Source organism: Nicotiana sylvestris, chromosome 8 (assembly GCF_000393655.2).
Source record: "Nicotiana sylvestris chromosome 8, ASM39365v2, whole genome shotgun sequence".
In the NCBI taxonomy this organism is placed as follows: domain Eukaryota; kingdom Viridiplantae; phylum Streptophyta; class Magnoliopsida; order Solanales; family Solanaceae; genus Nicotiana; species Nicotiana sylvestris.
In genome coordinates this window covers 185,165,539-185,229,584 of record NC_091064.1, presented here as the reverse complement: position 1 = coordinate 185,229,584, position 64,046 = coordinate 185,165,539, and the positions used below count along the sequence as shown (strand labels likewise).

Genomic DNA, 64,046 nt, shown 5'->3' with positions numbered 1-64,046 from the left:
AAAACATTAAGAAGATACTAAGGAAAATGGTAGAGAATCACAAGTGGTGGCATGAGAAGTTATCCTTTTCTCTGTTAGGGTACCGCACCATAGTTCGCACGTCAACCGGGGCAACCCCCTACATGCTGGTTTATGGTACCAAGGCTGTCATCCCAACTGAGGTAGAGATTCCTTCTTTAAGAGTCATACATGAAGGTGAGCTCAGCGATGCGGAATGGATAAGAAGTTGCTATGAACAGTTGGCCCTTATCGATGGAAAAAGAATGAACGCAGTATGTCACGGCCAACTGTATCAAAACAGAATGTCCAAGGCTTTCAAGGAAAGAGTCAAACCAAGATAGTTCGCACCAGGGCAACTGGTATTGAAGAAGATTTTCCCCCACCAAGATGAAGCCAAAGGGAAATTCTCTCCCAACTGGCAAGGTCTGAATATGGTTCACAGAGTACTAACAAGAGGAGCACTCATACTTGCAGAAATGAATGGAGAAATCTGGCCAAAACTAATCAATTTAGACGCAATCAAGAGATACTATGCCTAGATTATTTTGCATTTTTCTTTTCTGATGTAATTGAACTACGCTTGACCTAATTTCCGTTTAATAGGGGATACGTAGGCAGCCTTATAGGTTCAGTCATATCATAATAAAATATTCATTTCCCCCAAAATCAGAAACTGGGGCAGAATTTTGAAGAGGGTCCTCAAAATTCCGGAGCAAGTCCATCCAGCGCCATCACATGCCGGGAAGTCAGTCGTTAGTCAAGAACTGGGGCAGAATTTTGAGAAGGATTCTCAAAATTCCGAAGAAGATTCAGCAAGGTCCGCCATCCGCAAACGGTTAGAAATCATCTACCAAACTGGGGCAGAATTTTGAGGAGGACCCTCAAAATTCCAACATAAGAGAGTTGCAATGCCTTTAAAGTGTATCACAGCCGCTAGTTCATCAAAAATTAATTGATATATCAATACGTTTCCAAAACAACTCTATTTTTTGTAATAATCACATATTTTTGAAAATTCTATTTCCATAACAGTTAAGTGCTACCTAGGGGAACTCGAAAGGGGCTTCCAAAGCGGAGCAAAGCAAGGTCGGCAGACGAAGCAAGAACCAACCTCCCCTCATGAAACTTATGATTTTTCTTCGAACGCAGGCATATTTGACGATAGAATTTGTACACAAAGCAAATTCACCATCCATCTGATCGTTAGACACTGAACCTATCCTAGCTAAGATATACTCTACCCTTATGTGCTATTTTCTCTTTGCATGAGTCTAATCTATGACTCCACATTTGTATGAGTCTAATCCTTGACTCCATATTTGCATGAGTCTAAGCCCTGACTCCATATTTGCATGAGTCTAATCCTTGACTCCACATTTGCATGAGTCTAATCCTTGACTCCACATTTGCATGAGTCTAATCCTTGACTCCATATTTGCATGAGTCTAAGCCCTGACTTCATATTTGCATGAGTCTAATCTCTGACTCCACATTTGCACGAGTCTAATCCTTGACTCCATATTTGCATGAGTCTAAGCCCTGACTCCATATTTGCATGAGTCTAATATCTGACTCCACATTTGCATGAGACTAAGCCCTGTCTCCAATCTTGCATGAGTCTAAGCCCTGACTTCATATCTGCATAAGGCTAAGCATTGCCTTCCATTTGTATGAGACTAAGCCCTATCCCAAATCTTGCATAAGGTTAGGCTCTACCTCCATGTTTGCATAAGGCTAAGCGTTGTCTTCCATTTTCATGGGACTAATCTTTGTCCCGAATCTTGCATGAGGTTAAGCTCTACCTCCACATTTGCATAAGGCTAACCGCTGCCTTCTCCTTGCATGAGACTAAGATCTGTCTCCAATCTTGCATGAGTCTAATCCTGGACTCCATATTTGTATATGGCTAAGCGCTTCCTTCTCCTTGCATGAGAATAAGCTCTATCTCCAATCTTGCATGATTCTAATTCCGGACTCCATATTTGCATAAGGCTAAGCACCGCCTTCTCTCTCCATGAGTCTAAGTCCCGATTCCATATTTGCATAAGGCTGATCCTTGCCTCCATACCTGCATGAGTTTAAGCCCTGACTCTATATTTGCATGAGGTTAATCCTTGCCTCCCCGTTTGCATAAGATTAATCCTTGCCTCCCCACTTGCACGGGACTAAACATTGTCCCTCTTTGCACCAATATTGCTCTATTTTCTACTACTATCTACCTATTTTTCAATCGGGCTAAGCCCTGCCCTCTACCTCGCAAGACTAAGCCTTGTCTTGTTACATCATATTATTGCATATCATGGGCTGAAATATCGTCAATCTGTCCAAAGGCGTCATTGTCTAAAGGCATCATCCTCATAGCCGGAAGACACCATATCATGGCATGAGGATCTCTCAAATTTGCATATCATTATTCAAAGGCATCATGGTTTGGAGGCACCATTTTCATGGCCCGAGAACATCATTTCATGGCCTGTGAATCCCTCACTAAGCAATTCATGGCCCAGGACATCATGGTCCAAGGACGTCATCTTTAACCATCCGAAGACAACCTTCATGGTCCAAAGGGAATCTGCATCATGTTTAAATTTTCGCAAATACGTTTGTAGCATCTTTTATCTGTAGGTAACCAACAAACAACCACTATCCTAGCAAGAGCGATCTCGCCCCAGTTCCCTCTGACTGTCCCGAGCCTTAACCGATCATCATAGCCTCTTCCACATCTCGTGTTCGTTCTTGCAGTAGTTTCATCGGCATACTCCGCAGGTGAATCCAGAACTACACATGCCTGATTCCTGTAAAACCAGGGATATGTAGGCAACTCGGAAACCGGAGCTCGGCCTCTGTCTTTCAAAGCATCCCAGCCGATCAAAATTGGCCATCATTTCTTTACCCGAAAACTCTTTCATCTTTCTCGAGTAAAGAGGGGCAACTGTTCATACCCAATATTTTTCCTATATATTTAAAATATGCATAAATACCTTCAAAATAGCATATATATGCTAATATAAGCATGCACAAGGTTTTTTTATTATTTTCCTCATAATTTTAAGGATTTAAATTGATTCATTTTCTCCCCTCTTATTCATAAAATCCCCAATAATTATTTTCTAAATTATTGTTATGATGATTTATTCATTTAATTTATATACTTATGCCAAAATATGGCTAATATATTTTTCATGCATTTTTATAATTGCATTTAGTATTTTTTAAGCTAAATTGCATATAATTGCAATGTTAGCACATTTTAAGGTATAATTATATTTTAAATGCATAAAATTGGTCCCTATATTTTTAAAATTATAATTATATATTTTAAATCATTTTGGAATCTTAAGTTATTTTTCAAAAACTACCTATTATTTATTATAAATTAAAATAGGAAAAATTGGCTATTTAAATCATAGCCAGATTTGGCTTTCAATTTTAGCCTAATTTGGACCCCTCCCCAGCCCAATCTCCTATTAAATAACCTGACCCAGGCTCCAAAAACTTCCTACCTGACCCAAACCCATCAGATATTGGTCGTTGATCTAAAAGATCAACGACCCTCCTTTGTTCTTTCCTTTTTAATTCTAAAAGACCCCCTAACCCTAATCACTTTTCTAAATCCGCCGCTTCAAATCATCTCATCTTCTCTCTTCTCTCAACCTAACCCTAGACTCTGTCAATCTCCTCCCTTCTCTGGTCATCTCCGGCGACCACCTTTCAACCCCAAGCCCCCAATGGTTTCCCCCTCGCCTTGCTCATCATCTCTAAGGCCTTCAAGGGTCCTCGGCCATGCCGATTTGGATCTAGGGTTTCTGTTTCTGTTACTCATGGCTTCTCCGGTGTGATTTTGGGCAAAATCACACCTTATATGTTACGATCGGTGAAGTTTACAACAAGTTCTTTCGTTTCTATCTGGGTTCCCATTGAAACCCTAACTCTCGTTTGAATCTCTTAGATATGTGTTATTTTTAATGCTTTAAGTTTGTTTCTTCCTATGATTTGCACTATTCTCGAACTTTTTCTAAAAGATCCTCAACTTTAAACCGTTTTTACTTTCTTTACAAAATTAGGGTTTTCTCGGAGTTCTTTCTACACTTGTTTTAACCGATTTTCTTTATGATTAAACTTCTTTCCTTGCTTATTTTGAGCGATCTTATGTTCTTACTGCTTTTAATTCACCTATGTCAAAAGCCCTAATTTCTAAGATTTTCTTTGCTTTGGTTCCATGTGTTAGCCCGTTTACTTGATTCTTGTTAATCTTCCGTGGTTACCATGCTTCGAATGTGTTTTACTGAATCCTTAGCCTACTTATGTCACTTCTATATGACTATGCTCATTTTTTGTTCATCTCTTGCTTATTTCTGTCACTATGTCTAACCTTGCATGTTTGCTACGTCTGTTTGATCTTCTCTATTTATATGTTGAAAATATAGAATCACAACTCCCTCTTAGTTGATTCTGATTTCCTTAATTGATGGTTTGATTGAAAGATTTTCTTTTAAAATCCCTAAAAGCTTTACCCTGTCTGTTTAAGCTGACTGATTTCGTTACCATATTTACTATGATACTTTATTTCTACTGAGTCGTGTCCTTAATTAAGGTTTTATGAATTTAGTCCTAATTGACTACTCTATGCTTACTGAACCTTGACTCCTTCCTTATTTAGTCATGCATTGATTTTTCTTTTAGCCTTATATGATACTAAATCTTCCCGTTTGATTTGATTCCCTTAACTTAAGGGAGTACTTCCTTGATTCTCTAATTGATTGATTCTGAGTTCTTCAACTTATTTTTCAACTATAAATACTCTAAGTCTTTCATTAACGCAGGGGATCATTTTGGTTTTCAAAAACTACCTCTCTTACTAAAAGTCTCTGCTCTCCCCTCTCTTGTGCTATTTGCTGCTATTAGCCGGCTGCAAGCCAAGGCTAATCATCTATGCTCTATTGTTCTTTCATTCTGCTTACTTCTCTCTTCACTAGTATGCTCTAGTTTAAATTTAAAACCTCTACAACATGCTTCTCTTATTGTTTCAGTTTCTCTTATTTCTAGTCTGCTTCTACTTGTGGTTTTGTTGTGAAACTTGTCATTAAGTTACATTATCAGCATTTTATTATGTTTCCCTTCCCTTTAGATTAATATATTCCTTTATGTGTGTTTCAAAGCATGCCTTGTCAGTTGTCTTTTACTTACTGTGTACTTACCATCTTATGAATCCCAAATCCTATTACCCCATTTCTATGTGTTCTTCCTGACTGGTTTGTGATTATGCCAGTATCAACTATTTCTGAGCATGTCCAAACCAGTCCTAAGACCCTTGCTGGGTTATGTGTTTGCAGTCAGGTGTCTGTGTATCCCAAACCCCATGACCCCTGTGTGACTACTGAATTCATTTGGATTCTGTAAACTAGATGTGTGTGATCCTATCCTGAAGTGCTTGAACTTTGTTTACTACTCCAACCCTTTTTCAAACCATCTCTGTTGCTGTACTAATTGCTTTCGAAATAGACTTTCAAATCCAATCTTTAATAAACCTCTTTCAACTTGTGTCCTGCACTTTCACTTCACTCTTAGTCAATAGGTTCTGCCCCTTCTACTATGTGTACTGTCTTGGGATCCTCTTGAGAGCCCTCTGAACTCTGGCATACTGAGGCTGGCCTTTCCATACTGCACTGATTCAACTCTTGGTTGCTAAGTCTAGGTGTAAGCATTGCTCGGGGTCCTTGAGACCCTTAGGGAACTTTGATGCACCTAGACTCTGATTTGTCTATGGGAATGAGGCTTGTGAGACCATTGGAGGCTTTGGAAAACTTGGGCCTAATTGCAGGCTCCCTATAGAATAGCTTCTTGATTTCTATTTCTACTTATATAATTCATTCATTGGCCTATAATAATTTGTAAACATATATTTGGGGTATTTAGTAAAAAGGTGGGTAGATGTATGCTTTAAAGGGTAATACGGGTAGAAATCCTGCACTTAGGACCTTATTTTTGAAGTCTGCCTGCTTTACTCAATAGAAAACATGCTCATAGGGTTTTCCTCTTTTAAATCTGATTGCTTTGTCTAATAGAGATCATGCGTATAGGATCTCACTTCTAATTTCGTTTGCATCAGGTAGAAATCATGTTCATAAGGTTCTGCATTTTGTCATGTTAGAGATCATGCTTATAGGTCCCAAACAATCGTTCTTAAATCAGTTCAAATATAGATGCCATGCCTATAGGAATCAACTCCGATTCAGTTTTAATAAGTCTTTCTATATGATGCTGCAAATTGTTTTAAATCAGTAATATGCCTAGATATCATGCCTATAGGGATCCCTACTTGCAATTCTGTCTGGTACTTTAAATTAGCCTAATGAATCAACTTCATTACGCCTAGTTCATTTTTTTTAAAACTGGTCTTATTAAGTGTCAAATATTTCCTGAAACAAGTTCTTTCAAAATTGCTTCAATCTGATTAGATATCACGCCTATATGTATTAAAGGGGTCTATTTCGAAAACCTGTTTATTTCTGCATTAACATAGACACAGTCTACTGCATATAGGCAAGCCTTAGGGCATTTTTAAAAAAATGTATTTCCCTGAAGTTGTTTATGTCGTTTAACGTTTCTGATTCTAATAAGCTTTTAAAAGGAGTCCCTAGGTAACTACTAGGTTATAACTTCTGGGTATAAAAAGGTTTGTTTATTTTTGTATATTCACTTAGATATCCTGCTTTAGGACTTTGATTAATAAAGACCTTAACTGTGTTTGAGTCGTGCTGCTTGTATGTTTGTTTTTGAGGAGGAAACTTTGAGCCTCTTGAGGAGGAGGGTAGAAAGTGTCATTTCATTAGAGAAAGGCTACATCAAGGACTGATCAGAACAGAGCATGTGCCAGATAAGGAGCAGGTGCAAACATTCTAACCAAGGCTTTGGGAAAACGATTGCAGGGTGAAATGTTATGCAAGTTGGGGATGATCAGTGTCTTTCATCACCCAACTTGAGGGGGAGTGTAGAAAGTGCTAGTAGCAGATTTTACTTGTACCTTATACTGTGAATTGTAGAGTGATACGCAGTAAGTTGTAAGTCAGGTTTAGCTAACTAGAGTTGGTAGTTAAAGGTTAATTATGGTTAGATATTAAGGTTAGTCATCGGGTGAATGTATATAACTATGTGTACAGTGAATAACAACTAAGTAAGATTCATTTCTTCCAATTTTATTTCTCTTTCTACAATTGCTCATCATCATCTCTCTCAACTGGGTTTATCTCACAGCTCACTCAATCCTTCCAACATCTAAGCTCCTCCAGTATTTTGCATAGACTATCCCAATCATTTGGAATATGAGCTCTTGCAAATCTTGTTTTGACAAGGCTTCTAATGTTAAAAGATATAAGGGAGAGTGATCTATTGAATGATTCTCTAATTCAAATTTAGATCTGCATCAGGATCTCCACGGCTCCCATAATACAATAGGGAACATAATTTTAGTGACATAGGAAGCAATGGAGTTTTTGGCTCTGAAGTTCCAACAGTTGAAAAGTAAAGTCTTGCAAAGTTTGGCTCTGCATCTGCTTAATATTTTTCTTTCTTCAATCTCCTCAATCACTTATGGTAATATGGTTGAAAGTCTATATCTCAAATAGAAGCGGCTTTGCTACTTTGTCTACTTCATCGTTTGATTCACTTGCATAGTATTTAAGCTTTGATTTGCTTCAGTTTCTTGCTGCTTGGGAAGAAATAGATGTTCATAACCTGATTATGATGAAATATTGCATAGAATGTGTTCGCCTTGAACCTACAATGAGGTTTTGTATTTCTAGTGTTTGAATTGTTGCAGAAAACAGAGCAGCTGCAGGTTGTTTGAATTAGCATCTTTTGTTAGAAAGCTTTTCTCAAAATTAACAGAATTGATTCACTCGCTAAAGACTGTAAAGCTGGTTGATAGAAAACAAGTCAATATAAAACCCATTAAGCAGAAGCCTTTATGTGCAGAATTGGTTAGGGGCCGCGCGAACGCAGGCCCCCGCTACCACAAATTATGACGTAGGCTCGACCACTTGGGTCAATCTTAGGCATGCACCCCACCAAAGTGCAATGGAGGTCACCAACCTAGGCCATGAGTTTTATTGATCGTCCATTGACCCCGTCCAGGTAAGTATGTTTCATGTAGCTCCTTGCCATAGTTCTATACCCCTCCAACTCCTTGTTTTTCTTTGTGCCAGCCGATGAGGGACATCATGTGCTTAATCTATCCCTCTTATATTCTCTCCGAAACAATTTATTGCTACTAAATGTTTGTTTATTTCAAGTATAATTAAGATGCTTATCCATATAATATTTTTATGTACAAACAGATAAACCCTTGCTTTCCTTTTTTCCCTTCAATTTAATATCACACCAAGCTATGAAAACGAACAAAATAAAATTAGATGGAGATTAATCTGGTTTTGTTTATAGGTAGAAGTTAACTTTAAAAGAAAACTTTTCGTAAGATTGTATTATAGTACGCCTAATACTTAATATTGCAAACGAAAAGGCTATTTTAACTCTTGTTGCTTCTGAACACTTTCCTACTGTTAAACAAATACAAGAAAAGTATTAAAACTCTAGCCATCTTAAAAATTAACTATCTTTTCTGTTCTCAGTTCCCTTTCTAGGTAGCATTTTTCGTAAAATGTCATACTCTCAGCAGATAAAATTTTCTCCCCAATTATAATATGAACAAATCATGTGATCCATCTTCTATGACAAAGTCAAATCACTGGTACTGTGCTGGATTAAGGGTGTTTTATAGTGAAAAATTTATAAATGGCCAGTTTTACGAGGTCAACGATATTTAGCTGCGAAGTTAGCACGGTAACAATTTGTTGACTAAAATACCCCTACTCTGTTTTTTTAAATTTACGCGACTTGACCTCATATTCGTCTTTAGCACAATCTTGCGGCGTCAATCTGCAAATCCAAGTAAGCTCTCTCAATTATTTGTCTGATTATTTGAATTTAACTAGTTTGAAGTTCTTCTACAATCACAAATTGATTTGTGATAATCTATGATTCTTCTCTTTGTAATTCAAACCAGAAAATTCAAAGTATCAGTAAAAAATTTTGATTCTTCGAATTTTTTGGTTTGTTTTTAATGCTTTAATCTATGTTAATGTCTAATTTTCTCAATGCGTTAATCTGTGCTTATTTGTATTATATACCTTCTTTTCTGTAATTTAGATCGTAACTAATAAAATCTACATTGTTCAAAACCACAAAAAATAATATAAAATCCCGCAAAACATAACGCCAGTATAATTTGCTGGACCTTTCTAAATTAATATCTAAAGCTGAGATACTTCCAGCTTATTATACTAGAAAAATCTCATAAAATGGTTTTACAGTGCTTGATTCCAAAAATGAACAAAATCAAGTATAGTACACCAGAGCTTTTTGTATTAATCTGCAAAACTCAAAAAACTACAATGTATTACACTGGAAGTATCTTTCATCCAAACTACTATAAAAAATTGTAAATAAAATGGTATAGAACAAAATACCAGTATAGAATACTGGACGTTTGTTAATTTAATATGTAAAACTTAGACATTTCCAGTATATTCTACTGGAAGTATGTGTGACTGCAGTAACCCCATCATAATAAGCTGGAATTGCTTTATTAATATGAATATCTCAAATAATTCCAGCTTATAATACTGGAGTTATATTTTTAAACAGTATTACTTCTAAATATCTAATTATTTGGGTTTATTAAATATAGGATGCATACAAATTTCTTGCTTATCGCATTCGATGGCAAATGGACAGCAAATTACAAGTACTTAGATCATAAAACAAAGTTTCTTCTTATAAATGATGGGAATTCATTTGAAGAATTCATGAGTAAAATTTTTCAAGTTATAGAGTTCGACAACAACAAGTTTGAAGCAAAAGTATGGCTTAACATCAACCAAGGTACTGCTAAGGGAATACAAGTGACAAAAAATGAAGATCTCACCTTGTGTATGATGCTTTTAAAAAACGATCCATACTATAAAGGTTCCAAATTTGTTGTTGAAATATCAGATATACAAAATCAACAACTAGAAGGTAATGCAATAATGGAAATTGACAATCAACAATTATTGCACAGAACTACATATGTTCCGGAAGAACAAGTGATGCTGATATCTCAAATAGCAGAAGAGCAGGAGATGGCAATTTATGACATTACAATGGAAAATGAAATTGTAATTCCTGTGGAAGATCAAAACATTGAATCACTAGACACTATTGAAGGAAGAAAAAGGAAAGCAAAAGGAAAGGCAAAAGAATCCCCATCAATAATACTAAAGGAAAATGCATCATCGGATGATGTAAAACTCGGATATGTTTTTCAAGACAAAAATACTTTGATTAGATGTTTTTGCTTAGCAGCTATAAAGGAGCACTTTGAATTCTATGTTGAGAGGTCAAGTAACACGAGATACTCTTTGGTATGTACTGATGAAAAGTGTGGTTGGACTGTTCGAGGTTCAAGAATTAAGGAATCAACACTTTTTAAAATAGTTAAATTTCAGAGAACACATGAGTGCTCGGTTGATATTAGAAAGTCACATCAAAGACAAGCAACTTCAAATGTGATTAGAGATTATATGATTGACATAACTACTGAAGTAAAGCCTAAGTTTGTCATTTCAGAAATGAAAAGAGCACATGGAATAGATGTTGGTTATGGAAACGCATGTCATGCTATTCAAAAAGGGTTATCTTTATTAAGAGGAACAACTGAACAGAATTATGAGCAGCTGCCATCATATTTGTATATGATCGAACAAAAAAATTTAGGATCATATACTAATATTCAGAGAGATGCAGAAAACAGGTAAATTTCTAATGTTTGATTATAATATTGTTGCCTTCATATATAAATATGATGTAATATTTTTTACGGGAAATCTGTCTTTTGTGTATGTTTTTTGCTAATGTTTTTTATTTATTGAATTTATTAATAAATTTTGTCCAGTATATTATACTAAAATCTCGTGTAAATGTAGGTCCTCCAGTATGTTATACTGGATGAATATTATAAAATATTTGAGTTTTGTTTGATTCCAGTATATTTTACTGGACGTCTGCCGTGTGTAAGCTTTCTCTCCGGTATATTATACTGGATGATTTCTGTTTAATCTAGAACTTTGTTTTATTTGTCATTACTTTTTTTGAGTGATTATTTGTCTTTTTTTTTATTATGATCTTTAATGCACTATATAATACTTGAGTTTTCTTTGATTTCAGTATATTTTAATGGAAGTCTGTCGTCTTTAAGCTTGTTGTCCACTATGTTACTACTATTCAGCTTGTCATATGGTATAACTGAATGTTTTTTACTTTTCAATCTAACAGGTTTGTTTACATGTTTTTTATGTATGGGCGTCAATTTCTGGGTGGAAGTATTGTAGACTAATTATTGATGTTGATAGAACATTTCTAAAAAATAAATATAGAGGTGTTCTGTTAATAATTATTACAAAAGATGCAAATAACCAGATATTCCCTATAGCATTTGACATTGCGGATTCAGAGAATAACGAATCATATGAATGGTATTTCAGAGAATTAAGAAAAGCAATTGGGATTCGTAAAGATTTAATGTTTTTGTCATATCGACACAAGGCCATTGCAAATGGAATTGCAAAAGTTTTCCCTGAGTGCTACCATGGTATTTGTATATATGTCACGACCCGGAATTTCCACCCTCGGGAGTCGTGATGGCGCCTACTAATGTGAGCTAGGCAAGCCAACCCTTAACTATCTACTACCTTTTTCATATTACTTCTTTTTAAAACAAACATAGGGCGACAATATAAATAAAGCGGAAGTTAGGAAATAGGCGGAAGTCAACATTTATAAAGCTTAGAGCTACATCTATTACCACTTTTAAGCTTCAATACCCCAAAATCTGGTGTCACAATACCACAGACTATCTAAGAGTCGCTACATACAAAGTCTGAAGAAAATACATAGTGTTGTTCCTGAGCAAGAGATAAAGGAAACATGAAATAGAGATAGAAGAAGACGCCAGGGCACGCGGACGTCTGCAAATCTACCTTGGGTCTACGAATGGACTGAAGGAAGCCCTCCAACTACTGTCCGAGAGCTGCTCCGGGATTCGCACATAGTGCAGAGTGTAGTATCAGCACAACTGACCCCATGTGCTAGTAAGTGCCTGGCCTAACCCCGGCAAAGTAGTGACGAGGCTAGGACCAGACCCCAGATAAACCTGTGCAGTTATATAATATATGGCGGAAAAGTAAACAGGTAATAAGCAATTAAAGCCGGGGAAGGGAAGCATGCCTCGGGGATAGCCGATAAAGCAAAATAGCAAGGAATAAATAAGGAAGCTGACATTATAACTTCTAACATAGATAAAGAAAAGTAAAGACAACTTTCACTTTCAGTTTCCATCTTGTTACAAGCGTGCAACCTGATCCCATTTCTCATATCTTGTGGTAGGCGTACCACCCGCTCCCATTTCATAATACCTTGTGGTAGGCATACCACCCGCTCCCCTATCATAATATCTTGTGGTAGGCATACCACCCGCTCCCACCCGCTCCCATTTCATAATATCTTGTGGTAGGCATACCACCCGCTCCCATTTCATAATATCTTGTGGTAGGCGTACCACCTGCTCACATTTCATAACATCTTACAATTTTAAGGAATCCCAACAAGGGAAAATAATCAATATAATAACTTCCCGGCAAGGGAACACAACAATATAATAATTTTTCCGGCAAGGGAACAACAATATTGAAATAGTCATTCCGGCAAGGAAGAATCAGCTATAACCAATCTCAACTTAGCTTGTACTCACTTCAATTATTGAAAATGCTCAATCATAGAAGGTCATTAAGTAAAGCACCCAAGTGTCATTTAAGAACACAACAACTTTCAATTTAAGACTCACGGTCATGCTTGACACCAACGTATAGATACTCGTCACCATGCCTTTACGTCGTACTCAACAAGAAGCAAGTAGCAAATATGACTCAACTCCTAATCCCTCAAGCTAGGGTTAGACCAAACACTTACCTTGATTCCTTGATCACCACTCAAGTATGAACTATAGCTTTACCCCTTAATTCCACCACCAATCCGCTCGAATCTAGTCACAAGTTACTTAATTACATCAATAAGTGCTAAATGAATCAACCCCAATGCATGAAAATGAGTTTTTCCAAGGTTTTGCCCAAAAAGTCAAAATCACCCCCGGGCCCACGTGGTCGAAACCCGAGGTTCGGAGCAAAACCTGGTTACCCATTCCCCCACAAACCCAAATATATTATTTGTTTTGAAATCGGACCTCAAATTGAGGTCCAAATCCCCAATTTTAGAAAAACCTAGGTTCTACCCAAAACACTCAATTTCCCCCATGGAAATCTTTGATTTGAAGTTTGAAATCATGTTAGAAGATGTTAAGGAGTGAAGAAAATGAGCTAGAAATCACTTACCAACGTTTTGGAGAAGAAAGGTCGTTTGAAAAATCGCCTCTTATGTTTTTGGGGTTTTGAAGAGTGAAAAAAAACTGAAATTCCCGTTTATTTATACCCCTCTCAGACCCCCTGTGCGGACCGCATCAAATGGACCGCGGCCGCACAAGCCTCCCTGAAGAACTGCAGTTCAGCACCCTGTGCGGACCGCACAAAGGCGACTGTGGCCGCACACCCTCCACCGCGGACCACACAAAGGCGACCGCGGCTGCGCTGGCTCCTTCGCGGTCGCACACGATTTCTCGTGGACTGCACTAGAGGGTTCAAAGACTGCAACTTCCTGAACCTACAACATCTAACTTTCTAAGCCTAAGGCATCCCAGAACCCACTCGAAACTCACTCGAGTATACACACGACCTCAAAAACATCCTACGGACATATTCGTGTGATCAAATTACCAAAATAACATCACGAGCATCGAATTAAACCTCGAGATGAATAAAATTTCTCAAAACTCTTATAAACATCAAATTTCTCAATTAAGGTCCGGATCACATCAAACGACGTCCGTTTTTAACCAAATTTCACAGGAATGACTCAAGTCATATATAAGACCTATACCGGGCGCCAGAACCAAAATACGGGCCCGATACCATTGCTTTCCAATCAATTTTCATTTCAAATTTCCTTAAACAATTTCAAAAAAATAATTTCACTTAAAAATTCATTTCTTGGGCTTGAGACCTTGGAATTCGATTCCGGGCATACGCCCAAGTCCCATATTTTTTTACGGACCCTTCGGGACCATCAAATCACGAATCCGGGTCCGTTTACCCAAAAGGTTGACCGAAGTCAAATTAACTCATTTTAAAGTCAAGACTTAACATTTTTCACAGAATTTCATATTTAAGCTTTCCGGCTACGCGCCCGGACTGCGCACCCAAATCGAGGTTACTCTAAATGAGGTTTCTAGGGCCTCGGAGGTACATAATTCAATTAAAAACAGGTGATGGCCCTTTGGGTCATCACATTCTCCACCTCTAAAATAACCGTTCATCCTCGAACGGACAGAAGAAGAAAGTATCTGAGTCGAGGTAAAGATGAGGATAACAGCTACGCATGTCGGACTTGGACTCCCAGGTCGACGCCTCAGGAGGCTGACCTCTCCACTGAACACGAACCGAAGGAAAAATCTTCGATCTCAACTGACGGACCTACCGGTCTAGAATAGCCACCGACTCCTCCTTATAAGACAAGTCCTTGTCCAACTGGACAGTGCTGAAATCTAACACGTGGGATGGATCGCCGTGATACTTCCGAAGCATGGACACATGAAATACTGGATGCACGGCTGATAATCTAGGTGGCAATGCAAGTCTATAAGCCACCTCTCCCACTCAATCAAGAATCTCAAATGAACCAATGAACCTAGGGCTAAGCTTGCCCTTCTTCCCGAATCTCATCACACCATCATAGGCGACACTCGTAGCAATACCCGCTCACCAACCATAAAAGCCACATCTCGAAATTTGTGGTCTGCATAACTCTTTTGCCTGGACTGAGCCGTACGAAGCCTCTCCTGAATGATTCTAACCTTGTCCAAGGCCTCTTGAACTAGATCCGTACCCAACAACCGAGCCTCCCCCGGCTCAAACCATCCAACCGGAGATTGACATCGCCTACCATACAAAGCCTCATAAGGAGCCATCTGGATATTCGACTGGTAGCTATTGTTGTAGGCAAACTTTGCTAAAGGAAAAAACTGATACCACGAGCCTCCAAAGTCAATGACATAGGCTCGAAGCATATCTTCCAAAATCTGAATAGTCCGCTCGGACTGCCCGTCCGTCTGAGGATGAAATGCTATACTCAACTCAATCTGAGTGCCCAACTCTCGCTAAACTGCTCTCCAGAAACGTGAGGTAAACTACGTACCTCGGTCCGAAATGATAGTTACAGGCACGCCATAAAGATGAACAATCTCTCGGATATAGATCTCAGCTAACCTCTCGGATGAATAGGAGACTGCCACAGGAATGAAATGCGCTGACTTGGTCAGCCTCTCAACAATGACCCAAACTGCGTCGAACTTCTTCCGAGTCAGTGGAAGTCCAGTAACGAAGTCCATAGCGATCCGCTCCAACTTCCACTCAGGAAGCTCAATCCTCTAAAATAATCCACCAGGCCTCTGATGCTTATACTTAACCTGCTGACAATTCAAACATCAAGCCACATATGCAACAATATCCTTCTTCATTCTACGCCACCAATAATGCTGCTGCAAATCCTGATACATCTTCGCAGCGCCTAGATGAATAGAGTACCAGGAACTATGGGCCTCCTCTAAAATCAACTCTCAAAGCCCATCCACATTAGGCACACAAAATTTCCCCTGCAATCTCAAAACTCCATCATCACCTAAGGTAACCTGCTTGGCACCTCCACGCTGCACCGTGTCTCTAAGGATACACAAATGGGGATCATCAAACTGTCGATCACGGATATGCTCCAATAATGAAGATCGAGCGACCGTGCAAGCTAATACTCGGCTAGGCTCAGAGATATCAAATCTCACAAATCGATTGGACAAAGCCTAAACATCCAACGCAAGCGGCCTCTCACCGACCGGAATATAAGCAAGACTGCCCATGCTAGCTGACTTTCTACTCAGAGCATCGGCCACCACATTTGCCTTTCCCGGGTGATATAAGATAGTGATATCATAATCATTCAACAACTCTAACCATCTCCTCTGCCTCAAATTTAACTCCTTTTGCTTGAACAAATACTGAAGACTCTTGTGATCAGTGAATACCTCACATGCCACGCCATACAGATAATGCCTCCAAATCTTCAATGCATGAACAATGGCTGCCAACTCTAAATCATGGACCGGATAGTTCTTCTCATGGATCTTCAACTGCCTTGAAGCATAGGCAATGACCTTACCATCCTGCATCAACACTGCACCAAGCCCAATACAAGAAGCATCACAATAAACTGTATAAGGCCCTGAACCTGTGGGCAAAACCAACACTGGTGCGGTAGTCAGAGTTGTCTTGAGCTTCTGAAAGCTCGCCTCACACTCGTCCGACCATCTGAACTGGGCACCCTTTTGGGTCAACCTGGTCATCGGGGCTGCAATAGATGAGAACCCCTCCAGAAACCGACGATAGTAGCCTGCCAATCCCAAGAAACTCCGAATCTCTATATCTGATGCTGGTCTAGGCCAGTTCTTAATTGCCTCAATCTTCTTCGGATCAACCTGAATACCCTCTACTGATACAACATGACCCAGAAATGCAACTGAACTCAACCAAAACTCACACTTCGAGAACTTCGCATATAATTGACTATCCTTTAGAGTCTGAAGAACCACTCTGAGATGCTGCTCGTGCTCCTCCTGGCTGCGGAAATATATCAAAATATCATCAATGAAGACTATCACGAACGAGTCCAAATAAAGCCTGAACACTCGGTTCATCAAATCCATAAAAGCTGCTGGGGCATTTGTCAACCCAAATGACATAACCAAGAACTCATAATGCCTGTACCTAGTGCGGAAAGCTATCTTACGGATATCGGATGCCCTAATCCTAAACTGATCGTAGCTAGATCTCAAGTCGATCTTTGAAAATACCTTGGCACCCTGAAGCTGATCTAACAAATCGTCAATCCTCGGTAGTGGATACTTATTCTTGATGGTGACCTTGTTCAACTGTCGGTAATCAATGCACATTCTCATCGAACCATCCCTTTTCTTAACAAACAAAACCGGTGTACCCCAAGGCGAAATGCTGGGTCTAATGAAACCCTTCTCAAGAAAGTCCTGCAACTACTCCTTCAACTCTTTCAACTCTGGCAGGGCCCTGCGATACGGCGGAATAGAAATGGGCTGAGTGCCAAGAGCCAAATCAATGCAAAAGTCAATATCCCTGTCGGACGGCATACCCGGCAGGTCTAAAGGGATTACCTTAGGAAACTCACGAACCACGAGTATAGAATCAATAGAAGGAACCTCAGCACTGGAATCACGAACGTAAGCCAAATAGGTCAAACATCCCTTCTCAACCATACGTCGAGCCTTCATATAAGAGATAACGCTACGGGTAGAATGACTAGGAGTTCCTCTCCACTTTAAACGAGGCATACCCGGCAAAGCCAAGGTCACAGTCTTGGCATGATAGTCCAAGATAGCATGGTAAGGTGATAACCAGTCCATCCCCAATATAACATCGAAGTCAACCATGTCTAGAAGCAACAAATCCACACGAGTCTCAAGACCCCCAATCACAACTACACAAAAGCGATGGACTTGATCTACCACAATAGAATCACCCACCGGTGTAGATACATAAACAGAAATACTCAATGAATCACTAGGCATGACTAGATACGGTGCAAAATAAGATGACACATACGAGTATGTAGACCCTGGATCAAATAACACTAAAGCATCTCTATCACAAACCAGAACCATACCTGTGATCACTGCATCTGAAGACTCAACCTTGGGCCTGGCTAGAAGGGCATAACATCTGCGCTGGGCCCCACCACCCTGAACTACCTCTCTGGGACGGCCTGCTGCTGGCTGGCCTGCACCTCTGGCGGCCTGAGCTCCACCTATAGGACCTCTACCTCCATCTCTAGCACCTCTACCCCCACCTCTAGCTGGCTGACGATTTGTGGAACATCTGGTGCCTAAACCACAACGCGAGAACCCTAATGTGGAGAACTGCTCGAAGCTAGAGGGCAATACCTAGAAATGTGCCTCGGGTCGCCACAAGTAAAACAAGCTCTCGGCTGCTGGGGTTGACGACCCTGAAAACTCTGAAGCGGTGGTGCACTGATAGGTGTTGGTGGTGCACTGAAGGACTGCTGGTCAGAATACTGCATCGGAGGACCACGGCTACCGAAAGCACTGTGAGAAACCTGAAGAGCTAACTTAAAGGGCCTAGGAGGATGGCCTCTACCATATGAATCTCTACCTCCAAACGATGTACCACTGAATCTGCCTGAATAACGGGGCCTCTTATCCGACCCATGACCACCTCCATGTGACAAAACCATTTCAACTCTGCGGGCCATATTGGCCGCCTCCTGAAAAGTGATCTCACTCCTGGCCTCCTTGGCCATCTAAAGACGAATCGGCTGAATAGGACCGTCAATAAACCTCCTCACCCTTTCTCTCTCGGTAGGAAGTATGACAAGAGCATGGCGAGCTAAGTCGATAAACTTGGTCTCATACTGGGTGACCGTTATGGAACCCTGCTGGAGGCGCTCAAAATGGCTCCGATAGGCCTTTCTCTGAGTCACAGGGATGAACTTCTCCAGAAACAACACTGTAAACTGCTCCCAAGTCAAAGTTGGTGACCTGACTGGCCTAGCTAAGCAATAATCCTTCCACCAAGTCTTGGCGGATCCAAACAAGCAAAATGTAGCAAAATCGACCCCATTGGTCTCAACAATGCCCATGTTCCTGAGAACCTCGTGACAGCTATATAGGAAATCCTGGGGATTCTCAGAAGAAGCACCGCTAAAAGTAGTAGTGAAGAGCTTGGTGAAGCTATCTAGCCTCCACAAAGCATCGGCGGACATTGCCGCTCCATCGTCGGTCTGAGCTATGGCACCCGACTGAACTGCTCCAACTGGCTGAACCGCTGGAGTTTGAATTTGGGGAGCTACCTGCTCCGGAGTGCATGTAGTAGGAGTCTGAGCCCCTCCTCCAGCCTGAGAAGTGGCCGGTGCTACAGGAAGCAAACCTGCTCGGGTGTTCTCCATGAGGACCACCAATCAGACCAGAGCGTCCTGAAGAACTGGGGTAGCGATAAACCCCTCTGGGACCTGAGCTGGGCCCACCGAAATTGCTGGTGCTGGAACCTCCTCCTCAAAATCAACCTGAGGCTCTGCCACTGGTGCTACTGCTCGGTGCTGAACTCTGCCCCTACCTCGGCCTTGCCCTCTGCCCCTAGTGGAAGCTACTATTGGGGGCTCGAGCTGCTGAACGGTAGATGAGAAAGCGCGTGTTCTCGCCATCTGCGAAAGAACGGAGTAGAAAATCAATCAGTATTGGGAAATAGAACTGCACGACAAGAAAGAACAAATGTGAAGTTTTCCTAACTCTGTAGCCTCTAGGGATAAATACAGATGTCTCTGTACCGATCCCTCAGACTCTACTACGGTTGTCTGTGAACTGTGAGACCCATGTAACCTAGTGCTGTGATACGAACTTGTCACGATCCGGAATTCCCACCCTCGGGAGTCGTGATGACGCCTACTAATGTAAGCTAGGCAAGCCAACCCTTAACTATCTACTACCTTTTTCATATTACTTCTTTTTTAAACAAACATAGGGCGACAATATAAATAAAGTGGAAGTTAGGAAATAGGCGGAAGTCAACATTTATAAAGCTTAGAGCTACGTCTATTACCACTTTTAAGCTTCAATACCCCAAAATCTGGTGTCACAGTACCACAGACTGTCTAAGAGTAACTACATACAAAGTCTGAAGAAATTACATAGTGTTGTTCCTGAGTAAGAGATAAAGGAAACATGAAATAGAGATAGAGGAAGACTCTAGGGCCCGCGGACGTCTCCAAGTCTACCTTGGGTCTACGGATGGATTGAAGGAAGCCCTCCAACTACTGTTCGAAAGCTGCTCCGGGATCTGCACACAGTGCAGAGTGTAGTATCAGCACAACCGACCCCATGTGCTGGTAAGTACCTGGCCTAACCCCGGCGAAGTAGTGATGAGGCTAGGACCAGACCCCAGATAAACCTGTGCAGTTATATAATATATGGCGGAAAAGTAAACAGGTAATAAGCAATTAAAGCTGGGGAAGGGAAACATGCCTCAGGGATAGCTGATAAAGCAAAATAGCAAGGAATAAATAAGGAAGTTGACAATATAACTTCTAACACAGATAAAGAAAAGTAAAGACAACTTTCACTTTCAGTTTCCATCTTGTTATAGGCGTGCAACCCGATCCCATTTCTCATATCTTGTGGTAGGCGTACCACCCATTCCCATTTCATAATATCTTGTGGTAGGCGAACCACCCGCTCCCATTTCCTAATATCTTGTGGTAGGCGTACCACCCACTCCCATTTCATAATATCTTGTGGTAGGCGTACCACCCGCTCCCATTTCATAATATCTTGTGGTATGCATAACACCCGCTCCCGTTTCATAATATCTTGTGGTAGACATACCACCCGCTCCCATTTCATAAGATCTTACAATTTCAAGGAATCCCAGCAAGGGAAAATAATCAATATAATAACTTCCCTGCAAGGGAACATAACAATGTAATAATTTTCCTGGCAAGGGAACAACAATATTGAAATAGTCTTTCCGGCAAGGGAGAATCAGCTATAACCAATCTCAACTTAGCTTGTACTCAGTTCAATTATTGAAAATGCTCAATCATAGAAGGTCATTAAGTAAAGCACCCAAGTGTCATTTAAGAACACAACAACTTTCAATTTAAGACTCACGATCATTCTTGACACTAACGTATAGATACTCGTCACCATGCCTATACATCGTACTCAACAATAAGCAAGTAGCAAATATGACTCAACTCCTAATCCCTCAAGCTAGGGTTAGACCAAACACTTACCTTGATGCCTTGATCACCACTCAAGTCTCAACTATAGCTTTACCCCTTGATTCCACCACCACTCTGCTCGAATCTAGTCACACGTTACTTAATTACATCAATAAGTGCTTTATGAATTAACTCCAATGCATGAAAATGAGTTTTTCCAAGGTTTTATCCAATAAGTCAAAATAACCCCAGGCCCACGTGGTTGAAACCTGAGGTTCGAACCAAAACCTGGTTACCTATTCCCCCACGAACCCAAATATATTATTTCTTTTGGAATCAGACCTCAAATTGAGGTCTAAATCCCCAATTTTAGAAAAACTTCGGTTTTACCCAAAACACCCAATTTCCCCATGAAAAGCTTTGATTTGAAGTTGAAATCATGTTAAAAGATGTTAAGGAGTGAAGAAAATGAGTTAGAAATCACTTACCAATGTTTTGGAGAAGAAAGGTTGTTTGAAAAATCGCCTCTTTTGTTTTTGGGGTTTTGAAAAGTGAAAAATAACTGAAATTCCCGTTTATTTATACCCCTCTCAGACCCCCTGTGTGGACCACATCAAATGGACCGAGGCCGCACAGGCCTCCCTGAAGACCTGCAGTTCAGCACCCTGTCCCTCCACAGTCGCATGCCATTTCTCGCGGACTACACTAGAGGGTTCAGAGACTGCAACTTCCTGAACCTGCAACATCTGACTTTCTAAGCCTAAGGCATCCCGGAACCCACTCAAAACTCACCCGAGTATACGCACGACCTCAAAAACATCCTACGGACATATTCATGTAATCAAATTACCAAAATAACATCACGAGCATTGAATTAAACATCGAGATCAATAAAATTTCTCAAAACTCTTTTAAACATCAAATTTCTCAATTAAGGCCTGGATCACGTCAAACGACGTCCGTTTTTAACCAAATTTCACAGGAATGACTCAAGTCATATATAAGACCTGTACCGGGCGCCGGAACCAAAATACGGGCCCAATACCATTGCTTTCTAATCAGTTTTCATTTCAAATTTCCTCAAACAATTTCACTTAAAAATTCATTTCTCGGGCTTGGGACCTCGGAATTCGATTCCGGGCATACGCCCAAGTCCCATATTTTCCTACGGACCCTCCGGGACCATCGAATCAAAGATCTGGGTCCGTTTACCCAAAAGTTGACCGAAGTCAAATTAACTCATTTTAAAGTCAAGACTTAACATTTTTCATAGAATTTCATATTTAATCTTTCCGGCTACGCGCCCGGACGATGCACGCAAATTGAGGCTACTCTAAATGAGGTTTTCAGGGCCTCGGAGGCACAGAATTCAATTAAAAATAGGCGATGGCCCTTTGGGTCGTAACAATATATCATTTAGAAAAAATCTAAAGCAAAGAAGAGTGAGAAACACTGTAATAAACCTCTTTCAAAGTGCTGCAAGAGTATACCTTCAATCAGAATTTGATGACTTCATGTCCCAAATAGCTGTTGTTGATAAGAAAACATTCAATTATTTGATGGAGGAACCACCAGGAAGATGGGCTCGTTCACATTGTCCAAGATGACGATATGATATGTTAACAACAAATATTGTTGAGTCAATGAATAATGTTTTGAGACGCACAACAAAATTGCCACTTTTAACAATGATGGATTTCATACAAGAAAAATTGCGAAGCTGGTTCTATGAAAAAAGGACAACTGCAGAAGGAATATTCCGTGAGATATCAAATTGGGCAGAAGCAACATTGGAAGAAAAAATTAAACCAACTTTTACATTTAGAGTATTGCCCATTGATCGACTCAAATTCAATGTCAAAGAAGGGGGTATGGAATTTATTGTTGATCTAGACAAAAGAACATGTGATTGTTCTGAATTTCCGCTAGATGAGATACCCTGTGAACATGCAATTGCTACAATTGACAGGATATATCAAAAGAAATCGGCCTTTTGCTCAGCCTATTATTCAAGGGACTTTTGGTTGAAAACATATGAAGGACATGTAAATTCTGTAGGTGATTCAACAACATGGGTTATACCAGACAATGTTAAATCAGAAATCACTAAGCCTCCAGATGCAAAAGTAATGCTAGGAAGAAGACAGAAGAATCGACATGTTTCTGATACAGAATTCAAGAAGGAACCAAGATGTGGTCGTTGCAAAAAATAAGGGCGTAACAGAACAAATTACACAAATTTTGCTGTAGTTCATCCTTATGCAAGAAAATACAGGAAAAAAAATGATTGATTATATACAATAAAGTTGCATTGGCTCATATGAAAAACTGATTGTAATCCCGAATAATTTGTTCGGTATTCTTGTTTTTTCAAAATATTATTAGTCTATTTTTTTTGTTTCTTGATTTGGTGCTAAAAAAATCTGCATTGTGCACATTCAATAGAAAATACGAGAGATTATACTTTCAAGCGATATACCTCCAGAGTAATATGCAAGAAAGAAACTTTTAAATTATTTAATTCAAGCAAATTATAGTATATACAAATTTTCCATTGTCTTACCCATCTCCATTATAATATACTGGCCTCTATAGCTTAATAACTAGATTTTCCAGCATAATTTATAGAAAGCAACTAAAATAAGAACTCCAACAAGAATTGCATCAGCAAACTTAGGTTAAAAATCTGGATTCTGAACATCCAGTACAAAATACTGGAAATTATAGTTTTGCAATATATACCTCCAACAAAACATGCAGGAAACAAAATTTTAAATTATTTAATTCCAATAAGTTGTTCTAGATACCAATTTTGCACTATTTTACACTTCTCTCCATTATGCTGGATTGTGTTCACATATCTAACCGTAAAAGTTTAGTAATTATTCAGTTTTTTCTTGAATTTCAAGAGGAAATTTTTCACTGTTTTACACATCTCCATAATAATATACTGGCCTATATGGATTAATAAGTAGTTTTTCCAACATAATTTACAGGAAACAAGCAAAATAAGCACTCCAACAAGAGTTGCATCGGCAAAAATTATTAAATTTAACATATTATACTTAAAAACACACCATTGAAATTATAATCTTCAATCCTTACAACTTTATTTCAATTAATAAATAGGTCAAACTTAGGGTAAAAAATTTGGACTGTGCACATCTTTTGTAGGGACATTATGGTTTCGCAAAATATACATCCAACAAAATATACACGAAACAAAATTTTAAATTATTTAATTCCACTAACTTGTTCTAGATACCAATTTTGCACTATTTTACACTTCTCTCCATTATGATGGATTGTGTTCACAAATCTAACCGTAAAAGTTTAGTAATTATTCAGTTATTTCTTGAATTTCAAGACGAAATTTTCCACTGTTTTACACATCTCCATAATAATATACTGGCCTATATGGATTAATAAGTAGTTTTTCCAGCATAATTATCAGGAAACAAGCAAAATAAGAACTCCAACAAGAGTTGCATCAGCAAAAATTATTAAATTTAACATATTATACTTAAAAACACACCATCGAAATTATAATCTTCAATCCTTACAACTTTATCTCGATTAATAAATTGGTCAAACTTAGGATAAAAAATCTGGATTGTGCACATCTTTTGTAGGGACATTATGGTTTCGCAATATATACATCCAGCAAAATATATAGGAAACAAAATTTTAAATTATTTAATTCCACTAACTTGTTCTAGATACCAATTTTGTACTATTTTAGACTTCTCTCCATTATAATACACTGGGTTGTATAGCTTCCATTACTATATGTGGGATTGTTTGATTTTTTCATATATCTAACCGTAAAAGTATAGTCATTATTTAGCTTTTTTTGAATTTGAAGAGGAATTATGATCAAAAGTAAGGCAGATAAAGACTTAAACAAAAATATATTATATTAATATAAAATAAAATTACATTGCCATCTTTTAGATACCAAATACTTCCACAAAAATATAGTCTACTGGCACAAAAACACAAAAAAAAGCATAAAAATAAAAAACTAATCATCCCCCATATCATCAGAGTCAAAGGAACTATCGTCTATACTGCCACCATTACCCCCATATCGTACAATCCTCTCCAGCCTATCCAGCTTGTCCTTGAGTCTTCTTAAATCCCTTTCATACTGTCACGACCCAAAATTCTACCATAAATATCGTGATGACACTTAGTCTCTAAGACTAGGTAAGCCGATTATAATAACAATTCAAGCCATTTTTTTATAATCTAAACCAACAGTGGAAATAAAGATACAACCTCCCAAGACTGGTAGTACTAAGTCACGAACTCTAACTGAATACATGAAATGATCTGAAGGAAATTAAATATACAATACTGCTCGAATAATAATTGACAGTACGATAAAAGTGAAAGACTCCAAAGGATTTCAACGACCAAGCAGCTCTACCTTGAATCCTTGCAATCACTCTCTAACTCTGTTCGAGTCCTATATCTCCAATACCTAGCTATGTACAAAAAAATGTACAAAAGTGTAGTATGAGTACACCACAACGGTACCTAGTAAGTATCAAGACTAACCTCGGTAGAGTAGTGACGAGGTACAGTCAAGACACTCACTAGTTTAATAACCTGTTCAATATAGCATACAAAAATAATAGGAAACAAATAACAATGATGACAACAATAATCAACCAGTGATATAAACAACACGGCAACAAGAACACCATATATATTGCTCAGCAAATAATGAATACAAGTACGACCAATTAATCAAATTCTTCAAATATTAATCTTTCGCCTATAAATCTTCCCAATAGTAATCTTTAGGATATAATATTTTTCGATAAATATATTTTTGAATATACTTCCTTCAAATAAATATCTTTCTCATAATTCTTTCAAACAAATATCTTCCCAATATAATTCTTCCAAATAAATATATTTCGAATAAAAATTCTTTCAAATAATATTTTTCGAATATAATTTTTTCAAATAAAAGTTACCATGGGACACCTCATTTCAAATCATAAAATACGGGTCTCAGCCCATTTTCATATTTCCATGGCACCTCGTGCCAATATTTCTATCACAACTGCACGAAAAATTCACGTGCCAATATAATTTTAATTATATAACCACGACACCTCGTGCCCATATTTCATATCATAGCTGCAGGGACAATTCACATGCCAATAATAAATTCATCATATTTCCCCGGCACCTCGTGCCCATATCATAATCCGTCCGACAATATTCCCAGGCTCATAATTTCAACATATATCTGACTATTATCAAATTTACTGAATTTATAAAATAAATTAAACAATATGTAAAAGAACTCACAAGGAATTCACAACACGACATAAATATTACCAACAAAATATCCCATCATCATCACATAACATCCCTGACAATAGTCGCCCTTATCTCTCATATAGCCACCCTTATCACTCCTATAATAGCCTCCGTTATCGCTCCGTATAATAGCCTCCCTTATCGCTCTGTATAATAGCCACATTTATCACTCCGCCTAGACAATATTCCAACACACATAATCACAGTGAAATGCCACCCTTATACCCACGTAATATCAACAATGGAATGCCACCCTTATGTCCTCATAATAATAACTCAAATTACACAATAATTTACACAGAATATTATCACAACAATTCATATCACAAATTGTTCGTAGGCCACAATCAATTCCAAAGATACAACAAAATTAATTAATTTCACAACAAAAAGCCGAAGTCTCCACACAAGGTATATAAAACCTCAAAACAATAACAAGGATGGAAAAATAATTCATCATAGGACAACACCTTCTTTAATCCAAATTTTCGATAATTATATTAATGCCTATTCTTACCGTATTTAATTAATTATTTGCGGATCGAAAATCCATAATAAAATTATTTCTAAGAAATATCAAATCACCAAACACATGGAATTCACATAAAAATCCAAGTAGCAATCACACTAAATTATCATATAAATACAAACTCGTCAAACAAAGAATGAGTCACGACAATCAAGGATTTACGAAGTGTCAACTATTTTCAATTAAATACACACGGATGTCTACAAATTTTAACAGATATAATTTGCACAAATAAACCAAGTACGTACTCGTCACCTCACGTACATGGTTTTCAATCACACAATTTCCATATAAGACTCAATGCCTAAGGGAAAATTTCCTCACACAAGGTTAGGCAAGATACTTACATTTTTGAAGTTAGGCCGATATTCCAAAATCGCCTTCTTATTTGAATCGACCACCAGATAGCTCCAATCTATCCAAATTAATTGTATAACTTCATTAAAATTCATCGGAAACAATTCCGGTTAATAAAATATTGATTTAAAATTTTATTTTTAAAAGTTAACGCGGGACCCGCCTCCGGAACCCGACAAAATTTTTGCGAAATCCGAACACCCGTTCCGATACGAGTTCAACCATGTAAAAATTATCGAATTCCGACATCGGATTGGCTTTCAAATCTTAAATATTTTTTTTGGAAGATTTTACAAAAATCCCAATTTCTTACACCTAAATCCGTAATAATTGATGAATATGAACATGGATTTATGAAATATAATCACTTTTGGATATAGAACACTTACCCAAATCGAAGTCGTGAAAACCCCCTTTGGAATCGCCTAAATCCGAGACTCAAAACTCAAAAATGAGTAAAAATGGCTAACTCTCGTGTTTAAGAATCTGTTCTAGGCAAGTATTTGCCAATTGAGACTTATAAATCGCATTTGACACATGCGATTTATCCTCTGTCCCAGAAAAACAACATTACCAGCCTTCGGTAAATCAACCATAACATTCTGTACAAATATCTAAATAATGAACGGTTTAACTTTCTAGAAACTAGACACCAAGGGCTACAACTTTCATGTGTTGCTCATCACCCAGTTCCTTATAGATGGCGAGATATAAGCTCCCAAATTTAGCCCCGTGAAACAGAAATTTCTGGAGATTTCAAAACACTCTCCAGACAGCCTGTAGTATATTAACCATACCTTTTTGTAGACAACTTCTAATGACAAATGGCTTGCATTTCTGAAAACTAGATACAAAGGGCTACAACTTTTGTTTTTGGATCATCTCCAAATTCTTTATAGATTGCGGATATAAGCTTCCAAAATCCCAATCGAAAATGGCAAAATGACTGGTTTTTGGTCCTTTTGTTGCTGCCCAGTTTTGCACCTGCGGCAGATTTATCGCGCCTGTGAACACTGTTCACGCTTCTGCACTGCCTCCGCTTCTGCGATCACTGTTCATGCACTTGCGGTCTCGCAAGTGCGGAAGAATTTTCGCTTCTGTGAATAAGCCAGCAAGCTGCCAGCTTTGCTTCTGCGTTGCCAACATCGCCGCTGCATTTTAAAACATCGCACCTGTGATTGTGCAGGTGCGGAAAGGCTGTCCGTATGTGCGACCTTGCTCCAGTTCTGCCCAGGTTACTTCTGCGACGAAATCCTCGCTTCTGCGAGGTCGCTGCTGCGTAGAAAACATCGCAGAAGCGATGCGCCAGCAGTGCTGAAATTTCCAGCAACTATTTTCAAATTAAAGTTGACCCGTTAACCTTCCAAAATCCACCCGAAGCCCTCGGGACTTTAACCAAATATGCAAACATGTCCCAAAATATAATACAAACTTAGTCGAGGCTTTAAATCACGTCAAACAATGCCGAAATTACAAATTGCACATCAAATTGAATTGTGAGTTTTCAAATCTTCCAACTTCTATATTTTACGCTGAAACGTATCAAATTAATCCGAATGACTTCAAATTTTGCACACGAGTCATAAATGAAATAATGGAGCTATTTCAATTTTTAGAATCGGATTCCGACCCCGATATCAAAAAGTCAACTATCGGTCAAACTTTCCAAAAATCTTCTATTTTCCAACTTTCGCCAAAATGCACTGAATTGTCCTACGGACTTCCAAATCCAAATCCGAACATGCTCTTAAGTCCGAAATCACCATACGAAACTATTGGAATCATCAAAAGTACATTCCGGGATCGTTTGCTCAAAAGTCAAATCTCCGGTCAAACTTTAGAAATCTTTAGCCTTAGATTTCTATATTCCGTTAAATGGCGATAATTTGAGCTAGGGACCTCAAAATTCGATTTCGGGCATATGCCCAAGTCCCAAATTATGATATTGACCTACTGGAACAGTCAAAATATAGACCCGGGTCCGTTTGCTCAAAATATTGACTGAAGTCAACTCAGTTGAGTTTTAAAGCTCTATTTCACATTTTAATCAATTTTTCATATAAAATCATTCCAGAAAAATTTACGGACTGTGCAGCAAGTCATAATATATATTACGAAGCTGCTCGAGATCTTAAGTCACTGAACGAGGCATAAATTCTTAAAACGATAAGTCGGGTCGTTACACATACTTCTCAATGAACTCATCAAACTTGATCTCAAATGCTTCAATGATATCTTCTTTCATTTCATCAATTTTTGTTTTGATCGCTACATCCATTTTTCGTTGTTTTTTCTGTTTTGTGTATAAAACCAGATGAGTTTGTGTGAATAAATAGGGAAACGATACCCTCCTTATATAGCAGAATTTTTTTTTAAAACTGTATATGAAAAGACTGAAGGCAAATTGAACGTCAGGGGTAAACATAAAGATTCATGAATCACAATTTAATGAAAAGAGTGAAAATGTAATTATTACTGTAACACAACTCCCAATGTGAAATATAAATTAATTTTAGTGGTTAAAATGCATCAAACACTGCACCTAATAAAGTAATTAAATGTAGACGAAAAAATAAAAAATTATAGAAAACTAAATTAGAATTACTTGCATGTTACGTCATAAAATACCATATTTATTATGAAACATAAAGCATTGTGTATGATATTCCAGCAATTTATTTTGGATAAAAAATTTCCGAGTTTTCCGTATTTCTAATTATATATTTAGAACTCCAGTATAAGATATAGAAAAAAATCAAAATTAGACTCCAGTATAATGGATAAGTATAAATGCTTTAATTACTGTGATACAACTCCCACACATATAATATAATTTGTGATTAAAAATGCATAAAAAACTGCACCCAATGGTTACTTAATGAAATTCATAGGTAATGATGAAATATTATAGCTAATAATGAAATATTATAGGCAAGTACACTAGAGTCAGTTGTATGTCACCTCATCTAATAACGTCATATAATAGCTATTACGTGATAAAATACTAATTGCTGTAGTCTGATTTATATCGCTTCATAATTAGAATTTTGTCACGACTGGATTTTCCATCCTCGGGAGTCGTGATGACGCCTACTCATAGAAGCTAGGCAAGCCACGAAATTTAGAAAATTCTTTACTTCTTTGTTTTAATCCTTTTAACAACTTGCTTTAACAAGTGATAAACATTTAAATAATAGCGGAATATGAGATTAAGCGGAAGACTTAAACAAAATAAACCAAAATAATACGGAAATCAACATATGCCTCTACCCAGAAACTGGTGTCACAACATTTACGGACTATCTATGATTACTACATATAAACGTTTGAAAGAAGGAACATTGTCTGTCTCGGATACAATGATAACAGAACAAAATAACTGATAGAAGAGACGCGGGCCTGCGAACGCCTGCAAGACTACCTCAGAATCTCAGTGGACTGAAGGCTGGCTCCCAAGCTACTACTACTGACCCAGTGCTGCTCAGGTATCTGCATATAAGTGCAGAGTGTAGCATCAGCACAACCGACCCCATGTGTTGGTAAGTGTCTGGCCTAACCCCGGCGAGGTAGTGACGAGGCTAGGACCAGACTCCAGATAAACCTGTGCAGTTATATATATATAACACATGGGGTTAGGCCAGAATATATATATATATATATATATGATAGATGGAAACAAACAGTTAAAACTGGGGAGGGGAAACATGCTTCGGGGAATAACAGGGATAAGGAAAATAAAGGCAAATTTCACTTTCAGTTTACATCTTGTTGCAGGCGTGCAACTCGATCCCATTGCTCATATCTTGTGGTAGGCGTACCACCCGCTCCCATTTCGTCAAATCTCGTGGTAGGCATACCACCCGCTCCCATTTTATCAAACCTCGTGGTAGGTGTACCACCCGCTCCCATTTCATCTTATCTTGTGGTAGGCGTACCACCCGCTCCCATTTCATCTTATCTTGTGGTAGGCATACCACCCGCTCCCATTTCATTAAATCTCGTGGTAGGCGTACCACCCTCTCCCATTTACAAGCCAACACAAAATCACAAGGAATCCCAACAAGGGAACAAAAGCAATATAATAACTTCCCGGTAAGGGAGCAACATTATCGAAACAATCATCCCGGCAAGGGAGAATCAACTATAACCAATCCTAACTCAACTTCTACTCAGCTCAATTGATACCAATACTCAATTATAAATAAAATCCATGATAATAAACTAAATCTTTGCCCAATATCGAGAATCATCAATTAAAGCATCTGTAGTAACATTTAAGAACACAACAACTATCAATTTAAGACTCACAGTCATGCTCGAGTCTAACGTATAGATACCCGTCACCATGCCTATACGTCGTACTCAACAAGAAGAAATTAACAAATAGGACTCAACTCCTAATCCCTCAAGCTAAGGTTAGACCGAACACTTACCTTGATGCCTCGAACATATCTTAAGTTTCAATTATAGCTTTACCCCTTGATTACTTCGCCAATTCGCTCGTATCTAGCCACAAGTTACTTAATTACATAAATAAACACTAAATGAATCAATTTGAATGCGTGAAAATGAGTTTTCTAAAGTTTTACCCAAAAAGTCAAAATCACCCCCGTGCCTACGTGGTCAAAACCTGAGGTTCGAACCAAAACCCGATTACCCATTCCCCCATGAGCTCAAATATGTAATTTGTTTTGAAATCGGACCTCAAAATCGAGGTCCAAATCCCCAATTTTTGAAAAACCTAGGTTCTATCCAAAATACCCAATTTCCCCCATGAAAATCATTGATTTGAAGTTGAAATCATGTTAAAAGATGTTAATGATTGAAGAAAACTAGTTAAAAATGACTTACAATTGATTTGGAGAAGAAAAGTTGTTTGAAAAATTGCCTCTTATGTTTTTGGGGTTTTGAAAAATGAACAATGACTAAATATCCCATCTATTTATACCCCTCTCAGACCCCCTATGCGGACCGTACAAAATGGATTGCGGCTGCACATGCCTTCCTAAGGGTACTTGTAATGATCCGACCGGTCGTTATGAGCTTTTGCATTTCGATCGCCAATTCTCGGGCATGACTTGCCCCGTGTGATGCAATATGACTTATGTAAATCGTTGGTGTTGGGTTTCAGGTTAATCATAATTTAATTTAGAAGAACAGTCTCAGTTGAAAGCTTAAAATTTGAAAGGTTTGACCAAGATTTGACTTGTGTGTATTTGATCTCGGATTGGAATTTTTATGATTTGGTTAGCTTCGTTAGGTGATTTGGGACTTAGGAGAGTGATTGGAATGCATTTTGGAAGTTCGTGGAAGGTTTAGGCTTGGATTGGCGAAATTGAGATCTCGGTGCTTTCCGGTTGATAGGTGAGATTTTGATATAGGGGTCGGAATGGAATTCCGAGAGTTGCAGTAGTTTCGTTGTGTCATTTGGGATGTATGTGTAAACTTTCAGATCATTCAGACGAGATTTGATAGACTTTTTGATCGAAAGCATAATTTAAGAGTTCTTGGAGTTCTTAGGCTTGAATCCTATGTTAAATTGGTGATTTGATGTTGTTGTTAGCATTCCGAAGTTTTGAACAAGTTTGAACGATGTCATGGGATGTGTTGTACAATTGGTTTGAAGTTCCGGGAGTTCCGAGTAGGTTCCGGGATGTGTTAGGCCGAAAATCATAGTTGTAGCAGGTCCAGAAGGGTTGCAGGCCTCGGAACCCACCCGCGCGGTCCACACAAAAGAAGTGCGGCCGCGGTATGTTCTGTGCGGACCGCACAAAAAGAAGTGCGGCCACGGTAGGTGCTGTGCGGACCGCACAAAATGCTGTCCGGCCGTGGTGGAGAACGTTTCACTGGTCCTGCTTCGGAAGCTCATATCTTTTGATCTACAAGGAATTTTGAGATGCTTTGAAAACGAAAGTTGTATCACTTCGTGTCTAGGTTTTAGAAAGGTAAAGATATCACAATTTGGACATCTGTAGCGAATGTTATGGCCAAAATACTAAAGCCTGTCACTGTAGAGGAAAGCTGTGCGGCCGCGATCGTTTTTGTGCGGACCGCACTGGTTTTGTGCGGACCGTAGTTGATTTTGTGCAGTTCGCGGAGGTGGAAATCTGTGGGGTACTCTATAAATATGAGGTTTTGGGTTTTATTTGATATTTTGACTTAGAGAGCTCGGAATTTGGCGATTTTTCGAAGGTTTTTCAAGAAATTCATCGGGGTAAGTGATTCTAACTCATATTTAGCTAGGGTACATGAATCTATCATTGAATTCAACATTTAATTCATGATTTGGGATGGAATTTGGGAAGAAAATTTTGAAATCTTTCAAAAATGTAAAATGATGATTTGAAGGATCAAATGGTATTGGAATTAGATTATTTCCTATGGTTAGACTCGTGAGAGTATAAGGATTCTAGTTTTGTGAATTTTGTCAAACTCCGAGACGTGGGCTCGGGGTTCGGGTATTGGTAATTTCGGGAATCACGCCCTTTGTTGATTGTTTTCGCTTGGGCTTTGTTCCCTTAGCATATTGTGACATATTCATTCTGATTTTGGATAGATTCGACGCGCGTGGAGGCCAATTCGAGGGGCAAAGGCGTCGCGAGCTAGAGATTTAGCCGGTTCGAGATAAGTAATGATTGTAAATGATGCTCTGAGGGTTTGAAACCCCGGATTGCACATCGTAGTGCTATATTGAGGTGAGGCACACACTTGATGACGAGCGTGGGGTCGTGTACTATTGGGGATTGTGACTTGGTCCGTCCCGATTGATGATTTTACCACGCATTTGACTGAAACTTATATGTTATCATCATGATTTGGGCTGATTGCCATATTTGCGCTTCATGCCAACTATTTGAACCCTTCGGGGATTTTTATTACTATTTCCTTACTGTTTTGACTTACTAATTGAACTCAGTCATGTTATTTTCCACTGTTTTACTACTCAGCCATTTTTACTCTATTTTGAGACTTAAATGATATTTTAAATGATGTTTTAGGCTGAGAAATATTGTTTTACTAATGCCCGAGGGGTTTGTGAGTATTTTTGACTGAGTAAGGCCGAGGGCCTAGTTGTGAGGAAACACTGATACTGATTTGAGGCCGAGGGCCTGAGATATGTACGCCACGAGGTGGCTTATTGATATTGCTTATGAGGTCGAGGGCCTGAGATATATGCGCCACGAGGTGGCTTGACTGATATGAGGCCGAGGGCCTAGATTTGATGCCACGAGATGGCTTGATATTGCACTTGGGCCGTCAGGGGCCCCTTCCGGATTCTATACACCCCCAGTGAGCGCGGGTACCCATTGTGATGTGACATATATCCCAAGCGGCTGATATTGTTCTATGTGATAGCCCGAGGGGCTGGTATTGTTCTGTGTGATTGCCCGAGGGGCAGGTACCGTTCTATGTGATTGCCCGATGGTCTGGTATTGTTCTGAAATATTGTCCGAGGGGCAAAGTTGTTGACATTGAGCCCGAGTGGCGAACCTTTATGTGTTTATCTTTCATATTTACCTATCATTTACCTATTAAACTATGTTATTTATGCCCGAGGGGCGGATTTCTGTGCTTATCTGCACTAACTGTTTTGCATTCATTTGCGTACTATTGAAAAAGCCATTTTCAAAGAAGTTTAAACTTAGCTAAGATGTTTAAAGAGATTTTACAGCTTCACTGCTTTCTTACTGGTTTTTGAACTACTTCTATACAACATCTTGATATGCTCTACGTGATTTCTTACCATTCAGACTTTAGTTATGATTATTACTCACTGAGTTGGAGTACTCACTTTACTCCCTTCACCTTGTGTGCAGATTCAGGTATTTATACACCCGGTAGTGGGTTTTGGCTGATCGGAGGCAAAGTCATTAGAGTTTAGCAAGGTAGGTGTCGGCGTTCGCAGCACTATTCTCTCTCTCTCTTCATTCATTAGTCTGTATTTGTACACTCAGACTTTCATTTGTATTTATACCCTAATAGATACTCGTGACTTGTGACACCTTGATTAGGGCTATGTCGGGTTGGACTTTCCGCGTTGTTAACGATATTTCCGCTATTTAGTATTGTTTAAATCATGTTTAGACTATTTTTATGTTGATTAACTGCTTTAAAAGTTGAGTTGGGTTAAACTGGCTGGCATTGTCTTCACGAGAGGCGCCCTCACGACCGGGTTCGGGGTTAGGGTCGTGACAAGTTGGTATCAAAGCCTAGGTTACATAGGTCTCACGAGTCATGAGCAGGTTTAGTAGAGTCTCGCGGATCGGTACGGAGACGTCTGTATTTATCCTCGAGAGGCTACAGAACCTTTAGGAAAACATCACATTTTTGAATTCTAATCGTGCGTCCTTGATTCAGCTTGAAAAGTAACTCTTGAATTCCTTCCACGCATTCGTGTGCATGCATGAGCGCTTAGTTTCAGATGTGCTTCGATGGCTTGTGATTCCCTGATCGAGGGGCGAGATATGATCTCTGTGAGTTGATATTGGGCCAGTCTAGAGGACTTGAGGTCAGATCTTTGCCTATAGCTTGAGCACCGAGGTGTTGATTGTGTGAGCAAGTATTTTTGAACGTATATGTTCGGTATTGTCCCTACTAGTGGAAGTGATGGCTAGATAACTATGTGATGAGTATGTTGGTACTGCGATATGTATCCACATGATTTGGAAGCGACGAGAAGGTCTTCTAGAGGATAGAAGAACTTTAGGTGCTTAAACTCCATCTTGATTCGAGGTATAACCCCGAGTTATGGGCGTGTGAAGGATCTTTTCATGTTTCACAGTTGTGAGTGAAGTAAATTTTATGTTGCGGTATGAGTTCAGACTCAGGAAGACTAAGTGACTGCGTACAGTTTATGACGGTGGAAGGTATACAAAAATGTTAGTTAGAGGCAAAGCAGGTAGGTTTTCTCCTGCGAAATGTTCTGAGGTTGTATGATCTTTATGTGTCTGTTAGAAGATCTTATTTGCGAGTGAAGGATATGTGTTGCAATTTAAATTGGGTCTCTTAGAGAGTGGATGTAACTGTTGCGAGAGTGGAATGCGAGATTTGTAGAAGAGTTAAAATTCTAGATGATCTGTGTTTTCACATGTTTATAAAAGATTTGAGTTTAATATCACTATGCTATCATGGCACCAATAGAGTATAATCGTTATGAGTTATTGAGTGTGTGCTGATCTATGGCTTTGAGCCAAGTAGGGGAGCCTGCTATTGATTAGGTGATTGCACGGTTAGGTGCTATGTTGGTTCCAGTTTGAGGCATGCTGGTGAATCAGTTATGGCTTGCAGAAATTGAGACCGAGGATGGCTCGAGTAAAGGAAAATTTTGACGAAGATTATATTATGCTTCATAGGTATTTGAGAATCACGGGATGTCTTGAGTTGTTATTAGCAAGAATGCTCGGTGCATAGAGCAGGAAGTTGCTTGGTTGTATTGGGATGAAGTTACATTCTACGGTGTCGGAGTGCCAATGAGGCACGGGTTGTTCGGTTCATTTGATCAGACTAATTGCAGTTTGAATAGAGTGAATAACTCTCGAGAATGGTTCTAATGTGTTCAAGATTCTACATGTAGCAGTTGGGTATTTTAAAGTTGTATATGTAGTTAGGAACTGAGTTTTCATTTGGAAGATGTCAAGACTTGTGGTACTTTCTACATTAACTATGGGATTCTATATATCAGTATTAAGAAGGTAATGGTTCCAGATTCGTAGGAAGTCCCTTCGGGGTAGGTATTTTGAACGTGGTGCTTTTGAAAACATTTAAGAGAGTACTCATTGGCTTATGAGCCTTAGACAGTGTGGTTTCATGCTTGGGTCTCATGTGGTGAGTCTGGGTTGAGGAATTGTGGCGTTGTAGCAAGAAGAAGTGTCAAGCTAACGGTAGATCAGAGGGAAACTCGAATAGATGGGATAGCTTGGTAGTGGGTTGGATCGATATGGTAAGCATATGATTAACTCTTTGGATGCTTATGGGGTAATGAGTCTCTGCAGGTGTTTCGCGGCAATGCTCTTAGATTTTGATGGCTTGCGTAGCTTGGTCGAGTTAGAAGGATTCAGTCCTGGCAGGTCTGGTTTGTGCAAGGGGAACTCGAAGAGTTCTTTATGGTTTCTACCTCGGTTGGAGATGTATATTTTCTATGGGCATGAGGAGCATGGGATGCATAGTGATTTCCTTCTAGATGGGATCAATGGAAAATTCTTGACTAGTGGAGTACGTAGATGTTTGTGTCTCAGAAGGGAGGTGAAGTTCTCATGTTATCCTAGGATGGTATGGTTTATGCGGTATGTTGTGGGGGATTGAGATTTGCATGTGTAAGGTTACGATTCAGTTTTGAATAGAAAGTCATAAAATTTTTAGGCAGCACGTGCAGTTTCAGATAATTAGATGAACGAGCTTCAGATAATTAGTGAAAGGATCTTCGGATGATTAAGGAAATGGTATTGCTAATTTGGGGTGATTTGACGAGGGCATATGTTTCAAAAAGCGCAATGTGATTAAGTTGATGATACTTCGATAGTATTGCAGCATTTTCTTATTAGATCGACTATTGATATTCGAGTTTGCTTGGTGGCATAGAGGAATTCTAGATTATCTCTCATGGAATGATTGGGTATTTGAGGTGTGGTATGTATTCGTACGGCGGAATTGGGACCAGATATGTTGATTCATGGGCCAAATGGAGTTAGAGATGAGAAGTTCTCACATTCAAGCTATGTGGTGGTTGTGAGTCGTGTGTATCGGTACTGTTTAGTGACTATAGGGATTTGGAGACCCGAGCGGATCTTTTGTTGCTTGGTATGTTAGATTTTGGATGTGATATCGGGTTCAGATTGTTTGTCTCTGTGTGGTGTCATTCTGGACTATTGCACTAAGGCGACGCCGTTGGATATGCCGGAAATGTCACGGATTGAGTGGCGAGGTTCGACGGTTTATGTCCTAGTGGAGTGGTTTTATATTTCGAAGACCCAGCGGGCGGCTGGGAAGGATTGTTTTTCTTAGTTGGGTTTTCGTGATAGAGGTCAGTGCAGAGGCTCCTACCATTGATTTTGTTCCAGTGGGGAGGGACTTTTCGGATATGTTTCTTGGGGCCGGGCATGTCATCGGGCAAGGTTGTTTATTTCGGTATTGATTTGGTGCTGGGCACCGTATCATATGGCATCAACAATGTTAAAGGGGCTTCGTTGGCAGGCCAATGTGGATGCGTGTTCTAACTTGAGTCGGCTCGGTTGGCTCCGGATTGTATTATTGAGGGATGCATTAATTCGATTGTTATTGAGTTTATTAGTAATCTGGGGAGATCTATGAGTTAACCTTTCTGTGTGGCGAGGTGTTATGATTTGTTGGTTATAGGCACACATTGTGCGGTTCTATTGGGGTCTCGTAGTGGAAGTCGAGCGGGAAGAGTAATTGGGTGTTGCTCGGTGAATGGCGTATCGGTTATGTCCTTTCGGGTTTGCGTGGTGTATGTTATTTGCTTCACCGTGGGTATGATGAATTGCTTTGGTTCCAGACATCAAATTGTGCGTGGTTGTCGATTTCGAGCATAGTGACTTAAGGTGATTCATGTGGAGCAGTGTTGGATAGGATCGCACATCGCAGCGAAGTTATGCGGAGGTATGGCCTTGCAGGTTAGATTCGTGTGTTCTGTTCCTATGATGTGAGACGGGTTCTCAGTCTTGTGTTGTGGTGGTACTAGTGAACTTGAGGTTCAGCTCTTTCATTTGAGTCATTTTTATGATTTGAGTATGTTCGGACTGTTGCGTATTGATGCGTGTATTGTGCAAGTTGTGGCTTAGGTCTGTATGGATGTGTCATGTCACCAGAGTAATGTGTTGGATTAGAGGAGATCGTTGGGGATCATTAATAAATACGAACGGATGCGATTTCAACATGTTGGAAGGATAGTATTGAGCTTCGGTTCGGAAATTTGCCGTGGTATTTTCCAAAGAAGGAGTGGCTTCATGAATGGTTGATCTGGGAAATGATTAGGGCTTACCTCATGTCTTAGTGATCATTGGCAGTATATGAGAGTGTTAGGATGAGACTTTAGTTGATAAGAGTTTTTCTATCGGTATGCAGATATTGTGTGTAGCTGTTGTGGTTAGAAGTTATCACTACAAGTGTTGAATTATGTGGTATATCATGTGATTGCACCGAAGATAGCATATATGGTTTATTATAGCTTGTTCGGACTTATTCACAGTATAAATGTGAGATTCTGATCGTGTTGATGATTTTAGAAGAGGAAATGTGGTTCTATGGTTTATGGACTAGGATGGATTGTGAAATTTCAGTTATATTGTGTTATCGAACCTATGTGAGATAGGGTGATGTGGGATCACCCCCCGGGCATATGCATGGTGAGGTTATTTAGCAATTGGTTGGCTTTTGGAACAACTCTGGGCACGTTCGAGGACAAACATATGTTTAAGTGGGGGAGGATGTAACGATACGACCGGTCGTTTTGAGCTTTTGCATTTCGCTCGCCAGTTCTCGGGCATGACTTGCCCCGTGTGATGCAATATGACTTATGTAAATCGTTGGTGTTGGGTTTCAAGTTAATCAGAATTTAATTTGGAAGAACAGTCTCAGTTGAAAGCTTAAAATTTAAAAGGTCTGACCAAGATTTGACTTGTGTGTATTTGATCTCGGATTGGAATTTTTATGATTTGGTTAGCTCCGTTAGGTGATTTGGGACTTAGGAACGTGATCAGAATACATTTTGGAAGTCCGTGGAAGGTTTAGGCTTGGATTGGAGAAATTGAGATTTCGGCGCTTTCCGGCTGATAGGTGAGATTTTGATATAGGGGTCGGAATGGAATTCCGAGAGTTTCAGTAGTTTCGTTGTGTCATTTCGGATATGTGTGCAAAATTTCAGGTCATTCGGTCGAGATTTGATAGACTTTTTGATCGAAACATAATTTAAGAGTTCTTGGAGTTGTTAGGCTTGAATCCTATATTAAATTGGTGATTTGATGTTATTGTGAGCGTTTCGAAGTTTTGAACAAGTTTGAACAATGTCATGGGATGTGCTGGTACAATTGGTTTGAAGTTCCGGGAGTTCTGAGTAGGTTCCGGGATGTGTTAGGCCGAAAATCGTAGCTGTAGCAGGTCCAGAAGGGTGGCAGGCCTCGGAACCCACCCGTGCGGTCCGCACAAAAAGAAGTGCGGCCGCGGTATGTTCTGTACGGACCGCACAAAAAGAACTGCAGCTGCGGTAGGTGCTGCGCGGACCGCACAAAATGCTGTGCGGCCGCGGTGGGGAACATTTCACTGGTCCTACTTCGGAAGCTCATATCTTTTGATATACAAGGAATTTTGAGATAATTTAAATACGAAAGTTGTATCCCTTCGTGTCTAGTTTTCATAAAGGTAAAGATATCACAATTTGGACATCTGTAGCGAAAGTTATGGCCAAAATACTAAAGCCTGTCACTGCAGAGGAAAACAGTGCAGCCGCAGTCGTTTTTGTGCGGACCGCGGTCGATTTTGTGCGGTCCGCGGAGGTGGAAATCTGTGGGGTACTCTATAAATTCGAGGTTTTGGTTTTATTTTTGATATTTTGACCTAGAGAGCTCGGATTTTGGCAATTTTTCAAAGGTTTTTCAAGAAATTGATCGGGGTAAGTGATTCTAACTCAGATTTTGCTAAAGTACATGAATCTATCATTGAATTCATCATTTAATTCGTGATTTGGGATGGAATTTGAGAAGAAAATTGTGAAATCTTTCAAAAATGTAAAATGATGATTTGAAGGACCAAATGGTATCAGAATTGGATATTTTTCGTCTGGTTAGACTCGTGAGAGTATAAGGATTCTAGTTGTGTGAATTTTGTCAAATTTCGAGGCATGGGCCCGGGGCTCGCGTTTTGGTTATTTCAGGAATCGCGCCATTTGTTGATTGTTTTCACTTGGGCTTTGTTCCCTTAGCATATTGTGACGTATTTGTTCTGATTTTGGATAGATTCGACGCGCGTGGAGGCCAATTCGAGGGGCAAAGGCGCCGCGAGAAAGAGATTTAGCCGGTTCGAGGTGAGTAATGATTGTAAATGATGCTCTGAGGATTTGAAACCCCGGATTGCACATCATAGTGCTATATTCAGGTGAGACACACGCTTGATGACGAGCGTGGGATCGTGTACTATTGGGGATTGTGACTTGGTCCATCTCGATTGATGATTTTACCGCGCATTTGACTGAAACTTATATGTTATCATCATGATTTGGGCTGATTACCATATTTGGGCTACGTGCCAACTATTTGAACTCTTCGGGGATTTTTATTACTATTTACTTACTGTTTTGACTTACTAATTGAACTCAGTCATGTTATTTTCCACTATTTTACTACTCAGCCATTTTTACTCCGTTTTGGGACTTAAATGATATTTTAAATGATGTTTTAGGCTGAGAAATACTGTTTTACTAATGCCCGAGGGGTTTGTGAGTATTTTTGACTAAGTAAGGCCGAGGGCCTAGTTGTGAGGAAACACTGATACTGATTTGAGGTCGAGGGCCTGAGATATGTACGCCACGAGGTGGCTTGTTGATTTTGCTTATGAGGTCGAGGGCTTGAGATATATACGCCACGAGGTGGCTTGACTGATATGAGGCTGAGGACCTAGATTTGATGCCACGAGATGGCTTGATATTGCACTTGGGCCGTAACGGGCCCCTCCCAGAGTCTGTACTCCCCCAGTGAGCGCGGGTACCCATTGTGATGTGAGATATATCCCGAGGGGCTGATATTGATCTGTGATAGCCCGAGGGGCTGGTATTATTCTATGTGATTGCCCGAGGGGCTGGTACCGTTCTATGTGATTGCTCGAGGGGCTGGTATTATTCTGAGATATTGCCCGAGGGGCAGAGTTGTTGACATTGAGCTCGAGGAGCGAACCTTTATGTGTTTATCTTTCATATTTACCTGTCATTTACCTGTTAAACTATGTTATTTGTGCCCGAGGGGCGAATTTCTGTGCTTATCTGCACTAACTGCTCTGCATTCATTTGCGTACTGTTGAAAAGGCCATTTTCAAAGAAGTTATAACTGAGTTAAGATATTTAAAGAGATTTTACAGCTTCACTGCTTTCTTACTGGTTTTTGAAGTGCTTATATACATCATCTTGGTATGTTTTACGTGACTTCTTACCATTCAGGCTTTAGTTATGATTATTACTCACTGAGTTGCAATACTCACTTTACTCTCTGAACCTTGTGTGCAGATTCAGGAATTTATACACCCGGTAGCGGGTTTTGGCTGATCGGAGGCAGAGTCATCGAAGTTTAGCAAGGTAGCTGCCGATGTTCGCAGCACTGCTTCTCTCTCTCTTCATTCATTAGTCTGTATTTGTACACTTAGACTTTTAGTTGTATTTATACCCTAGTAGATGCTCGTGACTTGTGACACCCCGGTTAGGGCTGTGTCGGGTTGGACTTTCTGCATTGTTAACGATATTTCCGCTATTTAGTATTGTTTAAATCATGTTTAGACTATTTTTATGTTGACTAACTACTTTAAAAGTTGAGTTGGGTTAAACTGGCTGGTCTTGTCTTCACGAGAGGTGCCATCACGACCGAGTTTGGGGTTAGCGTCGTGACAGTACTGCGGTCCTGTCACGGCTTGTATTTCCCACCCTCAGGAGTCGTGATGGCGCCTACTAATGAGAGCTAGGCAAGCCAACCCTTAACTACATTTTTTCATTAACAAATTACTTTTTTTTTCAATTACCAGCGATAATATGAAAACAGCGGAATTAAATAAGTCAGCGAAAGTCAACAATTTTTTTTATAACTCAAGACTACGTTTATTGCAACTTTCAAAATCTCAATACCCAAAACCTGGTGTCACAGTGTCATAGACTGTCTAAGAGTCACTACAAACAAGGCCTGAAGAAAATACAACAAACTGTTTCTGAACGAAAGAAAATGAAATAGGGAATAGAGATAGAGGGAGACAACAGGGCCCGCGAACGCCTGCAGGTTTACCTTGGGTCTCCGGGTGGATTGAAGGAAGCCCTCCAACTACTGTCCGTAAGCTGCTCCGGGATCTGCACAGAGTGTAGAATGTAGTATCATCACAACCGACCCATGTGCTGGTAAGTGTCTAGCCTAACCTCGGCAAAGTAGTGACGAGGCTAGGACCACACTACCAAATAAACCTGTGCAATTTAAATATATACAGCGGAAAGGAAAATGCAGAAATAACCAGTAAATATGGGAAGGGGAAAAACATGTTGTGGGTTAAATAACGGCTCCGAATAGAAAGCATCAAGTAAGGAAAGTAACAACATAACTAGAATATCATCAAGAATCAGAAGTCAACTATTTTGCACGGCATCACCCTTCGTGCTTTTACTCTCGTCCTCACCAAATCAATCATATAATAACAATGTGCACGACATCACCCTTCGTGCTTTACACTCTTTCCTCACAATAGCAAACAATGCACGACATCACCCTTCGTGCTTTTACTCTCTTTCCTCACTATATAATCAATGATAATCGGTAAGGATTGGTACATCGTACGACACGACATCACCCTTCGTGCTATACACCCTTTCCTCACAACAGCAAACAATGCACGACATCACCCTTCGTGCTTTAACGCTCTTCCTCACCCAAACAATAATCACAAACAAAGGGGCAAGGGAGTAAACAAATAATAATAGAAATCCCGGCAAGGGAACACAATTAAACAATTAAATCCCGACAAGGGAACAATATCAATAATCTCAGCATCCCGGCAAGGGAGATAATCAACAAAGCAACAAACATCCCGGCAAGGGAGCAATTTAATAACTCTTTCTCTTTCTTTCACTTTTACTTCTTAACTCACTTTACCACTTGAGCCAATACTCCAAAGGGTTCAATCATTTCATATACTTTCACACTTAATAGTATAACTCGAGCCAATGCTCCTCGAAGTTCAAAGGTCACAATTTCTTTCACAAGCTTTTCACAACATATAGAAATCATCACTAAGGCATGAAAAACACAACAAAATCAGGATATTCACAATGTAAAGACTCACGGTCATGCTAGACATCAACGTATAGATACTCGTCATCATGCATATACGTCATACTCAACAATATCATATAGTAAATAGGACTCAACTCCTAATCCCTCAAGCTAAGGTTAGACCAAACATTTACCTCAAACTTCCACGGTCAAGTCAATCCTCAATTACCGCTTTTTCTCTCGAATTCGGCTCCAAATCAATCGTATCTATACATGAATGTCTTCATAACATCAACAAATGCTAAACAATTCGAATCCATTGTCTAATTATAGCTTTTCCATCATTCTTTCCAAAAACCCAAAAATCGACCTCAGGCCCTTTTGGTCAAAACACGAGGTTCGGACCAAAATCAAATCACCCATTCATCCACGAGCCTGAATATATAATTTGTTTTCAAATCTGACCCCAAAACGAGGTCTAAATCAAGAAAAATCTAAAAGCCCTAACTCTACCCAAATCCCTAATTTTCTACCCTTAATCATATGTTTTAGGCCTAGAAATTCATTAGATGTTGAGGAAAATGGAAGAAAGCGAGTTGAAGATTACTTACCCAAGAAGTTTTGGTGAAAAAGTGCTTCAAGGATCGTCTTGGAGCTTTGGAGAAGAAGAAGTTTTGTAAAATTATGAGAAATCCCGTAATGGGTTCTGTTTTGGGACTTTAAAATAACTGGGCAAAATCCTTCTTCACGTTCGCGATAATCTCAACGCGTTCGCGATGAGTCAGGTCTTAAGACCTTCGCGTTCGCGACACCGGGCTCGCTTTCGCAATGCTTTAGCACCCTGAGCCCTCGTGTTCGCGGGCCAGTGGCCGCGTTCACGTAGAACAAACTGGTGGCCCCTCCCCCTGCACCCTACGCGTTCGCGAGTAGAAGGACGTGTTCGCGAAGGGTCTCCCCCCTGAGCTTCGTGTTTGCGTCTCATCCTCTGCGTTCGCGAAGAAGTAAAAATGGCACCTGTGATCCTTGCCTTACGCGTTCGCGAAAGGGACCACGCGAACGCGAAGGGTAAAATCCCTGGGCACTAACAGCAGAAAACCTGCAACATTTCTTAAGCCAAAGATCATTCCGAAACACTTCCAAGCCCTCGGGGCTCCTAACCAAACACATGCACTAACGCAACAACATCATATGAACTTAACCGTGCGATCAAATCGCCTAAATAACCTCAAAAACAACGAATCAAATCTCAAAACCAAGGATTTTTTTCCAAAATTTCATAAAACATCAACTTTAGCAATTTAGGTCTGAATCACGTCAAACGGACTCCGTTTTAAACCAAATTTTACAGAAATGACTTAAACCATATATAAGACCTGTACCGATCATCGAAACCAAAATACAGGTCCGATACCAACATGCTCTAATCAAAATTCATTTCAAAATTCCTTAAACATTTTCAAAAAACAATTTTACTTAAAAATTCATCGATTCCGGGCATACGCCCACGTCCCATATTTTTCCACGGACCCTCAGTGATTGTCAAATCATGGGTCCGGGTCTGTTTACCCAAAATGTTGACCGAAGTCAAATTTATTCAATTTAAACTCAAAACTTAGCATTTTTCACAGAATTTCATATTTAAGCTCTCCGGCTACGCGCCCGGACTGCGCACGCAAATCGAGGCAACTCTAAATGAGGTTTTCAAGGCCTTAGAAGCACAGAATGGATAAGAAAACAGGTGATGACCCCTTTGGGTCGTCACAAGTCCAGTGCCCTGTGCGGACCGTACAAAATGGACAGTGGCCGCACAGGCCTTCCTGAGGGTACTGCGGTCCAGTGCCTTGTGCGGACCGCACAAAATGGACTGTGTGCCGCATAGCCCTCCACTGCGCACAGCACAAGGCCGACTGCGGACCGCACTGTCCCTTCCGCGGTCGCACACGTTTTTGTGCGGGCCGCACTGGCGGGTTCAGAGATCTGCAAATTTCTCTGAACCCGCAACAACTGTGTTTTTAGGCCTAAGGCATCCCGGAACCTACCCGAAACTCACCCGAGCCCTCGGGGCTCCAAACCAAATATACACAAAATCCTCAAAAACATCGTATGGACCTACTCGTGCGATTGCATCATCAATGTAACATGTAAAATCATGAATTAAACCTCAAAACTCAACATATTCATCAAGAACTCTCATCGTTCATAACTCTCCAACCGGAAGTCCAACACACGTCAAATAAACTCCATTCTTTTTTATAAATTTCACAGTTATCTTTCAAATACTATAACAAGTTTGTACCAAGCTCCGGAACCAGAATACGGGCCCGATAACAATGGTTTCAAACATTAATTCTTTTCTTTATTTCTTAGATAATTCAGTAAAACAATTTCTTTCAAAAATTGATTTCTAAGGCTTGAGACCTTGGAATTCATTTCCTAGCATACGCCCAAGTCCCACATTTTACTGCGGACCTCCCGGGATCATCGGAACACGGATCCGAATCCGTTTTCTAAAAAATATTGACCAAAGTCAACCATAATCAAATTTTTTAACTCTAAAATTTCTATTTTCTCATATTTTTACGTAGAAGGCTTCCGGATATAGGTCCAGACCACGCACACAAATCAAGATGCGGTAAAAGGGAGGTTTTTAGGGCCTTGGAATGTAGAATTTCATTGCAACACAAGTGAAAGGTCATCACAAAGTTCCAGGAACCAACCAATGAAATCAAACTTATTATGCATAAATCAATATACTTGCATATGATATATCTGCATCGTAATATAATTTATTGTACACATTCGGGTTAAAAATACTGGAGATATACAGGAAACAAATATATTAAATTATTTAATTCGAGTAAATTGTTCTAGATACCAGGTTTCCACCATTTTTGACTTCTCCATTATATACTGGCTTGTATGGATTCATAAGTAGCATTTTCAGCATAATTAATAACGACTAAGCAAAATTGGACGAATTTAGGATAAACAATTCTGGATTATTCACGTTCAGTATTAAATACTGGATATTAATGTTTAAAAATATATACCTCCAGTGTAATATACAAGAAACAAAATATTAAATTATTTAATTCCAGTAAATTAGTCTAGATACCAAGTTTTCACTATTTTGCACTTCTCAATTATAAAATGCTGGCTTATATCCCTTCAAAAGTAGCATTTCCAGCATATTTTATACGGATTAACAAAAATTGGATGAATTTAGGATAAAATATTCTGGATTATTCACGTGCATTATTAAATACTGGACATTATGGTTTAAAAATATATACCTCCAGTGTAATATACAAGAAACAAAATATTAAATTATTTAATTTCAATAAATTGTTCTACATACCAATTTTTTACTATTTTCAACTTCTCCATTAAAATATACTTGCTTATATGCCTTCATAAGTAGCATTCCCAGCATAATTCATAGCGAGTATGCAAAATTGGACGAATTTTGGATAAAAAATTCTGGATTATTCATGTGCAATATTAAATACTGGACATTAATGTTTAAAAATATATACCTACAGTGTAATATACAGGAAACAAAATATTAAATTATTTAATTCCAGTAAATTATTCTAGATAGCATGTTTCCACCATTTTACACTTCTCAATTATAAAATACTGGCTTATATCCCTTCAAAAGTAGCATTTCCAGCATATTTCGTAGGGAGTAACCAAAATTGGTTATGCATAAATCAATATAATTGCATATGATATATCTGCAACATAATATAATTTATTGTACACATTCGGGTTAAAAATACTGGAGAAAATACTTGTATTTGATATAGCTGCAGCATAATATACAGGAACTAAAATTACACAAATAAATGAAAATTAGATTCCAGTATACTGAACAAGTATAATCCTGTAAAATTATAATATCCAACTTATTATCCACAATATAATTATTAGTTTAACACAACTCCCAACGTATAATATAATTTGTGGCTAAAAATACATAAAAGACTGCACCCAATAGTAATGAAGTACTGACGAAATAATTAAATATTATAGTAAACTATACTAGAGTGACTTGTATCATACGCCATAAAGTATATACCTCCAGTGTAATATACAGGAAACAAAATATTAAATTATTTTATTCCAATAAATTATTATAGATACCAAGTTTCCACTATTTTCGACTTCTCCATTATAATATTGTAACAACCCGACCAATCGTTTTGAGCTTTTACATTTTGCTTGCCAGTTCTCGGGCATGACTTGCCCCGTGTGATGCAATATGACTTATGTAAATTATTGGTTCTAGTTTTCAGGATAATCGGAATAAACTTGGAAGAACAGTTCCCAGTTTGGAAGCTTGAAATTTGAAAGGTTTGACCAATATTTGACTTATTTGTATATGATCTCCGATTGGTATTTTTATGATTTGGTTAGCTTCGTTAGATGATTTGTGACTTAGGAGCACGATCGGAATAGTTTTCGGAGTTGTAGAGAAGATTTAGGCTTAAATTGGCAAAGTTGATATTTTGGCGATTTCCTGTTGATAGGCGAGATTTTGATATATGGGTCAGAATGGAATTCCGAGAGTTGCAGTAGCTTCGTTGTGTCATTTGGGATGTGTGTGCAAAATTTCAGGTCATTTGGACGAGATTTGATAAACGTTTTGATCGAAAGCATAATTTAAGAGTTCTTAGAGTTCTTAGGCTTGAATCCTATGTTAAATTGGTGATTTGATGTTGTTGTGAGCATTCCGAAGTTTTGAACAAGTTTGAACGATGTCATGGGATGTGCTGGTACAATTGGTTTGAAGTTCCGGGGGTTCTGGGTAGGTTCTGGGATGTTTTAGGCCGAAATCATAGTTGTAGCAGGTCCAGAAGGGTTGCAGGCCTCGGAACCCACCAGCGCGGTCCGTACAAAATGAAGTGCGGCCGCAGTAGGTGCTGTGCAGACCGCACAAAATGCAGTGCGGCCGCAGTGGGGAACATTCCACTAGTCCTACTTTGGAAGCTCATATCTTTTGATCTACAAGGAATTTTAAGATGATTTAAAAACGCAATTTGTAGCCCTTCGTGTCTAGTTTCTAGAAAGGTAAAGATATCGCAAGTAGGACATCTGTAGCGAAAGGTATGGACAAAATACTAAAGCCTGTCACTGCAGATGAAAACATGTGCGGCCGCAGTCATTTTTGTGTGGACCGCACTGGTTTTGTGTGGACCTCGGTCGTTTTTGCGCGGTCCGCAGAGGTGAAAATTTGTGGGGTACTCTATTAATACGAGGTTTTGGATTTTATTTAATATTTTGACCTAGAGAGCTCGGATTTTGGTGATTTTTCGAAGGTTTTCAAGAAATTCATTGGGGTAAGTGATTCTAACTCAGATTTGGCTAGAATGCATTATCTATAATTGAATTCATCATTTAATTCGTGATTTGGGATGGAATTTGGGAAGAAAAGTTGTGGAATCTTCCAAAAATATGAAATGATGATTTGAAGGACCAAATGTTACCGGATTTGGATAATTTTTGTATGGTTAGACTCGTGAGGGTATGAGGATTCTAAAAATATAAATTTTACCCGATTCCGAGATATGGGCCAGGGGCTCGGGTTTTTGTAATTATGGGAATCGTGCCCTTTGTTGATTGTTCTCGCTTGGGCTTTGTTGCCTTAGAATATTGTGACGTATTCGTTCTGATTTTCGATAGATTCGACGCGCGTGGAGGCCGATTCGAGGGGCAAAGGCGTCGCGAGATGGAGATTTAGCCGGTTCGAGGTGAATAATGATTGTAAATGATGTTCTGAGGGTTTGAAACCCTGGATTGCACATCGTAGTGCTATATTGAGGTGAGGCACAGTCTTGACGATGAGCGTAGGGTCGTGTACTATTGGGGATTGTGACTTGGTCCGTCCCGATTAATGATTTTACTGCGTATTTGACTGAAAACTAATTGCTATCATCATTATTTGGGCGGAATGCCATATTTGGGCCTAGTGCCAGCTATTTGAACCCTTCGGGGATTGTTGTTGATATTTCCTCACTGTTTTGATTTTATAGTTGAACTCAGTCATGTTATTTTCCACTGTTTTCAAAACTCAGCCAAGTTTATTTTGCTTTAACACTTGAAATGATATTTCAAACAACATTTTGGGCTGAGCATCATGTTTTACTGTTGCCCGAGTGGCTTATGTGATTTTTGACTGAGTAAGGCTGAGGGCCTGTATTGTGAAGATACTTTTGGATTGGGCTGCACGCCGCAACTGTGAGATACTGATTTGATTATGAGGTCGAGGGCCTGAGATATGTACGCCACGAGGTGGCTTGTTGATTGATATGGGGCCGAGGGCCTAGATTTGATGCCAAGAGATTGCTTGATATTGCGCTTGGGCCGTAAGGGGCCCCTCCGGAGTCTGTACACCCTCAGTGAATGCGGATACCCATTGTGATGTGAGATTGAGCCCGAGGGGCTGGTATTGTTCTAAGATTGAGCCCGATGGGCTGGTACTATTCTGAGATATTGCCCGTGGGGCGGATTTGATGAAATTGTGCCCGAGGGGCGAACCTTATGTGCTTATCTTTTCTTATTTGCCTGCCATTTACCTGTTTAAATTGTGTATTTGAGCCCGAGGGGAGGATTTCTGTGCTTATCTGCACTAATTGTTTTGCATTCATTTGCATAACTGTTGAAAAAGTCCTTTTAAAAGAATTTCAAACTGAGCTAAGATGTTTTAAGAGATTTTAAAGCTTTACTACTTTCTTATTGGATTTGAACTACTTCTATACAACATCCTGATATGCTTTACGTGATTTCTTACCATTCAGACTTTAGTTATGATTACTGCTCACTAAGTTGGAGTACTCACTTCACTCCCTGCATCTTCTGTACATATTCAGATATTTCTGAACCCGGTAGCGGGTATTGACTGGTAAGATGCAGAATCATCGGAGGTTAGTAGGGCAGTTGCCGACGTTCGCAGCACAACTTTTCTCTCTCTTCATTTTATTAGTCTATATTTGTACACTTCAGACTTTCAGTTGTATCTATACCCTAGTAGATGCTCGTCATTTATGACACCCCGGTTAGGGCTGTGTCGGGTTGTATTTCCCCTACCTATTATCGTTAAATCATGCTTAGACTACTTTTATATTGTTAAACTGTTTTAAAAAGTGAATTGGATTTAATTGGCTGGCCTTGTCTTCACGAGAGGCTCCATCACGACTAGGTTCAGGGTTAGGGTCGTGACAAGTTGGTATTATAGCCTAGGTTACATAGGTCTCACGAGTCATGAGCAGGTTTAGTAGAGTCTCGCAGATCGATACGGAGACGTCTGTAATTATCCTTGAGAGGCTGCAAAACCTTTAGGAAAACTTCACATTCTTGAATTCTAATCGTGCTTCCATGATTCATCTTGAAAAGTAAATTTTGAATTCCTTCCACGCGTTCGTATGCGCGCTGAGCGCTCAGTATCAGATGTGCCTCGATGGCTTGTGATTCCCTAATCGAGGGGCGAGATGTGATCTCTGTAAGTTGATGTTGGGCCAGTCTGGAGGACTTGAGGCCGGATCTGTGCCTATAGCTTGGGCACTGAGGTGCTGATTGTGTGAACAAGTGTTTTTGAACTCATATGTTCGGTAGTGTCCCTACTAGTGGGAGTGACGGTTGGATAATTATGTGATGAGTATGCTAGTACTGCAAGATGTATCCATATGATTTGGAGGCGACGAGAAGGGTCTGCTAGAGGATAAAATAACTATTAGGTGCTTGAATTCCATCTTGATTTGAGGTATAGCCCCGAGTTATGGGTGTGTGAAGGATCTTTTCATGTTTTCCAGTTGTGAGTGAAGTAAATTTCATGTTGCGGTATGAGTTCAGACTCAGGAAGACTAAGTGACTGCGTACAATTTATGACGGTGGAAGGTATACAGAAATGTTAGTTAGAGGCAAAGCAGGTGGGTTGTCTCATGCGAAGTGTTCTGAGGTTGTGCGATCCTTATGTGTCTGTTAGAAGATCTCATTTGCAAGTGAAAGATATGTGTTACAATTTAAATTGGGTCGCTTAGAGAGTGGGTGTAATTGTTGCGAGAGTGGAATACGAGATTTGTAGGAGAGTTAAAATTCTAGATGATCTGTGTTTTCACAAGCTTATAAAAGATTTGAGTTTAATCACACTATGGTATCATGGCATCAATAGAGTATAATCGTTATGAGTTATTGAGTGTGTGTTGATTTATGGCTTCGAGCCAAGTGGGGGAGTCTGCTATTGATTAGGCGATTGTACGGTTAGGTGCTATGTTGGTTCCAGTTTGAGGCATGCTGGTGAATCAGTTATGGCTTGCAAAAATTGCGAGGATGGCTCGAGTAAAGGAAAATTTTGATAGAGGTTGTATTATGCTTCATAGGGTATGAGAATCACGGAATGTCTTGAGTTGTTGGTAATGGATGCTCGGTGCATAAAGCAAGAAATGGCTTGGTTGTTCTAGGATGAGGTTACACTCAGCGGTGTCGGAATGCTATTGAGGCATGGGTGGTTCTGTTAGTTTGGTCAGGCTAATTGCAGTTTGAAGAGAGTGAATGACTCTCGAGAATGGTTCTAATGCGTTCAAGATTCTACATGTAAAATGGGGAATTTTAAGGTTGTATATGTGGTTTAGAAACTAAATTTTCATTGGAAGATGTCAAGACCTGTGGTATTTTCTATATTAATTATGGGATTCTATGTATCAGTATCAGGAAGGTAAAGGTAACGGATTTAGATTCGCAGGAAGTTTTCTCAGAGTAAAGTATTTTGAATGTGGTGCTTTTGGGAATATTTGAGATAGTATTCAGCGGCTTATGAGTCTTGGACGGTGTGGTTTTGTGCTTGAGTCTCGCTTGGTGAGTCTGGGTTGAGGAATTGTGGCGTTGTAGCAAGAAGAAGTGCCAAATTAATAGTAGATCAGAGGGAAACTCGAATAGATGGGATAGCGTGGTAGTAGGCCAGATCGGTATGTTAAGGATATGATTAGTTCCTTGGGTGTTTTCGAGGTAACGAGTCTCTGCAGGTGTTTCGCGGCAATTCTTTTAGGTTTTAGTGACATGCATAACTCGGTTGAGTTAGAAGGATTCAGTCCTGATGAGTTAGTGTTGTGCAAAAGGAATTTGGGGAGTTCTAAATGGTTTCCACCACAGTTAGAGAGGTATATTTTTCCTATTGGCGTGAGGAGCATGGGATGTATAGTGGTTCTCTTCTAGATGGGATCAATGGAAAGTTCTTGGCTAGTGGAATGCATAGTTATTTGTGGTTCGAAAGGGATATGAAGTTCTCATGGTTATCCTAGGATGGTACGGGTTATGCAGTATGTTGTGAAGGATGGAGAATCGCGTGTGTAAGGTTGCGGTTCGGTTCTGAAAGGAAGGTCACAACTCTTAAGCGACAGACAGTTTCAGATAATTAGAGGAACGAGCTTTAGATAATTAGAGAAAGGGTCTTCGGATGATTAAGGAAATGGTATTGCTAATTTGGGGTTATTTGATAAGGGCATATGTTTTAGAAAGGGCAATGTGATTAAGTTGATAATACTTCGGTAGTATTGCGGCATTTTCTTGTTAGATCGACTGCTAATATTCGAGTTTGCTTGGTGGCATAGAGGAATTCAAGATTCTCTCTCGTGGAATGATTGGGTATTTGAGGTGTGGTATGTATTCGGACAACGGAATTGGGACCAGATATGTTGATTCATGGGCCATATGGAGTTGCAGACGAGAAGTTCTCATATTCAAGCTTTGTGGCGGTTGTGAGTCGTGTGTATCAGCACTGTTTAGTGACTATCGGGATTTGGAGACCCGAGCAGATCTTTTGTTTCTTGGTATGTTAGACTTTGGATGTGATATTGGGTTCAGATTGTTTGTCTCTGTGTGGTGTCATTCTGGACTATTACGCTAAGGTGACGCTGTTGGCTATGCCGGAAATGTCATGGATTGAGTGGCGAGGTTCGACGGATTATGTCCTAGTGGAGTGGTTTTATATTTCGAAGACCCAGCGGACGGCTGGGAAGGATTGTTTTTCTTAGTTGGGTTTTCGTAATAGATGTCGGTGCAGAGGCTCCTACCATTGATTTAGATACGATGGTGAGGGACTTTTCGGATATGTTTCTTATGGCCGGGCATGTCGTCGGGCAAGGTTGTTGATTTCGGTATTGATTTGATGCTGGGCACCGTATCGTATGGCACTAGAAGAGTTAAAGGAGTTGAAGAGCAGCTCCAGGATTTTTGTAATAAGGAGTTCGTTGGTAGGCCAATGTAGATGCGTGTTCTAATTTGAGCCGTCTTGGTTGGCTCCGAATTTTACTATTGAGAGGTGTGTTGATTCAATTGTTATCGAGCTTATTAGTAATCTGGGGAGATCTATGAGTTACCTTTCTATGTTGCGAGATGTTATGATTTGTAGGTTATGGGAACATATGGTGAGGTTCTATTGGGGTTTTATAGTGGAAGTCGAGCGGGGAAAGTGAATGGGTGTTGCTCGGTGAATGGAGTATCGATTATGTCCTTTCGGGTTAGTGTGGTGTATGTTATTTGCTTCACCATGGGTATGATGATTTGCTTTGGTTCCATATATCGAATTGTGTGTGGTTATCGATTTCTAGCAATGTGACTAAAGGTGGTTTATGTGGAGCAGTGTTGGATAGGATCACATATCGCAGCGAAGTTATGTGGAGGTATGACCTTGCGGGTTAGATTCGTGTGTTCTGTTCTTATGATGTGAAATGGGTTCTCAGCCTTGTATTGTGGTGGTACTGGTGAACTTGAGGTACAACTCTTTCATTTGAGTCATTTTCATGATTTGAGTATGTTCGGACTGTTGTGTATTGATGCGTGTATTATGCAAGTTGTGGCTTAGGCAAGTATGGATGTGTCATGTCACCAGAGTAATGTGTTGGATTAGAGGAGATCGTTGGGGATCATTAATAAATACGAATGGATGCGATTTCAGCATGTTGGAAGGATAGTATTGAGCTTCGGTTCGGAAATTTGATGTGGTATTTGCCAAAGAAGAAGTGGCTTCATGAATGGTTGATCTGGGAAATGGTTATGGCTTACCGCGTGTCTTAGTGATCATTAGCAGTATATGAAAGTGTTGGGATGAGACTTTAGTTGATAAGAGTTTTTCTATCGGTATGCGGATGTTGTATGCAGTTGCTGTGGTTAGAAGTTATCACTACAAGTGTTGAGTTATGTGGTATATCATGTGATTGCACCGGAGATAGCATATATGGTTTGTTACAGCTTGTTCAGACTTATTCACAGTATAAATGTGAGATTCTGATCGTGTTGATGATATTAGAGAGGAAATGTGGTTATATGGTTTATGGACTAGGATGAATTGTGAAATTTCAGATATATTGTGTTATCGAACCTATGTGAGATAGGGTGGCGTGGGATCACCCCTGGGTATGTTCGTGGTGATGTTATTCAGCAATTGGTTGGCTTGTGGAACAACTCTGGGCACGTTTGAGGACGAACGTATGGTTAAGTGGGGGAGGATGTAACGACCCGACCGGTCGTTTTGAGCTTTTGCATTTCGCTCTCCAGTTCTCGGGCATGACTTGCCCCGTGTGATGCAATATGACTTATGTAAATTGTTGGTTCTGGTTTTCAGGATAATCGAAATAAACTTGGAAGAACAGTTCCCATTTGGAAGCTTGAAATTTGAAAGGTTTGACTAATATTTGACTTGTTTGTATATGATCTCGTATTGGAATTTTTATGATTCGGTTAGCTCCATTAGGTGATTTGTGACTTAGGAGCGCGATCGGAATGAGTTTTGGAGTTGTAGAGAAGATTTAGGCTTAAATTGGTGAAGTTGATATTTTGGCGATTCCCGGTTGATTGGCGAGATTTTGATATAGGGGTCGGAATGGAATTTTGAGAGTTGTAGTAGCTTCGTTGTTTCATTTGGGATGTGTGTGCAAAATTTCAGATCATTCGGACGAGATTTGATAAACTTTTTGATCGAAAGCATAATTTAAGAGTTCTTGGAGTTCTTAGGCTTGAATCCTATGTTAAATTGGTGACTTGATGTTGTTGTGAGCATTCCGAAGTTTTGAACAAGTTTGAACGATGTCATGGGATGTGCTGGTACAATTGGTTTGAAGTTCCGGGGGTTCCGGGTAGGTTCCGGGATGTTTTAGGCCAAAAATTATAGCTGTTGCAGGTCCAGAAAGGTTACAGGCCTCGGAACCCACCAGCACGATCCACACAAAATGAAGTGCGGCTGCGGTAGGTGTTGTGCGGACCGCATAAAAAGCAATGCGGCTGCGGTGGGTAACATTCCACTAGTCCTATTTAGGAAGCTCATATCTTTTGATCTACAAGGAAGTTTGAGATGATTTAAAAACACAAGTTGTAGCCCTTCGTGTCTAGTTTCCAGAAAAGTAAAGATATCACAATTTGGAAATATGTAGCGAAAGTTATGGCCAAAGGTCTAAAGCCTGTCACTACAAATGAAAACCTGTGCGGCCACAGTCGTTTTTGTGCAGACCGCACTGGTTTTGTGCGGATCGCGGTCAATTTTGTGCAGTCCGCAGAGGTGGAAATCTGTGGGGTACTCTATAAATATGAGGTTTTGGGTTTTATTTAATATTTTGACCTAGAGAGCTCGGATTTTGGCGATTTTTCGAAGGTTTTCAAGAAATTCATCGGGGTAAGTGATTCTAACTCAGATTTGGCTAGAATGCATTATCTATCATTGAATTCATCATTTAATTCGTGATTTGGGATGGAATTTGGGAAGAAAAGTTGTGGAATCTTCAAAAAATATAAAATGATGATTTGAAGTACCAAATGGTACCAGAATTGGATAATTTTGGTATGGTTAGACTCGTGAGGGTATGAGGATTCTGAAAATATAAATTTTACCTGATTTCGAGATATGGACCCGGGGCTCGGGTTTTTGTAATTTCGGGAATCGTGCCCTTTGTTGATTGTTCTCGCTTGGGCTTTGTTGCCTTAGCATATTGTGACGTATTCGTTCTGATTTTGGATAGATTCGACGTGCGTGGAGGCCGATTCGAGGGGCAAAGGCATCACGAGCTGGAGATTTAGCCGGTTCGAGGTGAATAATGATTGTAAATGATGTTCTGAGGGTTTGAAACCCCGGATTGCACATCGTAAGGCTATATTGAGGTGAGGCACATGCTTGACGACGAGCGTAGGTCGTGTACTATTGGGGATTGTGACTTGGTCCGTCTCGATTAATGATTTTACCGTGTATTTGACTGAAAACTAATTGCTATCATCATTATTTGGGCGGAATGTCATATTTGGGCCTAGTGCCAGCTATTTGAACCCTTCGGGGATTGTTGTTGATATTTCCTCACTGTTTTGATTTTATAGTTGAACTCAGTCATGTTATTTTCCACTGTTTTCAAAACTCAGCCAAGTTTATTTTGCTTTAACACTTGAAATGATATTTCAAACAACATTTTAGGTTGAGCATCATGTTTTACTGTTGCCCGAGTGGCTTATGTGATTTTTGACTGAGTGAGGCCGAGGGCCTGAGATATTTACGCCACGAGGTGGCTTGTTGATTGATATAAGGCCGAGGGCCTAGATTTGATGCCACGAGATGGCTTGATATTCCGCTTGGACCGTAAGGGGCCCCTCCGGAGTCTGTACACCCCTAGTGAATGCGGGTACCCATTGTGATGAAAGATTGAGCCCGAGGGGCTGGTATTGTTCTAAGATTGAGCCCGAGGGGCTGGTACAGTTCTGAGATATTGTCCGAGGGGCGGATTTGATGACATTGTGCCCGAGGGGCGGATTTCTGTGCTTATCTGCACTAATTGTTTTGCATAACTATTGAAAAAGTCATTTTCAAAGAAGTTTCAAATTGAGCTAAGATGTTTTAAGAGATTTTACGGCTTCACTGCTCTCTTACTGGATTTGAATTGCTTCTATACAGCATCCTGATATGCTTTACATGATTTCTTACCATTCAGACTTTAGTTATGATTATTACTTACTGAGTTGGAGTACTTACTTTACTCCCTGCACCTTGTGTGCAGATTCAGGTATTTCAGAACTCGGTAGCGGGTATTGGCTGGTCGGATGCAGAATCATCGGAGTTTAGCAGGGTATTTGCCGACGTTCGCAGCACCGCTTTTCTCTCTCTTTATTTCATTAGTCTGTATTTGTACACTTCAGACTTTCAGTTGTATTTATACCTTAGTAGATGCTCATGACTTGTGACACCCCGGTTAGGGCTGTGTCAGGTTGTATTTCTGCTACCTATTATCGTTAAATCATGCTTAGACTGCTTTTATATTGTTAAACTGTTATAAAAATGAATTGGATTTAATTGGCTGGCCTTGTCTTCACGAGAGGCTCCATCACGACCGGGTTCGGGGTTAGGGTCGTGACAAATATACTGGCTTATATGCCTGCATAAGTAGCATTTCTATCATAATTTATAGCGAGTAAGCAAAATTGGACGAATTTAGGATAAACAATTCTGGATTATTCACGTCCAGTAGTAAATACTGGATATTAATGTTCAAATATATATACCTCCAGTGTAATATACATGATACAAAATATTAAATTATTTCATTACAATAAATTATTCTAGATACCAAGTTTTTCACTATTTTGCACTTCTCAATTATAAAATACTAGCTTATATCCTTTCAAAAGTAGCATTTCCAGCAAATTTTATAGGGAGTAACCAAAATTGGACGAATTTAGGATAAAATATTCTGGATTATTCCCGTGCATTATTAAATACTGGACATTATGGTTTAAAAATATATACCTCCAGTATAATATACAAGAAACAAAATATTAAATTATTTAATTTCAATAAATTGTTCTACATAACAATTTTCCACTATTTTCAACTTGTGATGACCCAAAAGGTCATCACTTGTGTTGCAAGTGCATTCAGTGTTCAGAGGCCTAAAAACCTCCCTTTTTACCCCACCTTGATTTGCGTGCATGGTCCGGACCTATATTCGGAAAGCCTTCTACGTGAAAATATGAGAAAATAGAAATTTTAGAGTTAAAAATTTGATTATGGTTGACTTTGGTCAATATTTTTAGCAAACGGACCCGGATCCGTGTTCCGACGATCCCGGAGGTCCGTAGTAAAATATGGGATTTGGGTGCATGATCTGAAATGAATTTCGGGGTCCCAATCCTTAGAAATCAATTTTTGAAAGAAATTGTTTTACTGAATTATCTAAGGAATAAAGAAAAGAATTAATGTTTGAAACCATTGTTATCGGGCCCGTATTTTGGTTCCGGAACCCGGTACAAATTTGTTATAGTATTTGTAAGATAACTGTGATATTCGGTGAAAAAACGGAGTTTATTTGACGCGAGTTAGACTTCCGGTTGAAGTGTTATGAAATTTGAGAGTTCTTGATGAAAATGTTGAGTTTTGAGGTTTAATTCATAATTTCACATGTATTTTGATAATGTGATCGCACGAGTAGGTCCATATGATGTTTTTGAGTTAGTATGCACACTTGGTTTGGAGTTCTGAGGGCTCGGGTGAGTTTCGGGTAGGTTCCAGGATGTCTTAGGCTTAAAAACATAGGTGTTGCAGGTTCAGAGAGGTGGAAGGCCTCTGAACTGACCAGTGCGGTCCGCACAACAAGGAATGCTGCCGCGGAGGGGCTTGTGCGGCCCACTGGATTTTGTGCGGACCGCCGTGAGAGCCTGTGCGGCCGCACTAGATTCTGTGCGGTCCGCGGTGAAGAACATTTCACTGGCCTGACTTCGAAAGCCCATATCTTTTGATCTACAAGGAATTTTGAGATATTTCCAAAACGAAAGTTGTAGCCCTTTGTGTAGTTTCCAGAAAGATAAAGATATCACAATTTGGACATTTGTAGAGAAATTTATGTCCCAAAATACTAAGACATGTCACTGTAGAACACAGGAAGCCTGTGCGGCCACGGTTGATTTTGTGCGGTCTGCACAGGGCATCTGAGGGCAGTATATTTAGACGGAATTTTCAGTTATTTTTCATTTTTTAAGACCTCAAAAACATAAGAGGCGATTTTTCAAATACCCTTTCTTCTCCAAATCAATTGTAAGTCGTTTTTAACTAGTTTTCTTCAATCATTAACATCTTTTAACATGATTTCAACTTCAAATCAATGATTTTCATGGGGGAAATTGAGTGTTTTGGGTAGAACCTAGGTTTTGCAAAAATTGGGGATTTGGACCTCGATTTGAGGTCCGATTTCAAAACAAATTACATATTTGAGCTCGTGGGGGAATAGTTCGAACCTCAGGTTTTGACCACATGGGCCCGGGGGCGATTTTGACTTTTTGGGTAAAACATTAGAAAACTCATTTTCATGCATTCAAATTGATTCATTTAGCATTTATTGATGTTTTAAGTAACGTGTGGCCAGATACGAGAGAATTGCAGGAGGAATCAAGGGGTAAAGCTATAATTGAAACTTGAGTTGTGTTCGAGGCATCGAGTTAAGTGTTTGGTCTAACCTTAGCTTGAGGGATTAGGAGTTGTGTCTTATTTGCTACATGTTAGTTGTGGAGTATGACGTATAGGCATGGTGACGAGTATCTATATGTTGGTGTCAAGCATGCCCGTGAGTCTTGTATTATAATTGTTATGACTTTATGGTGGTTTATTGCGCTTCCTATGTTATTATCACCATTGTTCCCTTGCTGGGATGTTTGTTTGATATTAATGATCCCTTACCAGGATGTTTGTTTTGATAGTATTGTTTCCTTTCCAGGATGTTGTTGAAATATCATTGTTCCCTTGCTGGGAAGTTGTTATATTACTCTTGTTCCCTTGCCGGGATTCCTTGTGATTATTGTTGGCATGAAATGGGAGTATATGGTATGCCTACTACAAGATATAATGAAATGGGAGCGGGTGGTACGCCTACCACAAGATATAATGAAATGGGAGCGGGTGGTACGCCTACCACAAGATATAATGAAATGGGAGAGGATGGTACGCCTACCACAAGATAAATGTAATGGGAGCGGGTGGCACGCCTGCCATGAGATACAAGAAATGGGATCGGGTTGCACGCCTGCAACAAGATGTGAAAAGAAGCATGTTTCCCCCTCCCATCTTTACTTGTTTATTCCTGCTTTACTTTCCGCTGTATATTATATAACATCACAGGTTTATTTGGTAGTCTGGTCCTAGCCTCGTCACTACTTTGTCGAGGTTAGGCTAGGCACTTACCAGCACATGGGTCAGTTGTGCTGATGCTACACACTGTACTTATGTGCAGATACAGGAGCAGCACTGGGTCAGCAGCAGTATCTTGGGAGCTAGCCTTCAGCCCACCGAGATTCCGAGGTAGTCCTGCAGGCGTTCGCAGGCCCGACGTCTCTTCTATCAGTTATTTTGTTCTGTTATCATTGTATCCGAGACAGACAATGTTACTTCTTTCAAACGTTTGTATGCAGTAATCATAGATAGTCCATGAATGTTGTGACACCAGTTTCTGGGTAGAGGCATATGTTGATTTCCGTATTATTTTGGTTTATTTTGTTTAAGTCTTCCGCTTAATATCATATTCCGCTATTATTTAAATGTTTATCACCTGTTAAAGCAAGTTGTTAAAAGGATTAAAACAAAGAAGTAAAGAATTTTCTAAATTTCGTGGCTTGCCTAGCTTCTACGAGTAGGCTCCATCACGACTCTCGAGGGTGGAAAATTCGGGTCGTGACAAGTTGGTATCAGAGTTATAGGTTACATAGGTCTCACAATTCACGGACAAGCTCAGTAGAGTTTGAGGGATCGGTACAGAGACATCTGTATTTATCCCCGAGAGGCTACAGGGTTAGGAAAAACTTCACATTCGTTCTTTCTAGTTGTGCGGTTTATTTCTCAATGCTAATTGAATTTCTACTCTATTCTTTCGCAGATGGCGAGAACACGCGCTTCCTTATCCACCGCTCAGCAGCCTGATCCCCTAGCAGTAGCTTCCACGAGGGGAAGAGGGCGAGGCTGAGGCCGTGCTAGAGGCCGAAGTAGGGGCAGAGCTCAGCCCCAAGCAGCAGCACCAGTGACGGAGCCTCAAGTTGATTTTGATGAGGAGCTTCCGGCCCCAGCAGTTCCGATGGGCCCAGCTCTGGTCCCAGAGGGGTTTATTGCTACCCCAGTTCTTCAGGATGCTCTGGTCCGATTAGTGGGCCTCATGGAGAGCGTCACCCGAGCAGGCTTGCTTCCTGTAGCACCAGCTGTCTCTCAGGCTGAAGGAGAAGCCCAGACTCCTGCTACTCGCACTCCGGAGGAGGTAGCTGTCCAAATTCAGACTCCAGCAGTTCATCCAGTTGGAGCAGTTCAGCAGGGTGTGGTAGCTCAGACCGGCGATGGAGCGGCTATGTTTGCCGATGCTTTGTAGAGGCTGGATAGGTTCGACCAAGCTCTTCACTTCTACTTTCAGCGGTGCATCTGCTGATGATCCCCAGGATTACCTAGATAGCTGCCACGAGGTTCTCAAGAACATGGGTATTGTTGAGACCAATGGGGTCGATTTTGCTACGTTTCGCTTGTTTGGATCCGCCAAGACTTGGTGGAGGGATTATTGCTTAGCTAGACCAGCCAGATCGCTAGCCTTGACTTGGGAGCAGTTCACATAGCTATTTCTGAAGAAGTTTCTCCCCATTACTCAGAGAGACGCCTATCGGAGGCAGTTTGAGCGCCTCCAACAGGGTTCCATGACTGTTACTCAGTATGAGACCAGGTTCATTGACTTAGATCGCCATTCTCTTGTCATACTTCCTACCGAGAGAGAGAGGGTGAGGAGGTTTATTGATGGTCTTATTCAGTTGATTCGTCATCAAATGGCTAGGGAGACTGGGAGTGAGATATCTTTCTAGGAGGCGACTAATGTGGCTAGGAGAGTGGAGATGGTTCTGTCACAGGGAGGTGGTCATGGGTCGGATAAGATGCCCCGTCATTCAGGCAGATTCAGTGGTACCTCGTCTGGAGGTAGAGATTCCTATGGTAGAGGCCATCCCTCTAGGCCTTTCCAGTCAGCACTTCAGGTTTCTCACAGTGCTTCAGGTAGCCGTGGTCCTCAGATGCAGTATTATGATCAACAGTCCTACAGTGCACCACCAGCACCTATCAGTTCACCACCGCTTTAGTTTCCAGGGTCGTCAGCCCCAGAAGTCGAGGGCTTGTTTTACTTATGGCAACACGAGGCACATTTCTAGGTATTGCCCTCGAGCTTCGAGCAGTTCTCCGCATCAGGGTTCCCGTGCTATGGTTCAAGCACCAAGTGTCCCACAGGCCGCCCAGCCAGCTAGAGGTGGGGGTAGAGGTGCTAGAGGTGGAGGTGGAGGTGGAACTTAGGCCGCTAGAGGAGGCCAGCCAATTGCAGGCCATCCTAGAGATGTAGTTCAGGATGGTGGGGCCCAACCCCGATGTTATGCTCTCCCGGACAGCCCCGAGGCTGAGGCTTCAGATGCAGTTATTGCAGACATGTGATTTTTGACCCTCCCCAAGATTTTTCATATTTTAGCGCGTAAATATTTAATTTAGGCATAATATAGATATTTTAAGTAATTTTGAATCTTTTACTTTATTTTATTACAAAAAAACAAAAAATTACAAAAATAGGTTCATTAATGTTTTGTAGTCATTTTTAACCTTAAAAAAATACAAAAATAGTATCGTATTTTTATTTTAATATGATATTTGAAAATACCAAAAATAGATTTGTTTTAATGGTTAGTTTTATTTTAATAATTATTTGAATAGTAGGAATAATTAACAAATGGGCCCGTATTTTTAATCTCGTTCGCAGCGAAAGAATAGAGCTTGGGCTCGAGCAACCCATCTTTAGGCCTAATTTTGGACCTAGCCCACAATTGCCAAG

The 64,046-nt window shown here is 39.8% G+C and overlaps 1 protein-coding gene and 1 non-coding gene across 2 annotated transcripts; one reads left to right on the top strand and one right to left on the bottom strand.

Moving 5' to 3' along the window:
• Positions 1-7,981: 7,981 nt before the first annotated feature.
• On the bottom strand, positions 7,982-8,141 carry LOC138876657 (U1 spliceosomal RNA). The gene has a single exon (XR_011401999.1). It is a non-coding gene; the product is annotated as a U1 spliceosomal RNA (small nuclear RNA).
• A 14,562-nt stretch (positions 8,142-22,703) lies between these two features.
• LOC104237973 (uncharacterized) lies at positions 22,704-23,225 on the top strand. The gene has a single exon (XM_009792227.1). The coding sequence runs from the start codon at positions 22,704-22,706 to the stop codon at positions 23,223-23,225; it is 522 nt and encodes a 173-aa protein (XP_009790529.1).
• Positions 23,226-64,046: the final 40,821 nt, after the last annotated feature.

Excerpts from the sequence above, each read along its gene's own strand:
- LOC104237973 (XM_009792227.1), top strand. The coding sequence starts at position 22,704 with ATGGATTTCATACAAGAAAAATTGCGAAGCTGGTTCTATGAAAAAAGG.